Genomic DNA, 72,089 nt, shown 5'->3' with positions numbered 1-72,089 from the left:
GTGGCTTTCAGGGTGCACTAACCACCCGGACTTGAAGCCCAAGTCTGATGTGAGTATGACTGCTCTGTTGCAAAATTTGTTGCATCTCAGCCACAAAGTTGCTCCCTGCTGATGGGAATGCTCCCTTCTCAAGCACAGATACCTGTTCTTGGCCACAAGCCTTGTACACTGCACCCTGCCCGAATCAGGTACAGAGCCTAAGCTGGGAGAACAGCCACCTCACGTTAGTGTAGTCACCTGCTGACAGCTCTTAGAGTGCAAAGGACAGAAGGTATTAACCTTAATTTCAGATGAGGAATTAGAAGACCTTTTTTTCCTGACCTAGCTGAAGTAGATTAGCAAACCCACCGAGTTCTGTGAAATGATGGAAGCCGGAGAAAAATCTCACTCCCCAGTGTTGAGCTCACTTAGACCAGCTCAGGCCCTCAAGTCATTGCTAAATCAGTATACTGATCACGGTGTGACGGTGGCGTGTGAGCATAAGGATGGAGACCGTGCCAGATTTCTGACAGGCAGCGATGCCTGGGAGAATGAGGGACACCCACACCACTAGCAGTTCCGCGTGTTCATCATCCACTTCAGTCTCTTCTGACTAGCTCCTTTATGGCTTCCCTGACAACCCCAGAGTGCTAGTATAGATAGCTTAACCACCTGGGGACCTTGGAAGGATACAGATTCTGGTTCAGTGCATCTGGGATAGGGCCTGCAAGTCACCATTAAAAGAACAACAGCAGCAACAACAAAAAAACTCCCGGGCAGTGCTGACGGGGCAGGTTCGGGGACTATAATTTTCCTTAAAGCACCTAAATCTTCAAGGTAGAATCACACTTCCTTGGGCTCAAGTTTGAGCTCTGACACTCCTATCTGTATACCCCTCCTAGATAAAGGTTCTTAATCTTTTTGTGCCAAATTTCCTCAACTGTGTAATGGAGATAATACAGGCATACCTCAGAGGTATCGTGGGTTTGGTTTCAGACCACTGCAATAAAGCAAACATCTCAATAGTGTGAGTCACACAAAGTTTTTGGTTTCCCAGTACATATAAAAGTTATACTGTAGTCTGTTAAGTGTGCAGTAGCATTATGTATAAAAAGGTAATGTACATAATTTAAAAATACTTTATTGCTAAAAAATGCCGATCATATCTGAGCCTTCAGTGAGTTATAATCTTTTTGCTGGTAGAGAGTCTTACCCTAGTAACATCAAAGATCACTGAATACAGGTCACCATAACAAGTATAACAATAATGAAGAAGTTTGAACGAGAATTCCCTCTACTGCACAAATTACCAAAATGTGATAGAGACATGAAGTGAGCAAATGCTGTTGGAAAAATGGCACCAATAGACTTGCTCGATGCAAGGTTGCCACAAACCTTCAGTTCGTAAAAAACGCAATATCTGCGAAGCACAATAGAATGAGGTGTGCCTGTAATGGACCTGCCTTGAGGAGTCATTGGGAAGATTGAATGAGGTAACCCATATAAAGCTCTAGGCATAGCGCCTTAGTAGATGTTAGCCAGTGTTGTTTCACTTTAGAGAAACATGGTTGGCGAGGCCTGTTTAGGTTAATACCGTGTCACAATCTGTACATTGCAGAGACATAATCTTCACTTTCTCTCTCTTATTCTTTGTGTGAGATGTCTTTGATTTTGTAGATTAGATTTCTGCCCAAATGTTGGATAGCTATGTGCCAATAATGACCATCCATCAGTGAATCTTTTTTAGTGGTGAATACTGTAGATAATTTCAAAAGTGATGTTTTATGCAATAGATTTTTTTTTTTTTTGAAATAAGTATGTCTCTTACAGGAATCTAAAAGAAATCAAAGTAAATGAAATTGGGAAAATCATATCTGAAGGAGGGGATTAGCATTTGTGCAGTGGCACACAAGGACAGTGTTTTTGTGTACTTTGATGAGGGAAAAGGGAAAAAATTCATAGAGTAGTACCACAGTTAACTCCACAAATGTTTGTTGGATAGATGGATAAATAGTAGAATGGAATTGAGGAGAAAGCAAAGTAAGAAAATGAGAAGATGAGCCGGCTCTTCCCTTGGAGCTGACTCAGGCTGCATTCCTGGTTCCCCAAATTCAAAAGCTACAAGAACCTAGAAATGGCGACAAGGGAAAAATACCAGGATCCCCCTTTCTCATTGATTCTCTAGAAAACCCAGCAGACATGCCAGCGAAGTCTTTGGAATGTCTGATATGTCATAGCCAGGAGTTAGGAAATACTGACCTCAAGTTTTTCTCCTTGTTGGGTAGAAACTTTTCATTTCCGATTAGGGTAACGAACTGAATTGAAAAGCTTCCACCATAATGTGAATTTCAGGTATGTTAGCTCTAGTTCTAATCCTTTCTGTAATGTTGCCTAGTATTTAATTTCTTTGTCTGCCTATCACAACGGTGCTTGCAACAAGGGTTCTGTTAGTTCAGCTGTCACAACAAATTTGTGCATGGATCAACTTACAACAGAATCAGGAGAGATAATGAGCACCAAAGGATTAGGCCCAGAGCAGTGTATGATTTGATAAAATGTAGGGTTCAGAAAACAGACACATCTTTAAACAACTCTGGATGTGGAAACAATGCATCTGTCCACAATGTTTATTACATAATAATACAGATTAGGCACAGAACGTCTCCTTTTGTGGACAAAAGAGCTCACTGCTTTTTAAGTTAGAGTGCTAGACAAAGTGATGTCGTACCTTCTTCTACCTCAAGCAGGTATGTTAGGGATTCACAAAACCATGGAGACAGAGTGTGTGGAGACCTGTGGGTAAGAGGTAATGCATAGAGACCATGTTGGGCTTACTGAGGGGAGTAGCGGTCATTTGAATTTCCCCGAAGACGGTAAACTCTAGGAGAGTAGGAACCAGATCTTCCTTTTTAACTGCTGTAGCCCCTGTGCTTAGCCCAGAGTTGGCATATCGTAGACACTTGATGAATATTCGATGAATAAAATGAAATCAAAGTCAACAATGAAACTTATTTATTTATATAAAAAAGTTATCAGTGGCCTCCATTAACGCCGCTCAAGTCTGGTCAAATTGTGGCTGACATTGTGAGAACTAATCTATTTTCCATCAACAATCATGTTTTAGAATTTATGATGGTAACAACAGGATTTTATAAGTCAACATTGACAGCTTTGTAGTGTTTAGGTGACGCTTTAGCCAAGCCCTTTAACATCGCAGTTCATTCTTTCTGTTGCTAAGTGAGCTATAATTTATTGACAGAGCCACCACCAGCCACAAAGGACCTTTGTGAAATTAGAAAAAGAAGCCCTCCCCACCTGTGGCACATGCAGTCCTGCAGGCGCCCGCAGGCTGGAGGTCAGTGGCCTCTTCAGTAGGACATCCCTGTGCGGAGAAAAACCTGCCTGGCCGTGCTCTGTGCCCCTGTTTGCTGAGCACCTGAGGTCAAACAAATCTAAAAATTGTACTTCCGTAGTTGGGGATAAGAATGTTCTTAAGGATATGCGATCTGGTGCCAGAAAGGAGACATTAGTGGTAACTGTAGACTTTTTTGCTGTGTTCTTTGAGAGCTGGTTTGAAACTACTATTTCTTTTCCAACCTTTTTATTTATTTACTCTGATCTTTCTTCTTTTCCAAATAGTCTCAGAGAAAGGTACTAGTATTAGAATGAATAGAATTACCTTACTTTTTTGTCTGTCCACCACAATTTCTTCCTTGCTAGCCCATCAGATGATGGGCTAAGTGATGGCTAAGATTGATTGTCACTCAGTGGGTGCCACTCACTGTGCTAGTGCTTTCCAGGTATTAACTTGTGTAATCCTCAGAACAACTCTACTAATACTCCTCCCTCTCTACAGGTAATGAAACCGAGGCACAAAGAAGGTTAGTAAGGGTAGTAAGTGGCAGAACCAGAATTCAAACCAGCTACATTAGAGGTGTCACTTTCAAGGTCAAAAGATTTCTGTCCTCCCTTTTTGATGGCTCTCATCTATCACATAGGGAAAAGAACTTTTAGGTGATTACTTAGGAGCTATTACCTCTAAAACACACTTATTTAAAAATTCAGTCAGAGTGCAAATAATCACTATAAATTACAAAATAAATGTGTCACTACACTTTTAGCATTTTCTTTATTTTTTGTGGTGATCATTTTAAAGATGTTTTAGCTCCTTCGGACTCCCCCAGGAAAAATATTAGGAACAGTGACATTCTTTTGTAATATTTCTCAGCTTGGTTGACTATTTTTAGGTTATTATAAAAATATTAAAAATGTTGAGGACATTTACCTATGTTGAATATATCATTAAAATTTGGAAAAGTGCATAAGTATGAAAATTGATACTGCGATCACGGGTATAAATAATGTAGTTATGGTACAAGTTGATAGAACCCTTAGACACTTAAGATACCATTTGTGGATAATAAATTTTCACAAGGATTTTGATTTTGGGGGAAAAAACTCGTTTTAGACTGATAGCATAATATATTTTTCGAAATGTAAAATCGAGTGGCCATGATTCGGGTGTGTCAACACAGTTTTTCCCCACTGCTTCCTGCTCTAGAAGGGTGATGACTTCAGGATGCACCCACAGCTGGCACAGATGGATGAAAGGAGTTCATCTCATTTAACTGACAGTACTAATCACTGTAATAACTATTTTACCAGAAAATATAATTTGGCAGATGTCTGTGATTAGTGTATTAACACATTGCCTTATTAATTCCCTAGGGCAGTCATCACTAGAACATCCTTGTGTGACATCTAAATGAATCGTCTTGTCATAATGAATTTCTTTATAGACCTGAGAAATCATTTTTGTTAAGTTGCCTTACAGGCTATTAATTCGAAGGCTTCATTCATGACGAGGCCGGAAGGGAGGTCAAGGACAGCCTTCCTCCTACTTCCATCATGTGGACCTTTGGGGCCCACAACCTACTGCCCTGCATCTCACAAAATCCTTCCTGAACTCTGCTTCTCCAGCCTCAGGCACTAATTTCTCTCCAGTTCTGGAGGCCAGATGGGAAATAATTTGCTATGAATAAATGTATTAAGAAGAAAAATAATTAGCATCAAGTTGAATTAATGATAACACCTAAATTAAGGAAGTGAAGAACCGTGACAAATATTAACTTGGGGAAAAATGAAAAAATTTTTACACACATTAATAGCTTGCTATGTAGCTTAGTTCTTCCAAGCAGACATACTGGTCATATGTACATATGACAATATAGATATAACCCAATTACAACATAATTGCTATATAAAATAATTACTAATATACAATCACTGAATTGAAAGGAAATATGAATGTGTATGGGAGAAGGTGGGTTATGGGACAGGTGGGCATAAAAAGAGCTAAGTCTTTATTTTCCATAGTGGGAGTTAATTGCAATGCCCAAACTAAAAAAAATCACGAAAAAGCAATTCACTTGGAGATGTAGAAAAACTATCCCTCCCAAACAGATAAAAGAATGAAAATATTTGCCCCTAGAGAACTGAAAATGGGAAAGAAGTCCTGAGTATTAGCTGTATAACTTAACTTAGACAGTTCTTTAAAATATATACATATATATCCAGGGTAGGGGGGTAACTTAGGGAAAAATAAGAAAAAAAGAAAAACTGTCTTTAGCAAAAAATTATAGAGGAAGAAATATATCACTAAGAGGCCCAATTTTTATGTGTAGGGTTATTTTCCTTCAGTATTTCCCCCTTTATTTGTGACTGATTTTCTTCTCTTCCTTTCACCCTCTCTCCCTTTCTTTCAACATTGATATATATTGCTATGTATAAAATTGATAATTGACTTATTGAGCACTTAATTATATAGCAGAAATTATGCTAATAAACACTTTATATGCATTATTTAAATTGATTAACCCAACTGTGAGTGCTGATTTTTTAACTTATAATTATTTTCTTATTTTAGCATTTGGTCGTCATAATCATTTTTTCATGGTACAATAATATTTCATCTAGAGGAATATTTATTTTTTCCCCCCAGTTTTTAGACTTCTAAGTTATTTTCCAGCTTTTGCTATTGTAAAGAATACTGGGATGATATACTTTTCCCCAAAGCATTTTCCTGACATTTATGCTTTTAGAATAAATTTCTAGAAGTAGGATCACTGGGTCAAAGAATATAAACATGTTGCCACATTGACTTTTACATTCATGCAAAAATATGAATGCAAACATATGAAAAAATGTGAAGCAATGTGTCATGCAACTCTGAGACAGGTGGGAGAGATAGATTCACTGTCATTTTATGGATGCGATCACTGGGGACTAAGTTCCCAAGGTCACGCAGCCAGAGGAAGAGCCAGAAGTAAGATTCACGTTTTCCAACTCTCTCTTGATTTCTCTTTCCCCTGTGACTCCCAAATGAAGTGAAGCTCAGGCTGACCGGTCTCTGCCACCTTCCTTCCCAGACATCTTAGTTTTACCTAGCGACGCTTCTCTTCCTTTCACTGAGGGCCATTCTACTTTAGGAGGCAGGTAAGACCTTTCAAGCAGCTCAAGGCACACACATGGTAAAATCATCTCTAAGTCTAAAGCAGAGAAAAGGTGGGACAGGGAAAAGAACACGAGAAAACAAAATGAATGTACTGAATTAGAATATGGGACAGGAGCCATGGGAAGGTACAGAGGAGCAAACAGGAAAAAAAAAAACCCTGTGAATTTGGAGGACTTTAATGTTTAAGATGAGGTGTGTGAGTTGAAGACAGTAAGATTTGAATTAGGGAGCGTTAGGTTGCGGTGCGGCCCTTCTGCATTTAGTTGTACTGTCTTGAACTGTTAAATCTACTTCTTGATAGCAACATATTTTCTCAAGATAGAAACTATACATTAATGTGTATTCTCTTTTATTTATTTTTCAAGCAAATCATCAAAAAGTAACTTCAAATATGTATTTTTCAGCCGCAGAAGAAAGTGAGTCCTGCCTCGCCCAACCCAAACCATGTACACTGGGAAGAGAATCTACTATTTATGGCAAGGGACAAAAGGAAAGCCTTCCTCCATTGGAGAAGCTCAAGATTTCAGCGGTGTCTACAGCTAATGGCGTTAAATCTCTCCATGAACAGCCCCTGGCAAATGATGCGGCAGGCCCTCCAGGATCCATGGAGGAGACTCAGCCTCTAGAGGGACCCAAGGAGTCTGGGCCACCTCTGCCAGGTGGCCAAGATGATACTCTAGGGGCAGAAGAAAAGAAGGAAGACATGGAAGCAGTGACAGAGGCTCAGCCTTCAGAAGGAACTGCTGAGACCGAACCTTTAGAAACAGAAGGCAAGCATCAGCCTTCAAGGACAGCAGGAGAGAGGGACTGTCCTGGAGTAGTGGGAGGTACTGAGAATCCACAAACGGCCAGAGAGATGAAACCTCAAGAAATAGCTGAAACCACCCCCTCTCTGGAAGCAGGTGGAGAACCACAACCTCAAGAAGCAATGGGAAAGGATAAACAGCCCCACCTCCTAGAGACAGTTCCCAGGGAGCCTGAATCTCTAGAAATATTGGAGGGAAGTCAGCTTGTGGAAACAGCAGGAGAGCAGCAACTTCAAGAAACACTGGGAAGAGACAAGCGGTCCCAACTTCTAGAAGCAATTCCCCAAGAGAATGGATCTCCAGAAATATCGGAAAGAAGTCAGTTTGTGGAGACAGTGGAAGAGCAGCATCTTCGAGAAACAATTCCCAAAGAGAACAGATCTCCAGAAACATCAGAAGGAAGTCAGCTTGTGGAAACAGCTGAAAAGAATGATTTGACTCATAAAATTTCTGAAGGTCTAGGAAACATGGAACAAATCCAACCTGAAGGTATAGTCGGAATCATGAAACATCCAACAGGAACTCTAGAAACAGGGACGAATGTGGAAATGGTTAGGAAGATTCACACCAACAAAGAGGACCAAAACATCGAAGGTAAATCTATGTCATTAAAGATTCAGGGTGCTCAGATGTGCTCCATAGATAACCTCCGGGGATAGGGAGCAGCTGACGTATAGCCATTGAAGTCTTCATTTCAAGTGGTTGAAGTTCATTTGACCCAAACCAAAAAGGTTTCCATACCTGGAAAATGGGCATTTGGCTTTCAACAGAAAATTTCTAAAGCATAGTCTGTGTCCAAATTCTTAACCTAGAGTTTTATTGTTGAATAGAATCAAATATTGAAGGCAACGTGTTAAAATTGCTGAATTTTTCCAAGTCTGCTCTTCATCAGGCCCCATGTATGGTATAAAGATCAAAAGTAAAGATGAATAGATGGTTAGTGGAGGAATTGACCTTCTAATGAAAGAATACACAAATAATGGATCTCAGTGTGTAATTTTCATCTTTGCCAGTCTTATCCTCAGAAAATTACTGTCAGTCTGCCCCTGTCCTTTTATAGTCTTTTTACCTTTATGAGAAGACTAGAAAAAAATGCTTTATGTCTTCTTGGCATATGGTGTTTTTCAAATGTGCTTTACCAGTGTAAAACAAATGGTATCTATACTGTTCTTTATTGGAGATATAATTAAAAAATAACTTTTCTTCTAGGGCATGATTTATATTTTGGTAAATTTTAGTTTCACATTACAGTATAATTAAATGAAACTTTTATCTATCTGTTTCTTAATTCTTGCATTTATTAGTGCAGCAGTGTTTGAGTGCCTAATCATACACTAGGTGCCGGGGTACAGAAGAAGTAAGAGAGAGTCCTCGAGGGAGTCACAGTTTAGTAGAAAGAAGGCACAATTTAAACAAATTCTCACACTCTATTGGGGGAAGTGCTTTGAAGAAGGTGTGTAAAAGTGCTCCCAAAATGACAAATGAAAGGCAAGTAGTAGCATATATTAGACCAGAGCTGGCAAACCCAAGTCTTCTGGGCCTAAGGTAATGACAGACAGGGAATGAAGTGAGGGACACGTAGAATGTTGTGGGGAGCCATAGGGGACCTTGGTAAATAAGAACCTGGTCCTGCCAAGAGAGGCAGCTGCTTTGCGGCTCCACCTGCAAGCCCAGGGCCACTGCTGCCCCAGCCGACTCATCTGGGAAACAGAGAAGGTGCAACATCCAGACTCTTAAATGTTCCCCATCTTTAAGTGTTAAACGATTGTTTTCTTTAAACACTAAATGGCCGGTTTCTGGGCACCCTTAGGTTACCTTTTGATTTAGATATATATGGAACTTCCTATTTATAATATGTTCTACTGTTATTTCTTGGGTAATTCTGCATCCTGATTTTACGTAAGAGAATGCAAGATTCGGAGATGTTAGCGCCATTGGCATTCAGAAGATCTGAGAGAACCAGGGCAATCACCTTTCTTGATACCACCAGAGAAACTTATTGTTTAGACCTAAAGATTAAGACCTGTCCCCATGAGAAACCAGCTGTGGGGTACTTTATTGTTGATGCTAAATGGTCACTTTGGTCACTTTTCCAGGTGAGACAGGAGAAAAGGTTGAAACAAAGATGGAGGATGAAAAAATAAATGAAGAGGCTGAAACAAAAGAAGAAGAAACAGGAGAAGCTGTGGATCTTTCGGCAACCACATAGATAGATATGGTGATGGGACAGTGAATCTTCTCTAACACGGCGCGTTACAACAGAGAAGACAGGAAAATGTAGTGAAGCTTGTGGTTACAGATCTTATCTTTCAGCATCTACATGTTTTATACAAGGAGTGTCGTTATCATGTTCTTGATTACATTGTTCCATAAAACTGCTAAGCTGTAAATAGTTTTCTTAGCTACATAGAATAGTTATACATTTAAAACTACAATAGCCAGAGCCAATAATAACTAAAGTATATGATCTTTTAAGAGTGTAAGGGTGTTTTCTTCATTGTGGCAATGGGTCCATTCAGTATAGAAAACGAGACCCTAAAATAAAAATATAAACCTTTAGGGATAGTGATTGGAGGTAGGAGTTAGCAAATCTTTGAAAGTTCAGGATAATAAAGTGACACCGTTATAGTTACAGTGGAATAAGAATAAGAATGAACAACAAAACAGGGCAATCTCTATTTAGTATGTCTTTCCTAGCACAGAATTTAAAGGTAGTAGAAACCTTAGAAAGTATGTCATCTAATTACTTTCTCATCTTAAGTCTATCTACTACCATAGAGCCTTGCTTATCATGGGATGTTAAATGTTAACATTTAATGTTAACAAAATCCTTGTCAAAGGAATGCAGACTATGGTGCTGTTGCAAGATTAGGCATTTTCACAATGAAAAGCTTCATGTTTTCCATGTGCCATTTTGAATCAGCTATTGATTTTACACTTATGTGAAGTGTTTCAATCGGTATTATCATTTCGATTGACATTTAAGGTTTTTTAAATTAATTGGCTTTAAAATATATTTTTAGAGGCAACAAACAGCAAGAATTAAAACCCAGGTTTGTTGCCTCTCGGGCTTTATTCTTTGGGCCCAAATCTTTTTTAGATTACTGTGATTTAATAGGCTTTAGGGTTAGAAAGGAGCTAAGAAATCAAGATTTAAAAACCATCTATTTCATTAATGTAAATGATGCACCATAATAGAAAGTCATTTTTCAAGCATTCTTCCATAGTTGCCAAGGGATTTTAGTAAATAATTATCTGTAAATAATAATGATAGCAACCTCACCCACCATTGAGTGCCTTGTGTTTATGAATATTAGGATAGAATTATATTCTGGAAATATTTGGTTTATTTATCTTATTTGTAAATACATATTTTTAAGATTATTGCTCAGATGAATTAACTGGACTCTTTTGCTTTAGCTTCTATGTTAAAATGACTAATAAGATGATCTGCAATTAATTTTAATATAGGATACAGGGAAGAATCATCATTTTTATTCTAATTTTAATATTAGTTTATGTTTCTGACTTTAAAGAATTGAGGTAGACAACAAGAGGAGTTACTTGAGTAAATGACATCATTCTTTCTGCTACGTAAAGATGTCAGATGGTGATTTTGAGAGCAAGGACTGTTTTATGTATCTTTGAATTCAGGCATTTAGCTCCTTTAATAGACCATAAGAGGTGCTTGATAAATATTTGTTGAATCAATAAATCAATAATAAATACCAAGGGTTCCCATTTACATTTAATTCATTAATACAGAATATATTTAAAATATGAATTTGTGTAATACTAACATTTTCCTGCCAGGGCTGCTCAAGCGCAGTAACAAGCTACACATATTTGGTATAGTTCCAAAAGCAGCAATATTTTTGGGTCAGAAAGTTATATAAATCCAGCTACATTTTATAATCCATAGGTGTTTTTCCTGACAAAAATATATTTTTATACAGATATCTAGTAAGTAGGAAATTTCAGAGCTGAGTGTAAAATATGAATGATCATCTTAAAAAGTGGAATTATACTCTTATCAAGTACCAAAATAGTAGGACTCATTTATGTAATAGGCATAAAAGTACATTCTCTGTTGTGGGGATTTCTTTTTCAATATCTAGCATATGTTAAAGAGATCTATTCAGAACTCATTCTTGAAAGACCTCTTTCTCAAAAATATTGTTGTATAGTTGTAAAAGTTTTCAAATTTTTTATTAATCCCATTTATTTTCCATTAATGACTAAACTCGTTCTCAGAAGATTTTGGAAATTTATAAATTTCTAGCACTTTTATACTTTTGGCCTTTAATATGGTTACTAAGACCTTTTAAGAAACTTTTCTCTTTCTTTTAGATAATACTGTTTTTTATTCAACACCTATAAAGTTAAAATGTTGTGTCATATCTGAATATTACAAAATTGAAATATTCCATCTAAATAATGTTAATTTTTAAAACAAAATTAAAGTAATGCGTCTGTAGTAAAACTCAAATAATACAGAAGGTATAAAATGGGCAGTGAAATTCTTCCCATATCTTTTAGTCCTTCTATAAAAAGATAATAAAGTTTCTTGTGTATATTTCCACAAGAAGGTAATGTATATGCCAGGCTATATATATGCTAAAACATAAGTATATTTTAACAGGTCCACATTTTAAACCACAAATGACAGTTTATATAGTCCTTGCATTGTGAAAAGTGCATGTAAAACTCATATATCTTAATCTATGTTAGATTAAGACTGATGGTATAGCAAAGTGCATTTTGTCACTAAGTCCCTGACTCTGAGAAGAGGTCATCAGTTTTGCCCCAGAATGAAAATGCACAAGTGGGAGATAAGGCTTGAGCTGTTTATAATGAATTAATAGAAAAACTACTATCAGAACTGGATATTTTAATCCTGGGGTGCCATATAGCCACTTATGTCTAACTGTGGGGAAATGGTGAACAAATGATTTGCCAAGCGAGCATCCCCAGTAGGGAGAGAGCATTTGCATTTACCAGTAGAGAGTGCCAGTTGCAGATCTAGGAAATTCTCAGTCCAAACTCCAAAACTCTTGGCCAGAAGTACACTGTACCCACTCACAGGATAGGAACGTGTGGTCAACCTGTGACCTTCTTGTTTTTTCCATTTAGACTTTGGAGTAAGAACGTCTAGCATAGCTATTAGCCTTTGAGTAGTCAAAACACCCACATCACCCTTCCTTTTTTTTTTTTATGCCTATAGCACCTGGTCTTCCTAGGTGGTCTCCCATCCAAGTACTAACTAGGCCCAAGCCTGCTTAGCTTCCGAGATCAGACTGGATCGGGCGTGTTCAGGGTCCACATCACTCTTAACAAACGCTTTATTCCACACTCGACCTTGAATTAAGACTGGCTTTTAAAGAAGAATGTTTTTTCCACATTTAACTAATCAAAGAGTGTTGGATGGTCATGGTGAAATAATCTTAGTAGGGTTTACATCTGTGGTCTTTTGGAAAATGCAATAGCCTGCTAGAGCATCTAACATTACAAGCATTTCATTTTTATAAAGATAACTTGATGACTCCATTCTGAATTGCTTCACAAATGCCAGTAATGTGAACATCATAAAGCCATCCATGTCTCCTGTACACATTTGTAAGGTAAAAGGAGAATGGTCCTCTTCTTTCTTTCCCTACACCAAGTAGCAAGGTGTGGCTGTGTTGGAAAAGTCGAAAGCACTTACTTACAAGATGTGATTTAATCTAAAACTTTTTCAGCTCCTCTCCTCCGCAGAGCTTATAAAGTTAACAACCATTTGGTTATAATCCCAAGGTTTTAATTGCAGAAACAGAATTGATGTAATTTCAGAGAGCAGCTGACAAGTGCGGAATCTCTTTTCAGTTTTTTATTACCATCAGCACAAGTAAGGGAACTCCCTGGCATAACTGATTCATATAGAGTCAGGTTAGAGGCCTTTAGCTTTACTTCAGAAATACCACTCAGCACATTTTTTGGACAATATTTGAGATACTGCAATTTAACAACAATACCATTATTTCTGTGCCTAATGAAAGAATTCTCCAGACATCAAAACTAGGCTTTAATAACTTTTGAAGGTAGAAGAAGGGCCAATCCATATCATATTAATCTAAATCACCTTTTCAGTTTAACAGTGTGCTACTAATGTGCATAAACATGACATTCCTATCAGCTTCTGGGGACAGTTCAGCAAACCTCACCATTTCCAGAAAAAGAGTTCTGAAAACCCAGTTAGGGATAGTAATTTTGGTTTGAAATCTGCCTTGTTTTTTTTTTCTTTTCTTTTCTTGTAGAATATAGATAATTCTCAAATTTTTCTTAATAAAATTAAAGTAACTAGCAAAACATCATTCATACTATCATATACATTTATTTAAAAAGTAATGCATGTTATATTGAATTGACATATGTGACCCTGATTGCAAACACTTTAAAAAATTATTCAGTGACAAGAGAGGAAGCTTTCCATGGCAGCTGTACTGTTGTAGTAGTAGCTTTGGGTTGGGAAGGAGTTTCAGCCCCAGAATTTCACTAGAAAGTCACAAGACCTAAAGGTGACTTTTCCAACCATCATCACACTCATTGCAATTCAGTACAAGGAAAATTGAATAGTTTATTTCAATTAATAGTTATTTAGTGGATCAATATGGACTTGCTTCAAGTTTTCTAGACATCAGAGTTTTGTTAAAAAGCTTTTTGGTAAAAATAACACTACTTTTGTCTAAGTACTTGACTGTGACACAATGATTATTTAGGCAATAATTGCAAAGAAGAATTCCAGTATTACTAAAATAGTAAGTTTTTTCTTAGTATAAAATGAATACATGTTCATGGTAGACATTTCAGAAAATATAAATTTTAAAAGATAAAAATCTAAATATTACACATAATTCAATCAGTCAAAATTATGTTGATGCATATGAGGGATTATTATTTTTTAGTGTTGCAATAATGAATTAGCCAAAGCATAACTCTTATTGTAACTTTTGTCTATTGAACTGCTGAGAATAGCACTTCTGAATTTTCCTGACTGGAATCTATTGGAGTTAATAGGTTAAACAGAATGTTCCAATAATACTCGCTATATTAGTAAATATTAAGACTATAGAGAGAACAACTATGCCCAAGCATATTAACCCTTAGCTGACCACAATTTATGATAATTTTTTGATATCTTGGGAAAAAATAAAATATTTTATTTGGAAATATTTTTAATACTTTCTAATTGATGACCATATGTTAGAGAAAAGATTGTAAGCTCTTTAGAGGACAGGAAAAGTTCCCTATAAAGCCTTGTACAAACTTGGCGCTGTAAATATTTGTTGATGACAAATGTTCATTATTCTTGTATAATCATAATAATTTCCTCAAAACTGATTATCATTGGCTGTAGGGGAAAATATGGCCAACATTTTTATAAAATTATCTTGTACTGCTGGTTTAATATTTACAATTTTGATCGAATAAATATATTATTAGAAATAATAAAGTGTTTGAAAGGTTTTCTCAGTATATTTTTATCTGAATGTTATTATAGAAAAATAGTAGTTTTATAACTACCTTTAACTCATGTGTCTTTCAGAAAAAAGTGTTCTTTAAATTACACACTGTCAAAGGTGAAGAATATGGCAAAAGCGGGAAATATGGGTGACTCTTTTTAGACATCTCATTGTTATTTATTTAATGGTAACATACTCAATATATCTTCAAAAAGATAGCTATTTCTGTATGTTTGAAAGGTTAACATGCAATGCGTTCCATTCCACATTTAACGAAGTCTAGTGATTCTTCTTCAGTGTGGAAAGATGACTCAAAATCCCAACCCAACCACTAACAAGTTAACTAGCTTGAGTACCAGCATTTTATTTGCAGCTCTTTAATTCTAGGGTTTGAATTTGAAGTCATGACCTATGTATAACTCTGTGCTTTAGACCCAGCCTGGACAGAGTACCTAATTTTCCTGGCTACAGTGATTGGGCCCCTAACCTGAGCTGGACCAGTCAGAGGCTTCTCTGACAGTCTCTTGCCATAGATATCAGGAAATGATGTCTTTCTGCTGGGGTTAGTACCCAGGTTGTCTGCATGTCTGGGCCTGCAGCATCTTCCCCTGAGAGAAGGATGGTGCAATGAGGTTTCTGGAGCATGCATGCCTAAGGCCAGCTGTACTCTGGACTTTGCTACATGAGCCTATGAATTTTTTTTCCCCTTGCTTATACTAGTTTGGGTTGTGTTTCTGTCATTTACAACTAAAAGAATCTTAATAAAAATAGAACAAGGTATCATAAGTGAGCTAGAGAAAATAAATATAAAAGAAATTAATGATAAAGAAAACAAAGATATAATAGGAAGGATCAACGAAGCCAAAAAGTGGTTCTTTAAAAAGATTAATAAAATTGATAAACTTCTGGGCAAGACTGATTTTAAAAAGTAGAAACCAAATAAACCATATTAGATGAAAAAGGGGCACTTGAATATAGATATGACATTAAAAAAGTCTATAAATGTGAAAATTTAGATGAAGTGCACAAATTCTGCAATGACCAAGACTGAACAAAAAGCTAGTAAATGACCAAAACTGAACAAAAAACTAGAAAATCTGAATGTTCCTGTTACCATGAAAGAAATTGAATTGGTAGTTTAAAAATTCTTCCGCAAAAAAACACCAAGCCCAAATAGTTTTATAGGTAAGCTCTAGCAAACATTCAAGGATATTTACAATGATAAACTGTTATAGAAAAGCCAGTCTCACAGATGAACATAAATGTAAAGATCCTAAATAAAATATATCACTCTGAATTTGAGTGTATAAATCATATACATTATAAATATACATGTGTGTATGTATATATAAACACATATATTGACCAAATTGAATTTATTCTAGGAATGAAAGTCAGTTCTGCATTATAAAAAAAATTAATGAGTTGTATTTTACCATGTTATCGAATTGAATGAGAAAAATCATGTGATCTCAGATACAAAAAAAAATTGAATTAATTTTGAACTCTAATGTCACCTCAGTGAGGCCTTCCCTTCTCACTCACTGACTTTATTTTTATTTTTATTTTTTATTAAGTTTATTGGGGTAACATTGGTTAACATATATAAATTGGTTATATAATTTTCAGGTGTATGTTATCATTTGACATCTGTATATTCTATTGTGTTTACCACCCAAAGTCCAGTTTTCTTCAGCTACCATATATTTATCCCCTTTACCTACTTCACCCTCCCCCTACCTCCCTATATTTGACCCTCTTTATCCCGTCTACCTCCCCTCTCCTCCCCGCACCCCACTACTAACCACTACTCTATAGTTCTCTGGTAATCACTAGTCTATAGTCCATGTCCATGAGTCTCTATTTGTCCTCCTCATTTGTTGCTTTTAGGTTTATATCCTACATATAAGTGATATCATGTGATTTTCAATTTTTTCTGTCTGGCTTATGTCGCTTAGCATGAAAATCTTGAGGTCCATCCGTGTTGTCACAAATGGCAGTATTTTCTCTTCTTATGGCTGAGTAGTATTCCATCGTATATATGTACCACAGCTTCTTTAGCCAATCATCTATCGTAGGACACTTCAGTTGCTTCCATGTCCTGGCCACTGTGAATAGTGCCGCTATGAACATCAGTGTGTAAATATCTTTTTGGATATGGGTTTTCAAGTCTTTGGGGTAAATACCCAGTAGCTTCTCACTGACTTTAAAATTTGTAATCCCCAGTACTTGCCAACTCCCCTTCTTTTGCTTTTCCTCATGGCTGTTTACAATCTAACATAATTTTTCATCTTTTTAAAAATTTTAAAAAAATTATGGTAAAATATACACAAAAAAATTTACCGTTTTAACTATTGTTAAGTGTACAATTTAGTGGCATTAAATACATTCACAATGCTGTGCAGCCATCACCATTATTTCCAAAACTCTTTTCATCACTCCCAACAGAAACTCTGTACCAGTTAAGAAAATCTCCAACCTCCTTATTACCCTTAATCTATTTCCTGCCACTATGAGTTTACCTAATATATAATTTACTTGCTTTGTTTATTGTCTGTTCACTAGAAGTTAAATTCCCTGAGGGCAAGAATTTTGGGCTGCTTATTGCAGAATCACGGTATTTGTGACAATATCTGATTTATTAAATATTTGTGGGAGGGAGGGAGAAAGGAAAAAAAGAAAGAAGAACTTTTAGCAAAGTAAGGCTAGAAGGAAACTTTCTTGGTCTAATAAAAGGAATATATGAAAACCTATAGCATTATATTCAATGGTGAAATGTTAAAAGATGCTCCTTTAAAAACACAAAACAATGTAAATATTTCATTTTTGTTTTAGTTCAGAAACCTGTAAACAATATTTTAATGATTCAAACATATGATAGAAGAAAAAAGAAGAAATGATAAAAGGAAAATTGGGATATTAGTTTTCTCCGAGACAGGAGGGATAGGGAAAGATTGGAGCATCACATCTGGTCTGCCACAGCAATAACAATGTTTTTTTTTTTCTCAAACTGTGTGACAGAAATGTGGGTAGTCAACATTCTTTTATATTACTCAGTATTTTAAAAAATGTTAAAAAAAATTTAAACCATAATACCAAGTAAAAGAAAAACAAATCAGACAAATATATTCAGTATGGTTTTATTAATATAAAATTTGAAATCAGGCAAAACTAAACGGTCATTTGTATGCATAACTTCTATGTGGCAAAACTATAAAGAAAAGCAAGAACGATTAACACAAAATTTCGGACTGCGGTTACCTTTGTGGAAAGTGAGGATAATGGGACGGAGAATGGCTTGTTGGACTTTGAAAGTATTGGTGATGTTCCTTTCTTAAGCAGATTTGTAGGTGTCAATTTTATTATTCTCTAAACCATGTATATACTTTATATAACTTCTTAGAGAAGTATGAAATAGTTAATAATAAACGAGTTTTGATGGGTAACTTAAGTTCAGTTGTTATCCTAGATAAATTTCATCACTTGTCAACATTTTTCTAAGCACATTGTTTTGCAGGGCAGGGGGAGGTGTTTGTCAGTTGCTGATTTTCCCAAGTTTTTATATTTTTAGGAGATACTAGTTAACCATGAGCAACACTTTTTATCTGAAAGGGGAAACCTTTCACTTAACGCCACAGACTGCATTAATACAATTCTTTGAAAAAAAAAAATTTACATTTTCTAGGGCATTTTTATGTATGGAGTACCCATATGCTCCCTCCCTTGCCCCACTGCAGTTTCCCAGGTTATTAACATCTTTCACTAGTGTCGTACATTTGTTACAACTGATGAACCAGTATTCACATATTTTTATTTAACTGAAGCCTCTTGTTTACATTTAGGGTCCACTCTTTGCATTACTGTTTTTGACAAATGCATGACATGTACCCACCATTACAGTATCATACAGAATAGTTTCACTCACCTGAAAATCTCCTGTGACCCATCCATTCATCCCTCTGCTACCACACCCACACCCCAAGGCCTTGGCCAGCACTAGTCTTTATACTGTCTCCATAGTTCTGCCTTTTCCAGAATGTCATACAGTTGGGAATCACGCTTTTCTAGAACTTCTCTCACTTAGCAACATGCATTTAAGGTTCCCCCATGTCTTTTTGTGGTTTGATAGCTCATTTCTTTTTATTGCCAAATAATAGAAAGCCTTCTATTATCATCGTCATTGCTACGTGCTGGGCATTATTATAAGTGCTTTATATATATTCACTTATTTAATCCTAACAACTTTTATAAGGTAGGTACTAGTAATATCCCCATTTTACAGATGAAACAAACAAGAGATCTTGAGTAGCTTAACCAAAGTGGTGGAACAGCATTTGAAACTCAAGCTCTTTGGCACTAGAGTCCATGCCCTTAACCACTGTATTATAGTGCTTTGTGTAAAAATGTCTAAAATAATTTTCAGCACTTAATCTTGTTTTATCAATTCACAGTACCATGCTCCCCAACTCTGCCTACTTGAAGAGACCTCATACTTACCTTTTATGTTAATAACTTTAGTTATTTAAATAGAAGCTTTCCCACAAAGCACATTATTCCATATGATTAATAATTATCAAATACTGCTGAACAGTGACAGCTTTTTTGAGCCTTTGCTGTATGCTAGATACTGCTGAGTACTTTTCATACACATCATCTTAATACTTATGACAGCCATTTGAGAAGGTGCAATTATTCTCTCTCAGGAAACTGCGGCTGAAAGGTATTAAATAACTAGCTGAAGGTCACAGAGCTAAGTGGTAGATCTGGGACAGAATCCCGTGGTATTACTCCAAAGTTTGTGCTCTTAACACCGCCGTTCTTTACTGCTTCTAAACATAACATTTTGATCAATGACAGACTGCATATATGACTGCGGTCCCATGAGATTTTAATGGAGCTGAAAAATTCCTATTGCTTAGTGAAGTCATAGCTGTCAGAAGGGCATTACTCACGTGTTTGTGGTGATGCTGGTATAAACACACCTGCCAGTCATATAGAAGTGTAGCACAATTATGTACAGTACATAATACTTGATAATGATAAGTGCCTATGTTACTGGTTTATGTATTATACTATACTTTTTATCATCACTTTAGAGTGTACTTTTTCTACTTATAAAAAAGTTTGCTGTAAAATAGTGTGCAGTGTTACACCAGCAGCAGCCTCACACATCTTGTTTATGCCTCTTGATTGCATCATTTTCTCTTGAGCTTGATTTAATCTCACGTTGTACATGCTGTACAGGTTTGTAGCCTAGGAGCAACAGGCTATACCATAGCCTGGGTGTATAGAGGGCTTTACTGCCTAGGTTTGTGTAAGTGTACTCTATAATGTTTGTACAACGACAAAATTGCCTGACGACGCTTTTCTCAGAATGTATCTCCATTGGCATATGACTATAATTCTGAAAACATCAAACTGGGGAAATGATTAGACCACCTAAGGTATATCCACACAGAAGAACATCTTGCTATAGTTTTAAAAACGGAAAGATCTACATGTATTTATATGGAAGATTTTCAAGACAGAAGAAAGTATCTATAGAATAATATATATAGTAAAGTTCCATTTATGTTAACAAGCCCAAACCAAACTAGATGATCAAGTATGTAATGAGTAGAAAATTATGTGCTGGTACACTCAAAACTCTTAGCAGTGGTTCTCTTTGGGGAGGTAAGTGGAATGAGAGTGAGTGAAGGAGACTTTTACTTTTTAATCTACATAATTTTGTGTTGGAATTTATTCTATAACATGGAGGTATTATGTAGCAGTTCTCTAAAAATGTCAAAAGACTTTAAAGAACAAACACAAAATGGTTATACATAGTCTGATTACAACAGCGTAAAAATGTACAAAGTCAGAAGGAAGCTTTGAGAAAAAGACAGTTGGCGTTTTAACTTCATGGTCTCCCCCCATCTTTAATTAGGGAATGTGCTCCAATGTATAAATAAGTGAACAGAATCACACCAAGGAAAATCTGCAAGTCTAATTTATTTCCATTAGAAAAATATTAGCTATATACAATTTTGGTCCACTTTTTTTTGCCTTTACGTCTACCATTCAAACTTAAATCTTTAATTTTACTCAAGTAAAAGCAGAATCACATATTTGACATGAGAACTAAATATTTCACACCATCAAATTATTAGTATTTAACTAATACATGTACTCTTCACTATTTCTCAGGAATAGTAACTCATATTTCCTGAGTGTTATTTCCTTTTATTTGTTTGAGTGACTACGTAACGCAATGTGTCTCTTCTCGCATCCAGTCATGTGGGCATGCAATATCTGTTCTTTATAACATCAGTGAGTGGATTCATCATTTCATCTGTAATTCATGTTCAATTCCCCTTATTATATGGTATTTTCTTTATACTTCAGATATTTTAGTCTGTCTTATACTTTCCAACATTGATTATAAAAATTAATATATTTTAAAACATTATTAATATTCCAGACTAAATATCATTAGGCCCGCTTAGAGTGATGCTGTTGTGAGAGGGCCTTGGATAGCTACTGCTTCAATCTCAACACGGCCTCCCTGTAAGGAGAATAATGAGGCAATGTTTAGATCATTTTTTACAGATTAAGAGAGCTCCATACCACCTACTAAAAACATTCAACTAACAGCAATACAGCATTTTTTAACAGTAAACTTTTCAAAGAAGGAACGGAGAAGGAAACACTCACTAAGAACCTAAGATAGGCCAGGTTACCATGCCAATCATGTTCATATACATTAGCTCATGTGATTCTCACAGCAGTTTTATGAGACGGGTATTATGTAGCAGTTCTCTAAATTCTCTCAATTCAGAAATTGATTCACCAAAGCTTAGGTTATGCAACCTGTCCTAAGACACAATGCTAAATGGCAAAGGTTCAACCCACATCTTACAATTCCAAGTTCAGAGCTCCTTCTACCATACCCAATACCTTAATAACTTTGATGATATTGATCATTCCAAGTAACAATCAAATTAAAGCAATAAAAATATGACTCACAAACCTAGCTCGATTTATAGTCTCTACATAACAATAAAAAGAAAATAGCTGCTACTTTACTTTTTCTCACAATTCACGTACTCTGATTCTGTTGTGTTCATATGTGGCCTTAATTTTTAATGTTGTGAATTTTTAAGACAAATTTCTAAAATTTAAGTTTCTTAATTTTCCCCCAGACTTTAAGTTCCTGGAAAGCAGAAACTATTTCTTTTCTTTTAAAACTTTTCCTGCCACAGTGCTTAGTTTGTTATATTCAGAAAACAACGTAGAAATTTAATTTAAAATTGTATACATTAGTCATTTTCAAGTGTACTTACTTTGGGCAAAGCAGCAACCTGGTAAGCAGCTCTTGCAGGAAAATCACTTCTGAAATCTAAATTTAAAAGAATTTCATTTTAATTTTCAAATACAATATTGTTACTGGACACAGCATAATCAAGACTCTGCAAAGCGTTTCACAGGTTTCTCAGTTCTTAGATATAAGTACTATTAAGAAAAGAGGCTCACATTCATATTTGTTTAATAAAATATTTTGCCATATGACTCCTATGATATTTAATACTTTTAAAAACGTCTTAGCTTTCTGGGAAAAAATGAAAACACATACTCTGACACTTCGATCTTATTTAATATGAATGAGGTTTTGTTTTTAAGGTGATACTTATAAAAGTTATCTAAATAAGGAACAGCTGCCCATCTCCTGAAATTTTGGCAGGTACTTTCACTGCTAACTTTGCTTTACTCTAGCCGTTTCTTCAAGACAGAATAAATAATGATGTTTTTTCCATATTTCACTTCTGTCTCATCTCACCGGTTGGTAGGGACAGCCATTTTCCCCACTAAGACAACATTAATAAGTATAGATAACACTTACTGAGTGCTTAGAACACACCAGGATCTGTTCTAATGTGTTTACATGTTGTATTGACTCATTTAAGCATTCTAACAATCCTATAAGGTTTTATCCTTATAGGATATAAAGAAACCAAGATATAGAAATGTTAAGTAAGTAACCAGCTAATGATTCTGAGAGCCAGTATAGAGATAGTTGCTAGACCATATCATAGCAATAATAATCTATGTGTTAAAAAAAATTTATTAGGTGTACCTAAAAAGCCTGAGAAGGATATAACAAAATTAAGCTTTAGGAAAATTGATTTCTAGAGTTGTAGTATATTATTCTAGGGAATGCAATAGAAATGTCTTGGATCTTTTTCATGAGGACACACTGTATGTGTCCAATCAGACTATTCATTCTTTTAGGACAAGATCTATGACCACTTCTTTAGCATCTCCTATCACTCTTAATTCACTGTTAATTCATTAAAGTTAATAGGTTCATTTCTCTTTAAAAATGAAAATAGTAATAAAGCCAAATTACTTACACTGTTTATAGATTTCATTGACAGTACCAAAGTCATTTATGTCAGCCAGCAAAACAGTTGTTTTTACCACTAGAAGATATAAACATTGTTATTAGGTTTAGCTATTTAATCTGATCTAAAACATTACTTAGAAGAAAGTATGGTACTGTGACTATCTTAATTAAAATGGGACTATCTTAATTAAAATTAAAACAACTTTAAAAAGCAACAAGATATGTAGCATGACATATTACTGGATGCCATGCGTTCTTCAAAAAGACCAAAGAAATATTGAACAGAAATGTGATGTCCTATTAAGTTGCTCACCATTAGTGAAGTCACAGCCTGCAGCTTTCAGAATTTCACCCATGTTTGTAAGAGCCTGTGAACCAAGGCAAGAAAGGTCTAAGGCACTGATGTTATATTAAAGCTTTAATTCAATTCAATTAATCATCTTAAACCAATACCTCCTTAAATAGCTTACGTTGGAGAAAAATTTCCTTTCTGAAATTCTACTCTTTCTAGGCCACTTCTAAATAAATCTAAAATGAATCACGCTAGATCTATACAACTAAATTAATATGAAAAGATCTCCAAGATGAATTGTTACATGATAAAAGAAAACCAAGATGCAGAATAACATGCACAATAAGCTACCATCTGTGTGTGTATGTGGCAGGGTGCTCTGTGTGTGTGTGTGTGTGTGTGTGTGTGTGTGTGTGTATGTATGTGTGTGTGTACACATTTATGCTGGTATAAGCACTGACTGTCCCTGGAAGGATATACAAGAAACTAGAAACAGTGGTTACCTCTGATGAAGAAAACGGTAGAGGTTGGGATAAGGGTTGGAGACATCTTTTCATTGTCTATGCTTGTTTATAGCTTTTGGATTTTTTTTGCCATACCTATGTATTGCTTATTTGAAAGATTAATTATTTTTAAAAAAACAAAAACATCATCAAATGTTATGAGACCAGTAAAGTGGAGAGGAAGAATGATTTGAAAAAATAATAAATTAAGGACAGGGTAAAAAAACTGATGTTCTTCCAAAGGCCAGAGTGTTTGCTAAAAGAAAACATGTTTTAATGCTTGCTAGCTCATACTTATCCTCAAAGTGATAGTTAGGAACTCTAGAAATGATTTGTTTTAGCTGAGTGAGTACTGGCTGAGAATGCCACACATTCTAGCACTGAGGAAGAGGCTTCAACCCAAACTTTTCACTCACAAAAGGAGACAACATCTCACCATATTTCAGACAGATTCATTCCACTGGAGGAAAGTCGAAAGGCAATTCACTTACAAGAATTATTTAACCAGCTCCTTACAGATGGACATTTAGGTTGATTTCTGTTTTTGGATATTACAAATGACTCAGTGAATATATTAAATTATAAATTAATTCTACTTATTGGATTAGAATCATATTCTCCATTCTTATTTGGAAAAACATGCTAATGTAATGTTTGATATTACAAACATGTAATCTTTGGTATTTCTAACAAATGTTGACTTTTATTTCTGTGGTGCTGGAGTTATTTGTGTAGGTCGGTGGCTCTGATAAGAAAATTTCCTAATCCATTTTGAAGTGGCAAGATGTTATCTGATTTTAATAATTCAGGGTCTCCCCCTCAGTTTTATTGAGATATAATTGACATATAATAACTAATAAAACTAATAACATTGTTATTAGTTTTAAGTACATAACTTGATAATTTGATACATGTATATAATATGAAATGATTACCACAATAAGTTCAGTTAATATTCAATAGATTCAGGTTTAAAGTCACGTTGCAAGGAACAATTTTTTTTTGGTTGTTAAATGATTCATCAAATTTCCAACTTTCTGCTGACATAAAATTGTCTTAAATTATGCAGTAACTTAAAATGCTTTTATCTGGTACTCTCTCTAAAACAAATCAGTCAAGTGAATTCTTAGTATTCTTCAATATTAAAAGCAGTAGAGAAAGAACCTTCAAATGTGGAAAATTACTTACTTGTTTAGCTTCTTCTACCACACCTCCTGGCACAAGTTGTCCACTTGAAGGGTCCATGCCTATCTGTCCTGAAATGTAAATGGTCCTGTCGACTAACACAGCTTGACTGCAATGAATGGAAATCCAGTGAATATATAAAATATAAAATTCAACGCTAAAATGTTTCTTTGCCAGGACATAAAAAAAGCACAAAATGTAAAATTAAAAATTGATAATTGGATTTCATTAAAATTAAAAACTTTTGCTTGTTGAAAAATATTTTTAGGAAAATGAAAACACAACTCACAGATTGGGAGAAAATATCTGCAAAACGTATGTCTAACAAAGGACTTATATCCAGAATATATAAATAACTCTTAAAACTAGATAATACAAGACAGCCCGATGACAAATAGGCAAATGATTTGAACAGATACTTCATAAAAGACATATGAAGAGCTACCACTACACACGAGAGGACATCATTGATAATAACAAGTACTGGTCAAGATGTGAAGCACCTGGAACCCTCATACACTGTCAGTCGGAATGCAAAATAGTACAAACACACTGGAAAACAGTTTGGCAGTTTCTTTAAAACTTAAGCATACACTTAACATACAAACTAGCAATTTCTTTCCTAGGCAACTACCCAAAAGAAATGAAAAAATATGTCTAAAAACTTTACATGAATGTTAAGAACATGATAAGAACATGATAGCCAAAAGAAAAAAAAAACATCCACTGATAGAGTCGACAAAAGACGACATATTATTTGATTCCACTTACATGGAATTCTAGAAAAGACAAAAGAATAGCGGCAGAAAGCAGACTAGTAGTTGCCTGGGGCCAGGGGTAGGGGCGTGGGCCACAAATGGGTACAAGGAGATGTAGGGGTGGTGGGAATGTCCTAAAACTCGACTGTGGCAGCAGATGCACGAATGTACTTTTATCAAAACTCATGGGCCGCTAAACTTCAAATGCGTGAGTTTTATACGTAACATACTTCAACAAAGCTGCAAAACGAACCAAGAAAAGCAATGCCAGGAGTAAATTACTCAAGATTAATCGCTGCTTGTTGGAAGATCAACTAAGAATCTACCTGTGAGGGTACACTTCATTTCTGCAGTTCTTACTTTTGAAATGGAATTTTTTTTGTAATGAGGTCATTAAATTTCAAAATTAGGATAAAATGAAAGAAAAAAATAAGCTACACTGAGACCTGAAAAAGAGTCAAATAAATCAACTTAAAAGAAAATTTATTATTTTCTAATAAATTTGTTGTTGTTTCTTTTCTAAATTGTAGTTAAAATATATACAAATGTATGATAAAATTTACCATATTAACCAATTTTAGGAATATAATTCAGTGGCATTAAATACTCTCATTTAAAAAATGTTGATAAAGAATCTTTATATCATTCTAAATTTAGAAGCAATAATTGTTTTACCATTTCCATGCTTATTTAAAAACAGGATATTCTCATTTCCAATCTTCTAGTTCCCTATATTTTGTTTTCCAACATGCTCTAAACTTTCCTATCTTTTATTTCATGTTTCCCTTCATTTCCCAACCATATCCTTTTTCTTTATAATTTTAAATATAAAATTTATAACTTTTCCTTAATAATTTTTTGAATGAGAATATTTACATGGTTCAAAAATCTAGAAAATATACAAAAAAAAATCACAGTGAAAAGTCTCCCTTCTGTCTTTATCCTCCTTCTGTTCAGTTCCTAGCCCCTGTGGATAATCACGGCTCTTCTTTAAATATTCCCGCAAAGTTCCTTCATGCATATATGAAGAAAAATGAATATAAATTTTTCCCCATTTACAATAACATATGGTATACTAAACACTTTCTACACTTTGCTTTCAGTCAACAGTATATCATGATCTTTCCATAACTATATGCAGTTATTCCTCATTCTTTTAACAGCTGCATAGTGTTTCATTGTATGGATGTAATTTAACTAGTCACCACTGATACCAATATTTTGCTCCTGTAAACAAAGCTACACTGAAAACCATCTCTCTCTCTCTCTCTCTCTCTCTGTCTCGTCGCACACATACACGCACACATGCAGGCACACACACCATTTTCCCTGAGTCTTTCTTTCTTTTGAGCCCCAGAGGTATAAGAAAGGCTCTACCTTTCTTATGAACAGGATCCTGCCTCATATGACAGCTAGTTCTTTTCTTATCCTATCTCTTGGGGTATGCCAGACTATAAACTCCTGGAAGGCAGGGGCAGTGTCTTACTATGTTTCTAGCTGTGCATAGTGGGCTAGGTGATTCCTTTTATATAGTAGGCACACAATAACTTCTTATTGATGTTTTGCTCTCTCACCACTTAGTAGCTTAAACAACCGTGGCCGTCAATAAGTATCTTTTTAGGAATACCTACTAGTTTACAGTGTGGGTTTTGGAGAGCTGAAGAGGGTAGGTTTAAACTTGGTAACAGGACTTAGAAAGTTTAGGAATTCTCCACTATCTGGCTTTCACCTTGGCCCACAAATGGATAACTATTGAGTTTGTTAATGTGTAAGCTTTTATCAGATTGAACAGTCCCATCAGCTAACACTGTTTCTATTAATTGTCCTGTGTAGAATTAGGCCACTCTTTGCCCTTTGCTAAGTACCTTTACCTCTGCCCATATCTGAAACACAGTTTAAACTACAAGTTTATTCATTAATATTGATAAAAACTTTATGACAGTAAAAAAGTATTCATTTATTCTCAGAAAATTAAAAGTAGGTCCTGGATCTCTGAGATTATCTGAGCTATGTGAGTTATCTCTACAGGTAAGTAGAGATTGTTCACAAATAACAATCGGATAGTTGACCCTTCCTGAGCATCAGAATCCTCCTATCCATAGACCAGTCATTAGGCTCCAGAAAACGTAAGTGTATTGTTCTAATTCCAAGTTAAAGGGAAATAACATTTTTCAAAATCATCATAATATTCTCACATCATAATCTATCCCACATGGATTATCCTTTCAAAATGTTATGACTATTTGGATGGTGTGCTGGTAAAATGGAAAGCGATGCAAAAGCAATGCGATATCGATGTCTCTCAAGGTTCCCTCCTGGAGCATTCCTAAAATGTGCTGAGCTGAGCTGATCAGCTAATTAGTGACAACACTGCATCCATCCCAGTGCCAGGAACTGAAAGTTCAGCACAACTGAATCCTTCCTGGAGAAGACCCAGAATTTTCAAAAAGTGCACTCACTACAAACTCCATGCACAAAAATTCTTGTTTCCAAATGGTTATTTAAAAATGTCCAATTAACTTTATTGGGATATAACTAGTTAGTTGTAGTATTTTTCCTTCGTAAAACACTGAAAATTAGCACCATTTCTAGTGGCCTTGTATTACCTTTGGATACAAAAAAGCACAAGAGGCACAATTTCCTGGAAAGTTTCTATACTATAATGCTGGTTGACGGCTTTTCTTTTGTCATACTGCCATATTCATATAATAACTCTCTTCTTCTTCTTCTTCTTTTTTTTACTTGCAGCTTTATAAATATAGTTGACCCATCTCAGAGTCAACCAGGGATATTACTATCATGCTTGCTTTCTTGAACAAAGTATATACTCGAAAAGTGTATGCTCCAGGCTCTATAATCTCTTTGTTTTTGTTTTTAAGGGTCACTCTCTTCTGAAGTAAAACCACTGGGTGACTGAGGGAGAAGGATCAGGGCACAAGGAGGAAAAAGATGACTAATTTTTACTTTTATTGTAATATCCTCTTAACTATTCTTAATGCCTTTTCAAATTACTATCAGAAGTCTCTTCTTAAAAGAGATCTGATCATGTCACTTCCTCTTCAAAAATATTTTACGACTCCTTACTGCATACAAAATAAAGTCCATACTCTTAAGTTTAGCAATGGAAGCCATCACAATCCAGACCTTGCTAATAGCTAATTTTTAGCAAGAGGCAAAACAAAAATTCAAATTCAAGGTCTAACTCCTAAGCAGTGTTTCCCGAAGTGTAGGTCCTATACAAACACTGAATAACAGTAAGGAAATGATTCCCTTTTTCATTCTCTCTTCATAATGAAAAATGGGGACTGGAATAGTGACTGTGCACATAATGTACTTAGAACAGTGCCTGGTGCTGAGTAAGCATCAATAAATGTTAGCAATTATGACTTCCATCCTCTGATTAAATAGAAAAAGACATTATTTTTAGAAAACAAGTTAAAGCTGTCACTTTTTAACAAAGAGAGAGTAGGCTTTGGGTTCTGAACCAACTGTAGTATCCAGCTAGAATTTAATAACATTTTTCATTTAATTGAGTTTATTTTTCACTGTTACTTTCTACTGCATTGTTTTCTATTTATTGTTGTAATGTTTCCTTTTTAAATTTGTTAAATAAAGTGAGCCATCTCAAAGAAAAGTGCCAAGTAAATTATAATAAAGGTGGTACACAGATTTGGCAAATACAAAGTAAAAGTGGTACTCAGATTACTAAAACATCCTCCAAAAAGTTTTTATGCTATGTATTCCATGTCCATGCCTCGAGTCTTGCCCCCTAACTGGAATGCCCTTCATTCTATGACTTCCTGTTGAAGTGCTTAACAAAGTATAGCTGACCCCCACACCCAACTGTCAAAAATCCGAGTATAATTTTGATTCCCCAAAACTTAATTACTAATCAGCCTGCTGTTGACTAGAAGCCTTACCTATACATAAATGGTTGATTAACACGTATTTTGTACATAATACATATTAGATACTGCATCTTTATAATAAGGTAAGCTAGAGAAAAGAAAATGTCAAGGAAATCATAAAATACATTTACAGTATTTATTGAAAAAAAAGCCAAACATAAGTAGACCCACCCAGTTCAACCTACATTGTTCAAGGGACAACTGAAATTTAAAAATCAAACATCACAACCATACTTACTATAAATGCAAATCCAACCTTCAAAACCCACTTCAAGGGCTACCTCGCACAAGCAGCCTTCCTACATCTTTTTCCCATGTGCCCCAAGTTAGCATCCATTTCTTTCTTATCCTCTTTTGTCACCTCTCCCCCAAACTCCATGACCCCTCAGTCTCATCGCGTTTTATTTCTAATCCTACTATAATAGTTAGTAATCTGCCATACATAAGTGTTATTTTTTTATGGCAGTGTGGTATACAGGGAGTTAGGGCTTGTTCAAATGAAGCTCTGTCACTTACAGACCGTTTGACCTTGGACAAGTTCACTTGGAGCTTCAGTTTTTTTGTAAAATGCGGATAAGATTTAAGAGAAGTTGGTTGCCATGGATGCGTCCCATCAGTTTGCATAAGATTAAAATGTTTCTTTTTCTCTCCCCCATATGTGTGAATGTCTTTCAGACTGGATTGCTTCTTATACATTTTTGTATCCCCTGCACTGCTCGGCATAATTCTCAATACATGTCTTTCATAGTTCAAGTGTTTCAGCAGTAGAGGTGGTCCAGCAGTAGTTCTTTTAACAGTGAACAGCTGCTGTAGACTATATTCTAAAAGGAAAAATGCAAAAAAGTTTGCACAATATACTTTAATGAAGAATTAAAAATAAGTCTCCGTGAATGCATATAAGATGCAATAGTTTTAAGGCCGAGACATTTTAAGAAAACAAAGTTTTTTTAAAAGGAATTAAACTTTCAATTTAACAGGGCTTCTGACAAGTGGCAAAACATGTACACAAGATAGACATTCTGGCCAGTATACATATATTTAGCCAGAGCATGCTGGGAAATCTTGGAAAATGATCTTCGTTATGATTTGTATTTGATTTTATTAGTGAGAAATAAGCACGGGCAAATGAATTCATAAACATCAGTAGTGCATTTCTATACGTGTTGTAAAACCTAGTGTCTTGGGTAGATGTGCAGGGATTTGCTAAGCATTTCTGTGAAAAGAACTCAGCTAGCCCCAGAAGGGCACCCACATCTGTGGATGGGATCTACTTCTTCAAATTAAGAGAGGGTTAGACCAAACATTATGCTAAGTGAAAGCAGTCAGTCACAAAGGACCCCATATTGTAGGATTGCATTTACTATAGGAAATGTTCAGAACAGGCAAATCCATAGAGACCAACAGATAACTGGTTGCCAGGGGTTGGAGAAGAGGGGAATGGGGAGTGACTGCTAATTGATAGGTATAAGGGGTTTTTCTGAGGTGATAAAATGTTCTGAGATTACATAGGGGTGATGGCTGCACTACTCCATAAGTACGGTAAAAATCACTGAATTGTACATTTTAGAGGGCTAAATTTTATGGGTATGTGAATTATATCTTAGTAAAGCTGTTTAAAAAACATTCAGAAAGACTTCTAATCGGAGAAACTTTCTGGCTGGCTGGTCTCCGCAGTAAGGAAGCCAGGTCTGGGAAAAGCCTCCGAGAGCGCAGGCTCCGGGTCCTAGTTGGGGCTCCTAACTCATTGTGGGTCTCCGGGTGCGTTGCTCCATTTCCTGGGTTAAGTTTCCTCGCATGTTCGCTGAGGCTAGCGCCTCATGCGATCGAGGAGGCCCACCCCAGCTCTGATCTGGGGTGGTCACTTTCCACCACCCCTCCCAGCACACCTGGGGTCCGTCCGAGCTCGCACATGCCGAGTTACCTGTAGGGACCAATGGCCCCTGGGGCTTTCACGGTGCTGATCACCTTTTTGATCAAGGATGACATAGCTATTCCTTTTCCCTTGAGGCCCCGCAGAGAGAACAATCCCGTACACTATCTCCGCTCGTGTCCCACTGGACTGATCAGGCCCGGCAGCCCCAGCAGAAACGCGACGCGGGAGCTGGCTCGCTCAGGATTCTGGGAGTTGTAGTATCTGCGCAGCTCCCGGGCACGTGGAGGCAGCGCAGCTCTGGCGCATGCGCTTTTCCTCTCGCTCGCCGGTCACGTCGTCTTGTGGGGTAGTGTTAGAGCCTTGTCATTCTGACCGGGAATCCCTGGCTTCATCCCCTCAGAGCGTCTGGCAGGTAGGTGGTGAGAGGTTGGTGTCCTCTAGAGTCCGCAGTTTTGGGGAGTGTGCGTGTGTGTGAATGAGTGTGCCACCCACGTATTGCTCCTCCCCGCCTCTCCCCAATCTTCTCTCCTTCAGACCCAGCTGACCTCTTCCCTTCCTACCTGCTCCTGGGCCCCTCTTGCGGGCCCAGCACCTCCTTCGGCGCTCGAGCACCCGGAGTCTGTCATTTTGCTTCATTGCCCCACCTGGAGGATGCCGTTCTGGGAATGGGCTTATATCCCCTCTCCTTATACCCTAAAGCAATAACACGGGTCATTCAGAGGACCACGCCGAGATGTGGGCTTTTCCCACCTTCCCGCCCCTCCCTTCTTCCCTTCTTTTGGGTGCTCCTGGAGCTTTAGGATGTCTATGCGTTCCCCTTTGATCTGAGTACAACCCTAGTGACTGGGATCTGATTTCATTAGGAAGATAGTGATCTTGATACAGCAAATGGCCCTAGGGCTAGTCTTTTGGCAGATATTCAGTCATACTGTGTCAGAAGGGGTGGTACTGGGTGGGCTAAATATTTTCTTCCGTTAGTAAATACATTGTAGGCACGCTTCACTCCTTCATTTAAGCGTGTACCTGTCCATTCAACAAATATTTATTGAACACTTGCTTTGTGTAAGGCGCTCTGCAATGCGTTTGATGTGCAGTAGTGCAAAAGATAGGTACGAGCCCTGCCCTACCTTGCTTCTAATCCTGTTTATTCCCCTTCATTTTGTCCTACATACTGCTAAGGTTTTGGTTTTTCTTCTTCTGGCCCAAGAACTTTCAGAACTTTTTCATTATTTCCTAATGTCATCTAGTAGAGTTGTGAAATATCTACATACCGGAAATAGTGATTATTGAAATTACTTCTTAGTTCTTTATATTAGTTAGGATATATACATATAGACATGTATTGGTAAAAGTTAAATGTCTGGTGGGTTACATAATTAGTGAATTTCATTTCAAAATCGAACAGAGGTATTTGAAACTATTCAAAAAAAAGGAGAATGTGGAGTTTGAGAATTGAGAATTACTGAGTAAATCCATCAGACTCCACCAGATTTTTGTCCTTTATCCTTCTTCCTTCAAATTGAAATCTTTTTGCTGTCATAAATTAAAGGTTCAGCTGGCTTCATTTCAATAGTAGAAATGAACACATCAGTAATTTATGTTCAGTGTTTGTAGAGGTTTTATCAGAATAGCGTGTTCTATATTTCATTGATTCAGGTGGCTTATGTTTCACCTAAGAATTTTGATTAAATGTTTTAATTTTTTATCATGGCATAGGGATCTTATACCTTATTTTTTATTCTTTCAGCAGATTTCATGCAGTGTCAACACGAGTATATGATTTCATTATTTGATGGCAATGCAAACTGGAATGTACTGATATTTTCTTTTCCAACAATAGAATTATTTTTTTCTATGGAATCAAGTTTTTGGTGTTCATACCCTTCATGGCTCCTCTAGAGATGCCCCTGGTTATGAATTCCTGCTGTAGATCAATATCATAACATTTTGTTATCATCAAACTCCCTATAATATTTATTATATTGAAGAATCAAATATTGAATCACATGAATATTTATTAAATTCACTTTTATTTTCGAGCGGAAATTTCCTTTCCCTGTACTAAATTTATTACTTTCTTTCCAGAAATGTCTAATGCAAAAGAAAGAAAACATGCTAAGAAAATGAGAAACCAGCCCACTAATGTGACTTTATCCTCTGGCTTTGTGGCTGATAGAGGTGTAAAGCACCATAATGGAGGTGGAAGACCTTTCCGAGCTCAAAAACAAGGTAAGATACACATAATACACATAATAGGAGCATATTGCTTCTAAGAGCTTTTTGATAGTTGTTTTCTAAATGGTAAACGAGTTGACTCTTATTTACAAATTTGCCTAGTTGAAAAGTATTTATAACCCTAAAATTAATACTCATGGCACTTTGTTGCCCAAGTTGCCCCATGTGGACATTGCTAGCTGCCTTTTGTTTCAGCTTTCATGCAGAGATGACCAGAGAGGTCGGAGATAATGGGCGGGCAGTGCAGCACAGTGTAAGAAGCTCCAGCTCTGACTGGGGTTTGAATTTCAACTGTGGGGTGACTTCAGACAGTCATTTAATGGTTTCGAACTTCATTTTCTCTTTTGTAAAATAAAGGAAATAGAATCTAATTTACCAGGATGAATTGTTTTTATGATTTAAGATTATAATCTATGATTATATATATATACACACACATATATATATTTCCTCTAAGAACAGTGATTCAGTATTTCCTAATTCAGTGTTTGCTTTGACTTTATAGAACATAAGTATTGGGAATAATGCGAATTTACTGTACATATTTTAGAGCTGGTTTATCCCTTAATTATTATTAAATTGTACTTCTGTATTTCCTAAAAGAAAAGTAGCACGCTCATCATATCTATATTTAACTCGTGTTATGATTTTAGAACCTCATAAGGTGATGTGGAAATGATAGTTGTTCATTGGGCAGTAATAGAAAATGCCAGTTTGGGAAGACAGCAAGCAGGTGACCAAGAATTTTTTTGGAATGCTTTGAAGAACAGTGTGTGTTGGGTCTAAGTAAGTTTTAGATTCATATTCATAAGATTTAGATTCACATCCAGCAATTGATGCCTACCATGCCATGAGATAAACCTCGGTACATATTATCTCATTTAATCTTCACAACAACAAGTCTTATAACATGCTTCATGATCGTAGGGGCTTAATAACGAAGGCTATAATGGAAATAAGCAGGAACACCATAAAATTCTTTACTGATCTCTCTTTTCATTCACAGACAAAGATTTGATGTTGTCTTAAAGTCAGAGTGGTTTGAATATCCAGACATTTGTATAGAGATTTTGCTCTTATTTCTTTTTAATTTAGCATGGGCTCCCAACTTGAGTGTGCCACAGAATTACAATAAAAGACTGAATACACAAAATCATATGGATCATAGTATTTAAAGGAGCTTAGATTTAAAATCCATGTCACACTATTTATATGGAGCAAAGTTCTTTTTATCAGTTATATCCATGGTTCTTTCATATGTCATACTGATATGATTAGCTAGTGTGCTGCCTAATTAGCTGGGTCCGCTTGGGCAAGTTAATTCACCTCCTTACCTGAAATCCCTACTCTTTAAAGGGAGGACAGTAATAACCAGGAGGTCATAGGATTGAAAACATGATCAAGGTTGCCACCCAGGAATTGTTCTCCACTGTAATCCTTATCCCTGATGAGTGACATATTTCTTTTTGTTTTCTTTTTGAAAATGTACTAGAGTCTTTTTTTGGAACTTCACGACAGCGTCAAGCCAAAATGGCCCACTATTCACCAACTGGCCCTGATGTGAATGAGCAGTCTTCCTCCAGAGTAATGTTTAAAAAAAAGGGAGGTTGGAAAACAGGTCCTGAGGACATTTCTCAGGAAATTCCCAAGTATATAACAGGTAAGGATGTGTAAAGAAGTGAAGTTTGATTGCGTATGAGTTCTTTGTTTTTAATGCAGCCAGATTTCTAACGCCCTTTGTTGTGTCTCAGCCCTTCAGCCCTGCCTCCTATCTCTCCTCCTTCCACTTCAGTCTTTGGGCCTGATAGCTCTCCCTTCTTCGGTTTCTCTTTTTTTCTTACCTGTCTTCTGACAAGTCCTTATTTGTGAACTTTTACTTTGTCTTAAAATCTTCTCCCCCTCCCTTTTAAAAATAGAAAGTGCCGTTTACACTCCTCAGCATGGCATTCTCCAAAGATGAAACCAAATTTTATGCACTCTAAGGGCATCCTGGACCTTTAAATCCTATCTCCAGGCCTGTTCCAGCCTTACCTCCGGTACCTCCAACACCCTCGTCCCCACTACCACATAACCCCATATTTCTTGTATAGACCTTAGAGGTGTCTTCTGGCCTCTGTTTTTGCCTTCTTGTGGGGAATTCACTTAAATTTCCCCAGCACTCTATTTACTCATCAAAAAAAAAAATGTAGTTTTCAATAAAACATAATAGTTATGGTCACATATTTGAAAAAAGCAGAAAATATTAAAAAAACCTTGAAGTCAAAACCATTGTTAAAATTTTATTTTTTCTTTTTTTTTCTTGTGTAATTATTGCAGATAAGAATGGTTGTGATTATATTGCATGTAGCTCCCTTTTAAAAAACCTTTTTGGGATCTTGCTTTTAAACATTTTTTCTGATTAGAAAAGTCACACTGAATCCTTGTAGAAAACTTGAAAAAAAAAAATTGAAGAACAGTTTTATAATCTCATAATACAGAAATAACCACTATTGGTATTAATCTAATAGGGGGTCAGGGTGGTGAGTGAATTATAAGCTCACATACTTCACATCTTTCTTCCTTCTGAGATGTACCAGAAAAATGTTGATTTGAGACTTGTTTTTAATGACAGTGCTCTTTGCCTCAACAGCTTCTACTTTTGCTCAAGCCCGAGCTGCTGAAATCAGTGCTATGTTGACAGCAGTGACCCAGAAGTCTTCTAATTCACTCGTTTTCCAGACTTTGCCACGGCACATGAGACGCAGAGCCATGAGTCACAATGTCAAACGCCTTCCTAGGCGGTTACGGGAGATTGCCCAGAAAGAGGTATATGTTTCACTTAGTGTAAGTGTTTAGGTTAATAGTTCCTAAAAGAAATTTGGAAGTATTAACTTAATAGAATTTATTAAAATGAAAACCAAAAACAACATACTCATTTTACTTATTTTTTGGTTTAATCATTTATCCCCTTCCCCACCCCCTATAATCCACCAAATTATCAGATAGTTGAATGTTACAGCTGCTTTTAAATATAGTGTTTGGAACCCCTTTCTTTTAATAGTGTTAAGTAGTTGACATTGCCCTGCCAGATTTAAAGAAAAATTCTGACCTTCTTACCAGCTAAGCAAGTTTAGCTCTGCAGTTTGAGGGTGTGGCCAGCTAGGAATTAGAATGTTAAAAAAAAAAAAAAAAGCTGCATCAATGCCTAGAACTTGCGTTTTGACTTTTTCAATGTTGAAAACTTGACATTGAATTTAATTATTTTTGGCTTTACCAGAGTTTTTGGCTTAGACTTTCTAAGGTTTTCTAAGCTATCCATGTCTTTACTAATTAATTCAAAATTTCTTTATTAGTGTGTTCTAGGCACTGGTACTATGCCGATGGTGGAGTTAGTGTTAATCAAGATAAAATCCTTATCCATAAGAGGCCCACAAACTAATGGGGAAGAGGTTTTTCCACAAAAGTTTAGCTTGTCTATGGAAGAGATTAAGAGTGGAAACTACACAGGAATTTTGTACTTTCTAGATTTAATGTGAAGTCTGTTTCCTAGATAGCAGTTAGCATTTCTCTGTCAAGACCTAACTGACATGAAATGTGTGGGTTTTCTCCACTTTTATATTTTTGGACCAAAGTTTTGGGTTTAGTTACCTTGCAGCTTGCTCAGTTAGTGATAGAACCATGCTTCCTTCTTAGGTTTGCCTATCTCTAAAATCTTCACTATTTCTATTGCTTCCTTTCTCTACTTCCATTGGAGAAATCACCAAGCAAACTAATGGGGTGTATAATGTGCTCCACTTAATAATCTAAAGTTAGTTGTTTGAATTCCTAACATTTAACTTTGTTTTGAGATGGTTACAAACTGAGATATGCTTCTCGTCTTGAAACTACAGGCAGAGAAATCAGTACATCAAAAAAAAGAACATTCAAAAAATAAATGCCATAAAGCTCGAAGATGTCACATAAACCGGATATTAGAATTCAACCGTAGACAAAAGAAGAACATATGGTTAGAAACTCACATCTGGCATGCTAAACGGTTTCACATGGTCAAGAAGTGGGGCTACTGCCTTGGGGAGAGGCCGACAGTCAAGAGCCACAGAGCCTGCTATCGAGCCATGACAAACCGTTGCCTCCTTCAGGTATGCTTTTCCAATTGGTTTTCTTTTATTTTTGTTTAGACCCTTTCTGATATAGACTTTTAAAATAGTCCATGGTATGCTAAAGCCCTATCTATGAGATTATTTTAAAAACGATTACTGGCCATGATGCACTTTGCCAGATGCTAGAGATGAAGCAGCCTAAAGGTATTAGGGGAGGTTGATATTAATCAAATAATTAGCCAAATATACAGTTGAAGGGAAAAGTACACAATGCTATGAGCATTCATAACAGAGGAATTTTTCATGGTAAATTTTTCATGGAAGTGATGTTTGAGCAGAGCTCTGAGGGAAAAGTGGGAGATGGAAGAGGCAGAAGGAAGCCAGATAGGATAGAATTGAAATAAATTCCATGTGACAGAGATGAAGAGAGTGACAGCAAGGCCAACGTTAAGGTAAGGTTAGTTCTGGAGAACTAAGTAGTAAGCAGATCATGCAGGGTCATGTTTGAGATTACGCAGCAGTGATTCATTTAATAGTAATTCTTCATCAACAGATGTTTGAGAACCCTCTCTGGGCCCTGAGCAGTGTTCAAAGTGCTGTTCTAGAAGCTTATGATTTAGCAGGATGCTGGAAAGTTTGTTTTAAACTCTTTGAGAGTACAGTTTGTTTTAGAGCCTTGTAATAATGTTATTTATCTGGTTGTCCCTCTCACTCCCCTCCCACCCCCGCCACCCCTATTGCTAATTCAGTCGCTTTCTCTCTTCCAGTACATATTTAGAAATTTGCTCTTGGCAGAGGGCCTATCTTTCAATGGTAGGATAGTCTTGGCCAAGTTTTGAAAGCCATTGGTATTATTAGTATCCTCTGATACCTCTTAAGAGCAATATAGCAGAATAATAAAAACAAGAACCTTTAAAAAATTGTGTTAAAATATAGATAACATCAAGTTTTACCATTTTAACCATTTTTAAGTATACAGTTCTATGGCATTAAGTATATTCATATTGTCGTGCAGCTGTCATCACCATCCATCTCTAGAACTTTTTCATCTTCCCAAACCGAAACTATGTACTCTTTAAACAGTAGCTCCCCATTGCTCCTCTCCCCCTAGCCCCTGGCAACCACCATTGACTACTCCTGGTACTTCATATAAGTAGAATCACACAATAGTTATCTCTTTGGTCTAGCTAATTTCACATAGTATAATGTCTTCAGAGTTCATCCATGTTGTATCATGTGTCAGAATTTTCCTCATTTTTAAGGCTCAGTAGTATTCCATTGTATGTATATGCCATATTTTGTTTATCCATTCATCTGTCAATAGATACTTGGGTCGCTTCCACATTTTGGCTATTGTGAATAATGCTGCTAGGAACATGAGTATACAAATATTTCTTCAAGTCTCTGTTTTCAGTTCTTTTGGGTATTTACTTAGAAGTAGAATTGCTGGACCACATGGTAATACTATGTTTAATTTTTTTGAGGAACTGCCATACTGTTTTCCATAGAGGCTACACTATTTTATATTCCCATTGGCAATGTGCAGGGATTCCAGTTCCTCCATGTCCTCACCAACATTTATTATTTTCATTGTGTTGATAGTAGCTATTCTAATGGGTATGAGGTGAATAGAAGAACCTTTTAAGAGCTTTTGATTTGAAGCAGCAGATTTGATTAGCAGCAGAAATCATAGATTATAATTATTCTTTCTACATTGAGAAAACTGGGATCTAGAGAGATGAAGTGACTTGCGCAGGGTCACACACACAGCTTGTGGTGGCCTAGGTAACACTGGGGCATCTGATTCTCCTAGTCTGCTTTTTCCACTGTATTCTTCCATCTCTCAAATTTCAGGACAGGCATCTGAGTTACTTCTCATATTGGGCAAGATTTTTGCCAAGGTTATCAAATATTTTCTTCATATTTTATCAGCCTAAATAATAAAAGTAATAGCTAATAATAACAAATATTTTTTGAGTACTTATTTTATTCCGGGCCCTATTTTAGTGCTTTACATATGTTTACTCATTTAATCCTTGTAATAACACTACAAGGTAAATAGTTACATTATTTCCATTTTATAGATGAGAAAACTGAGGTATGGAGAAGTTAGATAATTTACCCACAGCCATACAGCCAATGAATGGTAAGGTTGAGGTTTGAACCCAGGTAGTCTGACTCCAGAGTTTCAGGCTATTAACCATAATTCTCAGATGTCACCAGTTGTAAAAACTTGAGTGAGGTTCATCCGGCCACTGACAAGGTTCATCCGGCCACTGTTGCTTGGACGATTTCTGTGTGTGAGTGATAGCACTGACTAATGTGCAGAATCCTAGCTGTAATTTGCCTTTCGGTTCCAGTTGCTGAGTGTACTGAAATAGCTTAAAGGTGCTATGGCAGAGGAGTTGGTTTGGAGGTCAGTGAGCCCGACTTGAATGCTGGCTTCTCCACTTTCTGATTATATGGTTTCCTTCAAGTAACAGTTTCTTTATCAGTGTCCTTATCTCTCACATAAGATAACAGATAGTACCTGGTTCATCAGATGTTGGATGAATTAAATGACAGTCCATGTAAGAAGTTAGGCCAGCCCCTGGCACTCGGTGACCCTTCGATGACTGTTAATTATTATTATAGTTCTTTAACATATTGATTTTACTAACTCAGTTTGATCTCTCTTTATCTTATTTAAATTGGTAAGGTCTTACTCTTTGTTATTCTCATTTTCCCCTGTATATTACTTAGTCAGAGTTGAATATCATAGTCAAGACTGAGCATGGGAGGAATATGGGATAAATTAATTGCAATATTATGTCTCTAAGTTCAGTGTCAAGTAATCCTGAGGTCCTGATTTAGCTAACTAAAGTGAACAAACAACCTTAGCATTATTTTATGGAATTTATTGCTGTCTTGCACATTCTACTCTGATTTCTTACCTCGGGTAGATTTGAGGGAGGAATAATCCTTAGAAGTAGCAATTTTTACACTCTGCTTAGAACTTGACTGTGAATATGGAATGAAACAGATTTTCTTTCTAAAAAGTAGGACACTAATTTATATTTTAAATGAAAATTCATTTTGATTTTGATTTTTGCTCATGTAATAAGAATAGACAGGTTTCAGATTTTGACTGACGAAATGATAGCTTTTACAATTTGTTATATGTCTTGGACTTTTAGAAGTTTTTTTGATGTGGCTTTTGGCTTCTTGCAGTTTTCTCCCATGTAGAGTCCTAAATATTTAATTATGTTTCCCTTTTTGTGCAGGATTTATCCTACTACTGTTGTTTGGAGTTGAAGGGCAAAGAGGAAGAAATACTAAAGGCACTGTCTCCAATGTGTAGCATAGACACAGGTAAACTTTTTTCAAAGCTGAGCCCTATTTTAGTCTTTATTTATTCATTTCATGAATAAGTGTCTGCCGTAAGCATTTTGGAATTTCAATATATGTAAAAATGTGTGAGTTCTTGTTCCCCATGAGTATGTTAATATAAGGAAAGCTTCGAGTAGCTTTTAAATAGTTTCTAACATTGTCAAATGTAAAATGAGAGAACCATTATTCTGGTGGAGTGAATTTAAACAGGAAGAAACTCAAAACTCATTAAATCATTCAATAAATGTTTATTGAGAACTTGTGTACCAGGCTTTGGGCTAAGCAGAGATTAAAACCAAAACTTCATCTCTCATAGAGAGAGGCAATAGATAACAGTAGGGCTGTCAGGAAATAATACTGCAATCTCAACACTTGAAATCATGCCATTTTGTTTTTGTTTATATCAGGATTGACTTTTGCAGCAGTTCACTGCTTGTCTGGAAAGCGCCAAGGTAGTCTCATGCTTTACCGGGCGAATAAATATCCCAGAGAAATGCTGGGGCCTGTTACATTTATTTGGAAGTCTGGCGACAGTGCCGAAAGCAGGCAGTTGTGGATCTGGCTTCACCCAACTCTTAAACAGGTATAAGCATTGAGATTATTTCTCCATCACTCATTATTGCATTCTTGATGACTGTTGGAAATCAATACCATAGAAATTTAAATGGTATAAAAGTTTGGCTAATGGCTTAGTATTTGAATATAAGGAAGAAAGTTGTGTGAATATTAATGAAGCAAATCTTGACATCTCATTTTTTAGTAAGCCATAAGTAGAGATGAAAACCAACCTTATTATGCACATGGCTTAAAATAATTGTGTTTGGATGAACGAATGATTCTACTATGCCTGAATTGGTTCACTGGTATCTAGGTGCTTGTTAGAGCCTGTTTGATGATGACAAGCTGTTTTAAATATTTCTAATGATTTTTAGTACTAGATTTCACTTTACTTCTCTCTCTTTAGCATACTCACTGCTTTTATATGCTAGACTGTACATTTTCTCCAATTTTCTCTTTAAAAGTTTTGTGTGTCTGTGTATATGTGTGTTTTTAATTTAGTCAGAGCAGTCTTGTTTTTATCCATCTTTGGCAATTAGGTGTTCTTTTTTTGGTTCCACGTGCTATATACTACTTAGAAGAACTAAAAAATCTTCTTGATGATAAATTTAATTTGTGAAGGGATAAAAATGTAAATTTTTAAAGGGAGAAAAAATAACAAACTAAACCACCTTAAATTTGTAATGTATTTAAATTTCAAAATTTTAAAGTAAAATGTTTAAATATATCCTTAGGATATTTTAGAGGAAATAAAAGCAACGTGTCAGTGTATGGAGCCCACCAAATCAGCTGTTTGCATCCCTGACCCCCTTCTGACACCATCCCAAGAAGAAAGCCAAACCGCACTGCCTGATAAGAAAATTGTCAAGAAAAGAAAACGGAGAGATGATGGAGAAAATGCTAAGCCAATTAAAAAATTTATCGGTGATGGAACTAGAGATCCACATCAACCGTATTCTTGGCTCTCTCCAACCACAGGCATTCTCATCAGGTACAGGTCGAATTTGCTCTGAACATTTTCAGTGAAGACTTGCTCCATTTTTGCCATTGGCACAGACATCATGTATGATGAAAATTTCCATTTTAAGACCTGTTCTCTCTTTCAGTGATTTGACAATGGAAATGAACAGATTCCGGCTGATTGGTCCACTTTCCCACTCCATCCTAACTGAGGCACTAAAAATTGCTTCTGTCCACACTGTAAGATTAAATGTGACAGTAATGTTTTATTCTAGTCGTGTCCTTCTTAGCAAACTTGTGAAAACTAACATAATTTGGTACTGTTTATTGGCTGTGGCCTGTGAATGTTTTTCTACTTATGCTTATCGTTGAGGACTTTGTCATCTCGCTTCTCCTAGAAGAGCAAATCCAAATGAATGTAATATATAAACTACCATACTCTTATTTAAGTACAGACTATTCTTGCAGTAAGTTTTGTAGAAGGGTCTTAACCTTTGCTTCATAAGTAGGTAACAGAGAGCTCCTGAAATCTCTGGAAGTGTGTACCATTTTTTTGGTTTGTACTTGTATGATGCATATTTTCAGGGGCTAGTTTTACAGGTCTGTGATGCCTAAAAGGTTAAGAGCAATTATGTCTTGTGCAGCACTGTCCAGTAGAACTTTCTGCAAGGATGATGTTTCTCTGTGCCATGCAGTATGGTAGCCACTAGCCACATGTAGCTGTTGAGCACTTGAAATGGGGCTAGTGGGACTGAGGAACTTAATTTGTACCTTTATTTAACCAAAAATTAAATTCGAATAGCTCTCTGTGTCTAGTGGCCCCCATGTTGACAGCACAGGTTTACAGGGGAGAGACTGGATTGGGAATCAGACACTCTGGGTTCCCATTCAGTTTGTTTTGTTGTATTAGTGCAATGGACTTTTCAGTGCCTGTGCCTCTCGCAGATTTGATGTGGTCAGATATGATGATAGAGCTGAACAGCTTTTGAACTTTCAGAAGAAACATACTTTGAAAAATCAAAGGCTACTTCTCTCTCTCTTGGTCGCTTCCTCCTTAGCTCAACTACTGTGTCTCTTGCCTGAATACTGAAGCCCTGTCTTGACTTCCCTCCTTTGTTCCCGGCTTTCACTCCATTCTGTACAGGAGGCAGAGTGATCTTTTAACAATTTATTCACATCATGTTTCTCTGTGATTAAAAGCTTTTGAATTGCTTCTCCTTGTATTTGAGATAAAACCCTCTGCCTTTCTGCCTCTTCTCGCCTCTCTTTCTTCTGCTCTTCAGCCACACTGGCCTCCTCGCAGTTCTAGAATGTGTCAGATCTTGTCTCCCTTAGATCCTTTGAACCTGCTTTTTTTCCCACCTGCTTGAACATTCTGCCCCCATCACTCTTTGCTTGGCCAAAACCTTCCTCATTCTTCAGGTTCCAACAGCTGTGTCATTTCCCTACAGAATACTTTCCTGATTCCTCAAGTTAATTATATCCCTTCTGTAAATTATATTGCATCTTGCACATTTCCTCAATTTTTATGTCTAGCTATGTTTGTGTCAATAGACTGAGCTTTGTGATGGCAGTTACAGGGTTAGTCCTGTTCTTTCCTCCGCCCCCAGTGCTTAGCCCAGGAGCCTGGCATAGACTAGGTGCTCTACTCCAGCTGAATGAGTTGTAGACCAAGGAAGTTTGGTTCTAGAGCCCGTACTCTAAACCACTAAGCTATGCTACCTGAGTATTTGAGATAAGTGGCACATATGTTACAAGTTGCTTTAGAATCTAGGAGCACATTCTACTTCAATGAATTTCAGGATGAATCATGGCCATAGGCTCTCTTCCTTGGCATGCACATAGTACTTTTTGAAACCTTGCTCCATTTTTGGTTTTGTCTGGAAAAAAATATATGTAAAATACTTGTGTATCCTATTCAAAATTTCTTGGAATACTAGTCATAATATATCCTTTTACCAAAGATTTCTTCAAAAGGTATGGGTTTGGTTTTTCTGTAGTGAGGAAGGTTTTATTGCTTGAATTGGTGGTGATGAAGTTCGTAATAGTGGGAGAAAAATAAGAAGCAAGGCTGCTGGCATTGTGCTCAAGAGAGACCACAGGTGTGAAGTAGCTTAGTTAGGTAGTCTCCAAAAACCATGGCTGTTTCTCTTAGTACGTGAAATCTTAACAGAAATCTTGACTTTGCCTTTAATAGAAAAGTAATCTGGTTTTAATTACTGTGTAAAATATAGTGGCAATTTCCCTGGTTCCTCTCATAAAATGTTATTTCCAAATACAGAAAAATGTGAGGGGGTACTGTCACAACCATGACAAAATTGCTGAGTGTGATTCATTATTTATTTGGTGAACAGGGGTTGTTATTTTTCAGGAGGAAGAGGACACAGAGAAGACACCTCACCATTGGTGGGTTGAAACCTGTAAGAATGCTGATAGCGTTTCCCTTCACCACAGACAAGGAGCCATGTTTGAATTGTTGGGAGGTACACAGAGGGGCTACTGGGTTGTACTAGGGAAGGAGGGAACAGTAGAAAGTGGGTTAAAAGAGTGTTTTGCGGTTGGACTACCTACATGTAGTGGTGCTTTTTAACTTGTAACTTTGTTACAATGTAGCCAGAATGCAAGTAAGAGAGGTGCCTAAAATCAGTAAACAGTGTAAATACTATTTGAGTTTGCTCAAATGAAACAACAAACAAATGAGATGTTAGTATTCTAAATAACTGGCATTCTGATAGATAGCTGCATATTCCGGGTACCAAACTGAAATCTGATATTATAGATAAATGCATATTTATATATAATATCATGCTTTGTGCATGAGGCTGCTGTAGTCACCGTTGATAGACACAAGTTTGTTGCTGTGAAATAATCTGTTATGTTAATTTAAGTTTTTTGTACGAAACTTCACTCTTTATGAATGTTAATTCTCTAAAAGTGTCAATGGGGAAAAAAGATTTTTTAAAATAAATTGCCCAAGAAGAAAGTTTCAATTTGAAAATACAAGCAAATATGTATACATTGTGAACGACTTTCTTTAAGCTTGGCTTTTTTTGTTGTTAAAGGAATAACATCACCAGCAGAAATTCCGGCAGGTACTATCTTGGGACTGACGGTTGGGGATCCTCGAATAAATCTGCCTCAAAAGAGGTCCAAAGTTTTGCCCAATCCAGAAAAATGCCAAGGTAAAATTCTTGAAACACCTCTGGTTTTCCTTACTATTTTGAGCAGTCTAGTCTAGAAGAGTTGTTTCTGACACCTCTGCAGTAACTTCATCTGTAGTAAATTAGGACGATCTTTACCTGGCTACTTTCAAAATAGTTATGATCAAAGGAGATGATATTGGGGGGCGGGGGGAATCTTTTAGCTGTGAAATATGTAGCCTGATCCTTATGTTCATTTTTTTTCTGAGTTTTTTATTTTGGGTATCTAGTAAAACCTGTCTCTCTGCAAACTGGGTTCTCTGAAAATCTCCGGCCCGGCATTTCAGAATTTTAATTGTGAGGAAGGGCTGTTCACCTGCAGCTGGTCTTGTGCTCATTGGAAGCCTCTGTCTGACCATACAGATGATCCAGGTTCGAATCCTGGCAAGGCCATCCCAGGTGCTGAAGGGTAAGAGGTCTGTTTAGACTCAGTCGAGTGGCCTGAGGGAGTGGCCAGGGCAGCAAAGGAGGGCGGGTAGAGCTGGCTAAAGCTTAGTCTGATCTGGGATTTGCCACAGTTGTGATAATGTCCTGTTGTATTTACTGTCATTTAAATATAGTTAATTTGGAAGAATCAAGAATCATTAAAATTGTGAATTTTTGGAGAAGAAATACAGGTGTATGTAGTAACAACTTTAGAATTTCTTTTTACCTCCATGTGTAGTTAGATAGCTTAATAAGGGGGCAGTAAATTACTCTGTCAGAACTTCACATGAAGGGTGGATTGGATGAGAGAGAAGGTTAAAGATATACAGGTAAGTTAATTATGGAGTCTAAGACTTTAATGAATGAATTGTGTCACTTTGGTGACTATTACAATCACCTTAAGGCTATAGTTAAACTCTAGTTTCTCTTGCTGCCTCAAATCCTTTTTTGGTATGAGGCAGTTTTGTATTAATCCTTTCTAAGGCTTTTATCTTGATATGAATCAGTTCAAAGAAGATTAAAGTCTTTCTTAGAAAACATGATTTTATTTCTATTATAAAAGCTTATCACTTTGTTAGTCATTGTGGACTTTCATTAAAACCTGTTTTAAGTTATTTCTTTGAAGACGTATTGGCGTGTGAGCTTCATAAAGAAGTAAACTTTTTAAGGAGGTTGTATACCAATGTTATTAACAAATTAAATGTCAAGGTAAGAAATGTCCAAACCTGTAGAGAATTTTTATAAAGAGTTTATTTGAGTCAAACTGACGACATATGCCGGAGAGCAAGATCTCAAATGCTTTGGAGAATAAGATTCATCTTCTTTTATGCATTTGAAATTAAGGAGGGAACATGAGGAATATTGGATAAAGCAAGGTAGAGGATTGGATTACAGGATAGTTAACAAGATTCCATGCTCTCTCCAGGGTTAATACCCTCTTCCATGAGTATTACATCTGGTATTTCATACCTTTGAAATTACTTCTGGTATTTCATACCTTTGAAATATCAGAAGTAATACCCATGGAAGAGGATTTTAACCTAGACACACAAGAACAATGGACAAGGCTGGCTTTAGGCAAAAATAAACATTTTACTAAAAACGTTATATGCCTGCAGGTGACTGACTACCCACTGTGACCTGCCCAGTTAGGAATTTATGATCAGATAACCCTGTGAGGTTAATTTCCATAAGAACCCCTTTTTTCATCCACAGTTATATATCACTTAGGAAGACAATTCAAAACTAAAGTTACAAATATACTTTGATGAGCTGGGTCAATTAATAAAAGATTAATCCTTGGAAGAATCTCCCTGTCACAATGATCTAAAACCCAATTCTCTGACATACTTCCAGTCTGTCTATACCTGAAGTCATTCTTTGCCTGTTTTGAATTAGACAAAACCGACCAATTCTGGTGTTATTTAACCATAAAGAAGGGTTTGCCCAATTTGGGTAACAAACTCTTTATCTTTTATGTGTACTGGGAATTCGAGAGTTCTGATAAGAAGGTACATGACTATGATATTGACATAATAAGAACTATATATTTTGGTCTTTGTCTAGATGTGCCTTTCCTGCCACATACCTTCTAAAGCCCTTGTAATTTTCTAAGTGGTAAGAGCCTTAAAGGTTCTTGTTATTCATAACAAGCCCCTTTCAAACACACCTGAGTTTATGTTAATGAGGTGACTTGGAAAGCCCCTAAAGATGGTAGGCTAGTTGGCAGGGGAACCATCAGTGGGATTAGAGGCTTGGAACTTTCAGCCCCGACCCCTTCCAGGCTGGAGAGGGGCTGGATATTGAGTTTAATCACCAATGGCCAATGATTTAATCAGTTGTGCCTACTTGATAAAACTCAAATAAAAATGGGATTCAGAGAGCTTCTGGTTTGCTGAACATGTGGAGGTGCTGGGAGGATGGAGTGCCCAAAGCAGGCGTGGAAGGTCTGCCCTCCTCCCATTCTCTGCCCTGTGCATCTGGCTCTTCCGGAGTTGTCTCCTTTTATTAAAAACAAAACAACAAAAAAACAAATGTAGTAAGTAAACTATTTTACTGAGTTCTGGGAAGCATTCTAGCGAATTAGTGAAGAGAGGGAGGGGTTCTTGGGTCAGACCAGTTTCTAGCCAGTTGGTTAGAAGTACTGGAAGCTGGGACTTGCGACTGGTGTCTGAAGTGGGAACAGTCTTGTTGGACTGAGCCCTTAACCTCTGGGATCTGATGATATCTCCAGGTAGATAGTGTCAGAATTGAGTTAAATTGTAGGATACCCAGCTGGTGTTGGAAATTGTTTGCTGTGAGAAAAACACCCACATACTTGAGTGTCAAGTATTGAGAGTACAGTAGTGTAACCGAGCAAGGAGATCGTCCACTTTGTGCTGCAGATGGCCAATTATGCCGGCACAGATGCAGTGAAAGAAAATGGTGTCTACTGTAAAGCGCTACACGATAGAGAACTGGATGGAAAAACATATACTCCTCCATGGTTCACGGGCAAGTCGTTTTATAGAGCGAAAATTGCAGGTCCTCATAAGTAAAGGGCTTGAGGTTGTCGGTCTTATTGATTGGTCAAGAGTGAAGTAAGGGCAATAAATCTATTTCAGGTCTTGAGGTCAATTTAGGAGTCCTTCAGTCTGGTTTCATGAGATGTGGCCAGGTGGTCATCCTGCTTTAGGGCACAGGAGCTGAAACACAGCTTAGGCCATGCGTTATCTTTAGCTTAACAGAAACCCATACCTTGTGACCCTTACTCAAGGCATGGTCATTGTTTCTGGCTGCCTCTAGGGGTTGATGACTAGTAATGGAAAGGGCCAAGGCTTACAGGGCAAGCTGTGAAGAAACTGAATAGAGCGCTGGGCTACATATTAAATCAAAGTCATACATTAGGCAGAACCTCCGGTTTCAGTTGGTCGTCTGCTTTGTGGCCTGAAAAACAGTTTAACAATGCATGTTCCTAGGTTATCTTATCTAAGGGGTAGAAGCTATACATCTTTAGACCAATGTATAGTATTATTATTTCTGCTGTCTTGCTTATTTAGACACCCTCATCCCCACCCCCAGTCTAACAGGCCTTGGGCTAAGCAGTTTCTAAAATGGTTAACAGGGTGCTATGTGACTTCCTTCTTGCAGCTGTTACTCCAACTAGCATGCAAGCTTTTTTTTTTTTTTTTTTAAGATATTTTCTGAGGGGATCTTAGCTCCTCAGTTTCAGTAGTAACAGTACAGAGAAGGAAACAGTTTGCTCTTTCAGTGAGGAACATGAAGCGATGATGAATATTCTTAGATGCTTTGAAAGTTTACTTGATTACTTAGTTCTTGAATTTGAATTATATATGGGTTTTTACAAATCTTTTCAACTTTATTACCACAGCATTTCCCTATGTAAATAACTGGTTTTCTGAGTGAGGTTTTAAAATATAATTTCTCCTATAGTCTCTGCTATTTTAGTATTTGCTCTCTTTACCATTTGCTAATTTGCTTTGCTACATTATTTTAACTAGTCTTTGTCTTTCATTGTGCTCATGGGCTTGTTTTAATCTTTTTCTTTATATACGCTTTGGTAGTGTGTACCCAGAACACAGAGTCAATTGCCTTTAGATGATTGCAAGTCCTTTTAGAACACTGATCTGCAGTTGATTTTCAGAAGTGCCCAGTTATCAGTCATTTTGCCATGACTTCTCTGTTTCTGCTTTTGGGAGAAAAAACCCTGTTAGCTTCAACCAGGTCCCTTTAACTATTCTGCATATTAAATTTAAAATACAGTTTGAAGACTGTGACTATGGTTTATTCGATTTCCAATGATAAAGCTTTTTTATTAGTTTCCTTACTTCTCTAAGTAAAATATTAAGTTTTCATTTAAAATTTGATGATCTTCAGGTATATTTTAGAAAGGATAAAAACTATTTCCTTCAATTTTAAAAGACACAATTCTAGAGCTATATAGTCAGTTATTTGTCTGTATAGGAAAGAATATATGTTAGTCTTGGAGGAAGGAATTAGTATTGCATTCAGAATTCATAGTCGTTCTGGGTACACTGAGGTGTGTGCTGACTCAGTTGGTGATGTTCTTTTATCTCACTTAGTGAAGACTATTGACCTAAAAAGGGCTTCTCCTTTTCCTTCAGACATAATTTACTGTTTTAAATAGACTTTATATTTTAGAACAGTTTTTAGGTTCACAGCAAAATTGAATGGAAGGTTCTATATATTTCTGCCCCCCACATGCACAGCCTCCCCCCCCATCAACATCTTGCACAAGAGAGGTACATGTTACAGTCTGTGAACCTACACCGACATGTCGTTATCACTCAAAGTCCATAGTTTACATTCGTGTTATATACTCTATATCACTCTTGGTGTTATATATTCTGTGGGTTTGGGCAAATTTGTATTGACAGGTAGCTAATATTACATAGCGACATGAGCTTGACGTGCTGCCATTATAGCATCACATGGATCATCTCTCTGTCCCAAGTCTGCTGTGCTCCACCTATTCATTCCTCCCTCTGTCCCCCATCCTTTTACTGTCCCCGTAGTTTTGCCTTTTCCCAGAATGTCATGTAGTTGGGATCTCACTGTATGTAGCCTTTCACACTGGCTTCTTTCACTTAGTAATGTGCATTTAAGTTTCCTCCATGTCCTTTTATGGCTTGATAGCTCATTTCTTTTTCTGAATAATATTCCATTATCTAGATACATCACCTACTTTGTTTTATTTATTATTATTTTTTAGAGTATCTGCCGATGAGGTTGTGCTTCCCTAGGCCTTCACACCCTAAGTATCAACCATCTTTTTTGTTGGTGGTGGTGGTGGCGGTGACCCTGACGTGACATGAACACGTCAGTCATCTCTTTTGTCTGCAGCCAAGTCTGAATAAAATGCCATTTCTGTCCCTCAAATCTGCGGTGGCGCCCCACAGGGAAGTGTTCCCGGTAGACAGAGGCTGTTTGAAATGAGCTCGTCGGCCTGTGCTGTGTGAACTCAGCACAGCACTGCTACCTGAGCCACTGTTGGTCGTCACCTCCGTGAGGATGAGCAGTGCGCTGGGAGCCGTTGCTGCTTTTCATTTCACATCTTTTCATCAATTTAATTTTTAAAATTTTCTTCTCCCCTGAGATCTGTCATATTACGGCCCAGTCACTTCCAACTTTTTTTTTTTTACAGCCGTNATGAATGAATGAATGAATGAATGAATGAATAAATAAGAGAATGAACTCAGAATTGTGGCATCTTTCAGCTAGCTGGGGAATACAGAAGGAGAGTGAATGCAGTGGGCAAGATGGGTTTAATCTTGGATAAATTCAGTTTGGGGGCCCTCAGGACTTCCCTGGAGCAGAGTCCGAGGGAAAAGTTTCAGTCCCAGGGGGAAAAGTCAGGGCTAAAAGATAGATATTTTGGGATCGCCGATGTGTACATGGTAGTGGGAACTAACCAAAAGTGAAAAAGGAGAACCAGGACTTGGTCATGGCTTGAGGAGCATCCGTGAGGAGCGGTTAGACTTTGCAGCGTGGAGACATTTTTTTTAAAATTTTTTGTATTTCTATTTTTCAATTAGAGTTCTATTTTTCAATTCAATATTTCGTAATTTTCAGGTGTACAGTGTAGTGCTTAGACATATAATTTACAAAGTGATCTGATGAGGGGACAGTCTCTTGGGTGGTTTTCTCTGTTGAACGACAGGCCACTTTCATACCTGTTCATCTCTTTTTACAGCTGGCAAGAAAAGTCCGAGAGGATGTTGTTACCTAGGCCCTACTGTCCACATAACAAATAATGTATAGTATCTTCTATTTTAAGACCTAGCGAGAAATTTTCTCAAGAGCTAGAGTATTTTTCCATTTTCCCTTCCGTGAGAAGGTGTTAATTGTACTTTTTGACAGCAAATCTTAACCAAAATAAATGTAGGGACAGTCTAAAAATATAAGATTAATCATGATATAAGAGATTGGCAGAATGAATGTATGTTATTTTATAACTTTGAATCATCTAGTATATTCTAGCCTAATTTAAGATAATTTGGCATTTTCTACCAAACACTTGTATAGAGGAAAATGGTTGTAGGAGGAATACCTCATACTTAAAATGGCTCACATTTATTTATTTTCTAAAGCTTCTTATAGGGAGACCCAGTAGACTCTCCTAGAAGACTAGGGTTGTTTGTCTTGAATTATTTTCTTCCACTTTAGGATTTAAACCGGAAGAGAAGTGAATTGCTGGTGCCTGGGTCACAGCTTGTTTTAGGTCCCCATGAATCCAAGATACCTCTACTTTTGATTCAGCAGCCGGGAAAAGTGACTGGTGATGACCGACGAGGCTGGGGAGGTGGCTGGGATGTCCTCCTACCAAAGGGCTGGGGCATGGCTTTCTGGATCCCATTGGTAAGTTCCTTTTTGATTTTAAGAGTTGCAGCGTTTAAAATACATTCTTAATAAATACTAAGGGCTGAAAACATTCCAGACTTTATGCACAATTTAGAAACTGAGTGCTCTTTTTCTGCCCTTAGAGCTATAGTTCTGATACAAGATACTTTATAAAGTCCCTGGAACTAGGTTTTTATTTATAGGAGTTGTAGTGACATAGTGTTTATTTCTGAGATTTTAAAAGTAGCCTGAGTTTTGTATAGTAGTGGCAACAAAATATAGAGTTTGTTTGTTTGTTTGTTTTGTCACGAGGAAATTTATTAAAATCGAAAAGCAATTTTTATAATTTTCTAATTTTTATAGATATATACAATATATTTTTGTTTTTTAAGTGCTGGCCACATTTTATTAATTGAAGCTAAATATTTCATTAAAATCTAATGTGTGAGGGTTTTTTTGGTAAGTTTAAATATTTCGAGCTAGAGAGTATTAAAGACATGTGAGGCTGTTAAATCCATGCAGATAATTATTTTTAGCGGTTATGTTAGTGCAAGGGACATTCAGCTAATCATTTAGGAGTAATAAAAGTAATTCAGATTTTTAAATTGTGAAATGTTTCAAGCATACAAAAAGTATAGATATTAATATAATGAACGTCTGTGTATCCTTCATCCACCATCCAGCTTAAGAAATAAAACATTATACGTTCATTGGAAGGACTCTGTGTCCCTTCAATTCCATTTCCCTCCCTCCTTCTAAAAGAATCACTGTTCTTGTTTTTGGTGTTTGTCATTATCACGCATGTTTTTATAGCTTTCTCTTTTTCTTTTTTTCCTTTTTTAAATTTTTTTTTATTATGGTGACACTGGTTAACGAAGTTTCAGATTTTATAGCTTTTTAAAGTATGTTTGTATCCCAAAACAAAATAACTATATTTGATGTATTTTTAAATTTTATATACTTCAATGTACATATGCTTTTGCAACTTGGTATATTCACTTAACGTTGAGATTTTTCCCTGTTGATTGATGAAGCTCTAGTTCATTCATTTTTACCATTGTATGGTAACCCGTTGTAGGTTTCCCCACAATGCATTTATCTATTTTCTTTTCAATGGGCATTTAGATTGTTTCCCATATTCCCCATATAAACAAACAATTTCACTTTAAGTTGGTTATTGATAAGATCTTTTTGACATGTCTTTTAGATCTATCGAGGTGCAAGAGTTGGAGGATTAAAAGAGGCTATAGTGCATTCTCAGTATAAAAGGTCACCTTACATCCCAGGCGATTTCCCAGACTGCCCCGCAGGAGTTCTCTTTGCTGAAGAGCAAGCCCAGAATCTTCTTGAGAAGTACAAAAGGTAAGAAACTGGCTTCTCCAGTTTGATAATGTCTTAAGAGGAAGAGAAGTGCCTAGTCATACTGGTCAATAATGTTTAGAATGGCTTTCGTAACTCTTACCATATAGTGTGGAGTTTTCAGAGGCTTTTCTTTGAGTTCAGCATTACCGAGACATAACTAAGTCAGAAGATTGTCTTATATCTGGCTTTTATAGGCCCATCCGGGCTACAGACTCTTCTCTTGGTCATTTGCTTACATCAATAATGATGTATACCTGAACTAGAGACGTGAGTTTTAGGTGCTTGTTAGTAGATTCTCAGTCATCCCCCTCAGAATGGTGTTTTTTATAACTGGTTATAGAGGTAATACATATTAATGGAAATGCATAAAAATACTTTATAAATTGGTGTATTCCTTCCATCCAAAGACATAAGCGCTGTCATTACATTTAGGTTTCTCTGTATCTACACTTTTTTCCTTGCTGTTCCCTCCCCCCATTGGGAGAGTGGCCAGTGAGGAGCTTTATTTCCTTTATACTGTGAAGTACATGCTAACATTGGGAAACCTGTATTTCCCGCTAAACGTAGGCTCCCGGAAGTACAGAAAGTCTTTTGCTTGTTGTAGCATCTGCAGTACTAGCCAGTGCCTGGCACACAGTGGGCTTAATAACAGTTATTTGTTGACCAATGAATGAGTGAATAATTGAATGTTGTAGTTCCTTGACTCTGAGCTCCACAATTGTGCTTTCCTGTTCACTCTGCAATCACAGAGACAGGCAGTGCCTGGTTTTCCAACTGTTAAATGATGGATGAATGACTGAATGAGTAAGTGAATGAATGGGCTATGTTCCTGGATTGTTAACTTGAGGGCAGTGATCCTGTGTTGTATGTCCTTGTGCCTCCTATAATATTTAGCTGAGGGTCTTCTATGTGTTCATTAAATTGTAATAGATAATAATATTTATTTCCCACCCTTTAGACATTTTTATGCATACAAATTTTTTATGATACAAATTTTTTCGAAAGAATATTATACATAGTAGTTCGAAACCAACTTTTTTCATTTAATAATACATTATTAAGTGTTTTCCCATATCAATAAATATGACTCTTAACCAAGTGTTTGTGAACTTTTCTGTAAAGGACTAGATGATAGCTGTTTTTGGCTTTATGGGCCCTTTGGTTTCCATGACAACTGTTCTACTTTGCCATTGTGGTGTAAAAAGCAGCCACAGATACATAAACAAATGAACATGGCTGTGTTCCAGTCTCACTCTATTTATGGATGCTCAAATTCGAATGTCGTATAATTTTCACATGCCATAAAATATTCTTTTGTTTGTTTTCAGTCATTTAAAAATGTAAAAAAAACCATCCTTAGTTCATGGGTCATACATGGGCCAGGTTGGGCTTGTGAGTCATAGTTAGCCAACTCTTGCTTGAAATATAACTGAGTGGCTGCACAGGACTCCAGTATGGATGCATTACAATTTACCAGTGGCTCTTTAGATAATTTCTGAATTTTTGCTATGTACTTCTCTGAACAGTTTTCCATATGTATCTTTATGTATTTGTCTGGATTTATTCATTTAGCGCATCTGTTTAGAGCCTGTTATGTGTCAAACACCTTTCTAAGTGCTGACACTATAGCGGGGAAGGCAGACAAAATCTGTTTTTGCCATCATTGAGCTATATTTTTATTAAAATATAATTAACATACAATATTATATTAGTTTCAGGTGTACAACATAGTTATTCAGCATTTATATACCTTATGAAGTGATCACCACAATAAGTCTAGTCACCATCAGTCACTGAACAGAGTTATTATAATATTGATTACATTCCCTGTGCTGTACATTGCATCCTGTGATTGACTTATTTTATAACTGGAAGTTTTGTACTTCTTATTCCCTTTCTCCTTTTCATCCTTCCCTCACCCTTTCCCTCTGGAAACCATCAGTTTGTTCTCTGTATCTGTGAGTCTGTTTCCGGTATTTTTTTGTTTGTTCATTTGTTTTGTGGTTAGGTTCGACTTTTAAGTGAAATTATATGGTCTTTGCCTTTGTCTGATTTATTTCACTCAGCATAATTCTCTCCAGTCAATCCAAGTTGTTGCAAATTGTAAGATTTCATTCTTTTTGATGACTGAGTAGTATTCCATTATGTGTATGTGTGTGTGCATGTGCATGCATGTGTGCACACACCACTTCTTTATTCATTCATCTATTGATGGACACCTGGGTTGCTTCCATATCTTGGCTATTATAAATAATGCTACAGTGACCATAAGGGTGCATGTATCTTTTTGAATTAGTGTTTTTGGTTTTTTTTTTTCAAGTGCCCAGAAGTGGGTCATATGGTAGTTCTATTTTTAAATTTTGAGGAATCTCCATACTGTTTTCCATAGTAGTTGTACCAATTTGCAACCTCATCAACAATACATGAAAGTTCCTTTTTTCCACATTCTTGCCAACACTGATTTATTGTCTTTTTGATAATAGCCATTCTGACAGGTGTGAGGTGATATCTCACTGTGGTTTTGATTTGCATTTTTCTGATGATTAGTGACATTGAGCATCTTTTCATGAGTTTGTTGTCCGTCTGTATGTCCCCTGGAGAACTATTCAGGTCCTGTGGCCATTTTTTAATTGGATTTTTCTGATGTTGAGTTGAATGGTTTCTTTATATATTTTGATATTAGCCCCTTATAAGATATATCATTTACAAAGATATTTTCCTATTCAATGGGTTGCTTCTTTGTTTTGTTAATGGTTTCCTTCGCTGTGAAATGAGCTTACATTCTTGGTGGAAGCACATGTGTCCAAGCTGGTGGGAAGGATCCAGGAGAGCAGAGGGAGGCTAAAATTGCAAGAGCAAAGTCCTAGAGTTAGAAGACTAGGTGACATCCAGGGCAGAACATTTTGCTGTTCATCCCCCAATCAGTCCAACAATCCATCTTATTTTTGATGCATTTCAAAGTAAGGCATTGAATAGGATCAGGCTCAGTCCTCTCATTTTAATAGGCTGGAAGGCTTACTCTGAAATGTGAACACAGATTTTGGGAGGTTAGACTCTGGTGGAGAGGTTCAGTCGTACTTGGTGACCATTTTCTCTGTAAAAAAGAGCAAGATTATAATAGCTAAGAATAAGAAAGGGAGAGAGGCTGTCGGAGATTTGAGGAGAGGAATCAAAGTAAACAGTTTTCTGGGAGGATAGAAGATAGAACCGACTGGAGAGATGGGAGAGATTTGTAAGAAATGGAAGCAAGTCCACGCGACTATCATCAAGACCATTCATGACCATCGTGTACGCTTCCCTAGCTGTGTTCTGCCAGTCAGGTGCTGCCATGGGATAGATGGCAGTTAGGAAGTAACCAGAGCGGGCTCTGCCCGGTATATGTGAGGAACCGTGGCATCTAAGCTTGTAAGGAGAGAGATGTGAGAACGGTGGGGAGCGGTGAGGAAGTGGTAAACCATGAGGAGGTTCCAGTGGTCGAGGGATTGTTTTGGAGGAGAGTTAACTGGTCTGGAAAAATAGAAGGCATCACTCTGAGTGAAGGATACTTGAAATTGAGATTTTAAGGTGGAGCAGGTATTAGCAGTGACCAAAACGAAGGTGTGGCCAAGAGAGTGGGTGGTCGAGGTGGGGTGAAATGAAAGATGTGAAATGAGGATTTGAAGTTTCTGGTAGGCCAGGGTGTTAGAAGGGTGATATGTTAGCTGCTGAAGCCACTGAGAATGACAGGAGCGTGACGGAGGGGAAGACAGTGGGGCAGGGGAATGGGGGCTGCCTGAGAAGTGGATGGAGGACCTGGCTGAAGAGGGAGAGCCAGTGGTTTATCTGGTGGCAGTGTGCTTCAGGGAGGCCGGAAGAGGAAGAAGAATGGTCTGGGGCATCAAGAGGACATCTGCCGCGTCCAGGCCCGTGGGACGTGCAAAGAAACAGACGTCGCCTGAGAGGAGCTGTAGGGGAAAAGAAGCATAGACCTTAGGCTAAATCCCATAAATAAGATTTCTGGTTTAGATAAAAAGATGCACACTTTAAGGATTGGTATTCTATTGACAGATCGCTGTTAGGATTTCACCTGTGATTACGAGGGTGCTCGTTCTGCTCCCTCTCACTAACAGGATATTACCAATCTTCTAATATTGACAGAATTGGTAGGTGAAAAATGGCATGTTATTGTCATAATTTTTTTTGTTAGCTAACTAGTGAGATTGGATATTTTTAAGTGTCTTATCTCTGAGTGAGGAAGTGCCCTGAAGTGTTTCACCAGCTGCCTTTCTTGGGAGGTCAGAACAGTTTGGTGTCCTGGGGCACAGCACATGGTGAGAAGAAAACGGAAGGGATGTGGGGGTCTGTCCCAGAGGAGACCATCAGTCTGAGGACACCATCCTCCAGCCCAGAATGGCCAGCAGCCAGGCCGCTCCCCACCTCTTGGGGTCAGTAAGTACCAGAGCAGACCCTGCTTCTCACTGGCTCACAATATTTCTCAGAGGGTCTCCCCAAGTCATGCATTGCAGAAAAAGTCAATTGGCATCACCTTTGTGGAGGGCAATTTAGAAATATCTGTCACAATTGAAAATGCTAATAATACTCTGCCTTCTCAGTTCTACTCCCAGGAATTTATCCTGTGGATGTACTTGTGCTTGTGCAACAGGTTCAAGGTTATTCATTGCAGCATTGTTTGTAGAAGTGAAACCCTGAAAATAACCAGTGTCCTGCAGTGGAGGACGATCTAAATAAACTAGGGTGTAGTCATACGGTGGGATAAGATATGCAGCCTTTTACTAAAGAATGAGGATCTCTTGACATACTAATATAAATGATCTCCAAGATGTTTCGTTAAGTGAAAAAAGTGAAGCTTGGCAAGAAATAATGTATCTGGTATGCTACCATTGTGTAAAAATAGGGTAAAAAAATGAAAGAAATATGTACATATCTGCCTATATGTGCATAAAATGTCTCCGGAAGGATATATGAGAATCCGAGGATGATGTTGCGTCTTTGGAGGGCAGCTGGGTCACTGCAGGTCAAGAACGAGAGAAAACCTTCACCGTCACACCTTTTGTACCTTTTGAACTGAGAACCCTGTAAATGTGCAGGGACATCATTGCACAACTCCGGAGATACCATTTACAGATTTCCAGCAATGGCGCTCCCCAGAGTTATGCAGTGGCCACATGGGGCTACTTCCTAGATGCATTATCAAAGTAAAAACCAAAGAAAACAAAAAAGCTTGGCCAGTGGAGTTGGTTATTCTTTATCATATTTCTTAGAAAACTTTTCTTTGTATGTTTTTAAAATAGAGATGTAGTACAATGGCCATAATTGTTTTAGTTATCCAGTGCTAAATCGTTAAAAATTGGCTTTCTTCTCTGGTTTTCATTAGACGCCCACCTGCAAAACGGCCCAACTATGTTAAGCTTGGCACTCTGGCACCTTTCTGTTGTCCCTGGGAGCAGCTAACTCAAGACTGGGAATCAAGAGTCCAGGCCCAAGAGGAGTCGTCCGTAGCTTCCTCTCCAAGCAGTGAGGAGAGTGACCTGAGGGGAGACAGGGTGCCTTGTCCTCCCACGCCTGAGAAAACTCATCAGGTGTCTGATGAGGCGGGCACATCCCTACATGACTCCAGCAAGCCTGAAGGAGCAATGGACACAGAGTGTCCAGCCCAGGCGGGGACTGAGTGGGAAATGAACCAAGATGCCACCAGCAGTCTCCTCTGCGTTCTTAGGTGAGTACACATGACTTCCAGATGTGTTTTGGCTTGTCCGTTTTAATAAAGACCCAGCTATAGGGTGTTAAAGTTATCGTTGTTCCTTTATGCAAAGCCCCGGTGAATTTATGGACTTTCATAGAGGACTCAGGGAAATAGCTAAACCACATTTGATTTGGGGTGTGATACTAAGTGATGAAATGATTTGAGATATTGTCATCCATAAGCCTAAACCAAGGCAGCTTTTTTTATGACCTATTTCATTTTTCTGTGACCTATTTCATTCTTTGCTCACAAAGCAGTACCTTCACAAGTGTCCTCTCAGCAAGCGTTCGTTACTTTAAATCACTAAATTAGATTTCTTCTCATTCCTTTTGAATGATCTCAATTTGTGGCCAGTTAGGTACCGATTCCTTGTAAAATTGTCCTATCATAGGGGCTACCATGTAAAATGTGTCCTACTCACAATGCCCTGCAGGCTGTTCGATTTTGCTTATCAGTTGTCTGGTGCTCAGTGCTCTCTTTTTGAAAAAATGCTTATCCCTCTTGCCTTATACTTGTTTTTTTTTTTTTTTTTTTGTATAATAACCTCATAATTTCATATCCTTTTTTACTTTTCATATAACCCCCTTAGAGCTTCTTTTCTAATCAAAATATCATCTCTTTAGTCCTCTCACTGTGATTATAGCATTAGATTCTATCTCACTTTATTTTCCTCTGCCTTCAATTTCTTAAACATTTAGTCTTTCTGTCTCAGAATAGTAGACACATAAAAAGAAAAATATGATTAAAAATACATTAATGTATATTTTTAATTTTTTTAAAAAAATTAGTTCTGATCCTTGTCCGCACAGAGTATTAAAAACTCAAATTAACTCTAGCAATGCCTAATCATCTAATTGCATATTTTCTCCTGAAACAACATATTCTCAAATGCATGTCTCCAATTTCATGCAGGAATAGAACGTCCTTGAAGCTGCTGTCAGCCTGGTGTGGGCCCATTTCAGGTGACAGTCGGGCAGCCCGGCGAGCTCCCGGGAGAGGACAGCAAGAACTGACCAGAGAGGCCTGCCTGTCCGTCTTGGACCGCTTCCCCAGGGCCCTGGTGTGGGTTGGCCTGTCGCTGCTCAGGAAGGGCAGCCCCGAGCCACACACCATGATCTGTGTCCCAGCCAAAGAAGACTTCCTGCAGCTCAGTCGGGATCAGCTCTACTGTGGGCCCCAGGAACCCAAGCACAGCGACCCATTCAAGAGCAAGATCCGGAAACAGGAAGAGAAGAAGAAAATAGAGAAGAGGCAGAACCAAGGGCGTGCTGTGTCTGAGGGCCTGGCAGAGGAGGACTCCACAGCTGGACCCCGAGCTCCAACCCTGGGCTTGTGGTCAGGCCCTCTCCCCAATGTGACTTCTCACTGCTCCAGAGTTCTCCTTGGCTATGTCACACAGGGAGATTTTTCTATGGCTGTTGGCTGTGGAGAAGCCCTGGGGTTTGTTAGTTTGACAGGCTTGCTGGATATGCTATCCAGCCAGCCAGCAGCAGAGAGGGGCCTAGTATTACTGAGGCCTCCTGCCTCTCTGCAGTATCGATTTGCGAGAATTGCTATTGAGGTGTGAAGGCCGGTTTACATCCTTGCAGGGTATAGATGGTAATTGTGCTTGCCAAGTCCCACAATGGGAGAATTTGGTTTTTACTGTCTCTGTTTCAAAATATCATGTGAAATTTCTTGGAAATGAGAATTTAAAAAATTACATATTATGCAAATGGATGAAATGTTTACATTCCAGTAATCTCATTGATTTCCGTTTTTCTGTGTCTTTGCCGTAGTACTTTAAAATTGTTTTGCATATATAGCCAAAAGCTTTTCTGTTATGATTTCTTGGTCTGTATAATTCTTGCTGAAAATAATTAGAAGCTCTACATTTTTTCATTCCCTTTTTTTTTTTTTATAGGAGCAAAGGGCTGTCAGGTCTTTTTGAAAAACCTCGTAGTTGTGTAACAAGCAATGATAGTTGTTTAATGATCTGATTGTTGCAGAAGAGGAAATGACTACAGACTGGCCTTTGAACATGAAACGTCTGTTCTCTGCTGGAATCAGCACGCCTAACACTTCCCACCGTGCAGAAGGCCATCGTGGAGGATGCATCGCCGCCTCTTCTCAGGCAGGCTCGGTTTCTGGCAAGCGTGGCGGGGTGGGATTAGAGTGGGGAGCTGTGATTTTGTCACCCCCGTCCGTCCTCTTTGTTGTAGATCAGCACGTGATCCTAGGAGTTACTTAATTCTTCTGCGCTTTTCGTTTATGCAAAAAATTTCTCAAAGCCATAGAGGAGCATTTCTCAAAGTATGTTCTATGAAATGTTTTAATCTAAAGAAAAAAGAAAAAGCGATTGTAAGGTCAGATTGATTTGGAAAACTCTGGGTTAAATATAGTTAAGCATTTCTCTTTGAAGGTCTTCTAGAACCTTCCATGTGATAATGTACATTGTGAATCTCCAGGAAGTGAATAATAGTCTACAGTATTTTCTGAAACTTTTTGATCCCAAATCTCCTTTTGCAGGGAACACCTTGTCGGACCAGTTCTCAGGAACAAATTTGGGAAATGTGACTATACAGTGCAATACTTACCTCTGCACAGTGAAAACTAAAGTGACAAACTGCCTTTAAACATTAATGCCATCACATTGTCCACCTGACATTTTGAGCAGGGTCCCATAGCAAGAGTGGGGTCATCACTGCTTTTTTCCAGTTCCAGAGAAACTAGGTGCTCTTTAATTTTCGGTTGCTATGTATGTCTCATGCCCTCAGTCCCTTATTTCTTGCCATAAATTTCTAGCAGAGCTTGAGTGGGATTTTTTAAAAATTTAATTATACAGTTAGGCACTATTTACTATAAATGCATTGTATTTTTGCAGTAGCGTCTGGCAATAAATACCTTTGGGGGTGATGAGTTGGGGAGAGATACAGCAAGTATTACAGAAGCCGATGGAATGTCTGATGTTTTTCCTCTCACCATGCCTCTAAATGTATTGGTGTCCAACCCAAATGAGACCGAAAAAAACAGTATAACTTAGTGGTGTCTATAAACAAAATAAATTAAAATGTCACCTGATGTTCGGTTGTGAATATTTATTGGAGCATTCCTCATTTGTTTTCTAGGCTCCAAGCCACTTCATCTGTGGCCTAGCTTGCTTGATGACAGAAGTCTGAGCATGCTGTGAGTCACCAAGCCACGTTTGGTATAGCACCCTGCCTGTGGCCTGCTGCCTGCCCTCATTACCAGGGACAGGGCACAATTACTTTGCTTTGTGGTGGCAGGTCAAAGAACTATGCGCTAAAAGACTAAACTAGCATTTCTCTAAATGTATTTCTGGGAGTACTGATCCCTGAGATGTTTCCTGGAAAAAAGTGTTCCAGACCTAAATAAATTTTGGGAAAGCTGTAGACTGTATCTTCCTGTTGCAGATTCACTGTGAACGTTACTGTAGCCAAGGCCCTGCAGACACCTGTAGGAGGGAAATCTGTTTCACAGGTGCCCCCTCCCACCTTTTCTTTTTCGTATAGCTGTTCTCCAGAGAGCACTAGTTTCAAGGAATATACAGGGATGTGTTTATTTTGATCCCACTAGATGCCTGCTGAGCTGTCATATAAGTACATATGGCCCTGTCCTCTTGCAGAGGGGCTTAGATTTCAGAGTTCATCAAACCAGGAAAGTGCCCTAAAAGTCAAGAGTTGTGAGCTGAACACCCTGAGATCTGAGATGTGTATGGAACAGAATTGATTCTGTGTGATTATGCTTTTTTTACATTACAGAAGTAATATTTTTATATTAATGGTTCATATTCATCTTCAAAAAGTTAGAAAATGCAGATGAGCAACAGAAATAACAAAACTTAAATCACCTGGATTTCACCATGCAGTTGTAACTAACTGCTGTGCCTTTCTGGTATGTAACCTATGCTTTGAGATAATGTCAGTAGTTTCCTAAGAAAAACAGCTTCAGTATTTGCTCATGTAGAAACCTGTGCGGTACCTGTGAGGCGGAAGCGCCTGTTGCCAACCGTTGTGGAGCTGGATCAGTGGGAACCTGAATGTTTGTTTTCCTTTCATCAGAAACAGGAAGCTGGTGCATTGTGGCATTGTCTTGCTTACTACATGTCTTTCTCCCCAGCCAGCAGGAAGTGGGGTGGGCAGTTGATGGCTGGGTGGACTCCGTAATAGCCTTAACTGGTCTATCCGTGGCCTGGGGAGCATAGAAGCTTGGTCCAGGACTGGGCTGCCTCACAGATGATACAAGATAACACAGACTAGCAACTGCGAGTCAGTTGGAGCAGCAACCCCAGTTACACAGCGATTACGTGCACCCCTGACCACGGAGGACCATAGGTGCTGTTGTTTCTTTGACGACATTGGCTTTTTATCGCTGGCTGCACATGAGAATCACCTGACAGCCCAAGCCTCCTTCCAGAAAGAAATCTGGGGTTGGCCCCAAGCATCACATTTCTTAGACGCTGCCAGCCCATTCTGATGTACAACTTGGGCTGGAGACTGTGTCTTAGGAGGTCTGGCTCTTAGGACCCCCTGCACCTTGAGAAAAGAGCATGAATGAGTAATGAGGCTGTGGGAACCTTACAAGCATGGTGCCGTTAGCAGGCCCAGCCTACAGGCTCTGTTGGCGGCATTGTGAAGCAGCCAGGTGGGAACATAATGAGAGCATGCTGTCGAGGGTCGGGCAGCCCAGAGCGGGGCTCCCCCCCGGGGCAGCGACCTGGTCTTGAAAATGAAAACAGCCTGTATAATCTTCACTTCTTGGGAGTGTAAAATGAGGTCTTTTTCTGTTTGTTTTCTCTTGGGGAGTATCCTTCCGGATCAGCTAGTCTTAAACTTGGCTGCACATGGGAATCACCTGGGGAGCTTTCACTGCCCTGGAGCCTGGTTTAACTGGGTCAGGGGTGTGGCCTGGACATTGGGATTCTTAAGAGCTCACAGATGACTTGCAGCCAGGGTTGAGAGCCACTGTTCTGGATGGTCATATGAGGTTCCAATGTCATTAGCCAGGGATGCAGAAACTTCTCAGTCATGGGGAACCATGCAGGGAAGGAGCAGATGTCGGCTGTCTTGAGTGGGCCACATAGCTGTCATTGATGGATGTCCCTCGATAGGGTCCTGTTGAATCTGAGCAAACAGCCAAGTTCACATAATGGCATTTCCCTTCTCCCCCTTTTTAAAAATTAACAGAAAGAAATCTAACTATGAGAGGTGAACACAGTGTAAATATATATATATTATATATATATGCCTTACTGTTAAAGAGTACAGCTGAAACTTATTGGATTTCATTAACCAATGCCACCATAAAAAATAAATTAATTTAAAAAACCTTAAAAACAATTAATGCTTAGCCAGGTTCTGTTCTGGAAGAGCCCCCGACCTTCTGCTTGCGAGCATGGAACTCGCCCACCTCCTCGCACTGGTCTCGGCCTCTCTCGCTGTGTCCTGAACACGCTGGTCTTCCGGTTCCGTGAATGACTAGCCGAGCTCTGGCTGCCCCATGATTTGACACGAGCTGTGCTCTGCCTTCAGGGAATGTCCTCTTGCCCCTGCCCACGCTTTCTGCACACACGTCCCCTCTCATCCCATCCTTCTGAGCTTGACTTTATATTCCTCAGAGGCCTCCTGCCTACATTATTTTCGATCACACAAGGAGTTTGTTTCCTGATGATGTCACAATATGTAATAATTCTCTTGTTTAGTTGTTTATTATCTACTCCATTAGGCTGGGAGCCTCTTGATTTCTGTTGCACCTCAGATCCTAGCACAGTGCCTAACCCACAAATATATTGTCGAATATATTTTTGTTGATGCATTAATTAAAGAGGGTGTTTGTATTAAATTGTACAATGCTGTTTTAGCACAGGCATATGGTCTAATGCACAAGTTAGCCACTAGGTGGTGCCAAGACCTCATAAGAAAACAGCCACTCTGGAAAAAGCATCAGAACTAAAATAATTCAGCGGTGTCTGTCACTGGAATAGTGGAGTTTACGAGGTTACAGATCAATTAATATTCCCTCTCTTGGGGCAGACCCATCCTACCAAAATCTTAGTTTGGAAAAGCTCTGAGTTTTAAAGAGGGGACTAGAGAAGAAAACTTGAAAAGCTCCTATCTAATGAACGAATGCCATCCACATCATCCCCAGTAAGTTTGCCCTCTCATCACGAGCTGATGACAAGGAGCTCATTACTTCACCTGGAGCTGCCATCGCCCCCTCGGCAGCATGCTGATGGGCGAACTGCCTCGTTAGCTTCATCCTTACCTCAGATAACATTGGGAACCAGCCTTTTATTTGGGGAAGTCAGTTATCGACCTTTTTGCTCTTCTCCAGGCTAAAACCTCATTTCTTTAGCTTTCCTTCTCTCATTTCCAACATCTCATGGAAGACCTTAAATTAATTTTTGGACAAGTCATAATTTGTTCTCAGAACAACCCTGTACAGCTGCATGAGCCTTGGGCAGGGGCTGCTGGCTTTAGGGAGGGGCGGGAATGTCCTGGATCACTGGGCCCTCTCTGAAGTCTCCAGCCTCTTCTTCCCTTGCTCTGTAGCCCCTACTACTTGAGGCATGCGTGAGCTTGGTTTTCCTCAAAAGCAGAGCCTGGACAGTTTACATGCAGGTGGTTTATTTTCAGAAGTTACCTAAGGGAACAGGAGTGTGGAGACTGGGCAGAGTGAACTGGGGAAGGAGTGAAAGCCAATCCAAGCACGTATTATTCAACTGGGGACAAGTGAGTGCTCCTGGGGCATGGTGCATGGGGGCAGGTGACTGCGCCTCCAAGTTGTCCACGTGAGGCCCAGAAGAGGGAAATCTATTTACTAGCTCTCATTCCTGCTGGTCAAGGGTTGCCCCCTGGAGAGTTCATTGCCTTGTACCTCCAGGTTTGCTAGAAAACTGAATCTACCCTGAGGGGATTCCACGGAAGGAAGGCCAGCTGAGAAGCCGGAAGAGCGCAGAAACAAGGTGCAGCTAAGGCCAGGTGCAGTTGGGCTACACCGGTTCCCAGCAGGTGGCTGCAGTAAGTACACCGAGGGAATGTGAAACCGGAAAAGCGATGTCTAGCACTCAGGCCCCAGGAGACAGGGTGACTGTTCCCTGTTGCAGCTTTTGAGGAGCCAAGGGACGTGGGAGGTGCAGGAAGCGTCAGGGGTGCTTGATGAGCACTCGGAAATGAGTGCCGGCAGTTGGCGTGCGGACTCTAACGTCCACCCTTCTGAAGTTGGGAGCGGCGATGGCCCAGCCACCCAGCAAGCTCTTGGGCCGGGGAGTCTGCGGAGCGGGCCTTCCTCCCATTTTGGGCACTGCTTGGCACAGCTCGGAACACTGCCCATTGCGCGCCTGCAATGGTCATCAGGAAACAAGTCTCAAGCCTGTTGTCTGGCAAGAAAGTAATCCCGTGGAGATGTTGGCTGGCTCCGGGCGGCCTCCCCACCGTCCTGCGCAAAAGCGTCCAGCTTCCTCTGCTCACCCCCAACCCCCACATCTTTTCCTCTCCCAACTCAGCAGTTCCCCTCTCGGCTGGACCCGTTTTATCTGTTTTCTCAGTAAAATGAGGCAGATTGGAGAACAGTGTTGCTACTTAACGTGCGGTGCGGTCCGGGAACCAGCGGGCATCGGCCTTAGTAAAGCAGGTTCTTGGGCCACACACAGGCCTCCTGCTGGAGTCTGCGTTTGAACGAGGTCCCTGGGGCATTCCTATCCGTGGGGTTGCTGCGGAAGCAGGGGACTAAGCAGTGGTTCCTGAACCTGGTTATCATCAGAAGCATCTGGGGCGCTTTCGAAAAACAAATTTCCGAGCACCTGTGGTGTGGCCCTGAAATCTGTCATGCCAGCACAGGCCATTCGTGGGATGGTGTCTGGCCATCACCGGGATAAGTGTCTTTGGTTTTTTTCTACTTCTAAAATTCCGATATTTTTGCCACTGACTTTTTACAAATTTAGTGTCACTCTTTTTGGGTATTATGAATTAGCGGGATCTAAGTTTTTTCTTTTTCTTTTTTCTTTTTTTAAACAGGACTAGTTTCTGGCTGCTGAATATTTTGGGCAGGAACTTGCCTTTCTTCCAACATCTAATAGATGTTCCTCTAAGTAACTTGTGGGTACTTTGCCAGGGCCTGCAAGCTCCCATGGCCTTGCACTTTGGGGACACTCCGGTGGTGCCTGGGATGGCATTTTGCCTCAGCCCCTCAGCCGTTAGGCGCTGAGGGATGTGTCTGAGATGCTGAGTCCTGCCTCCCTGGTGTTGCTGTTGAGAGATGGAGCCCAAGCATCTACAGAGAGAAGTGTCTGTTTGCATTTGGTCTCACCAAGCATCTTAAATGGCCCTGGGTCAGTCCTGTCCACCGCTATCACGCCTGCACGAGCCTGAGCGGCCTTTGAGAAAGCAGCTCCCATCCTTTGCCCTGGAAGGCTTGGCCAGGGCATCTGTGGTGGCATCCAGCCACATGAGGGGATGAAAGCTGAGTGCTTTGAAGTGAGAGGAGGGAGGCCCAAGACCTCAGAGTAGCCTTAGAAGGCCCTCCTGGAACTTGAGCTCTTATGCAAAGCCTAAATACCTCATGCTAGAAAAATGCCTTCGAGTAGCTGTTTTCTGCCTGTCAGTGGCTCTTAGAGCTATCCCTTTGAAACAGAGAGAAGGTAGAAATTGTTGCTTACCAAGGGCAGAGCTTGGCTCCCCAAAAAGCTTGTCACTCATTCAGGTGAACACACTGGGGGTGAGGTACCCTCCCCCCAACCCCCCACTGGGAAGGAGGTGGCAGCCACGGGGAAGCTGGCCTTCAACAGGGGCCCGATGAAGGTTGGGGTTTTGTCTTTTTCTGGGCCAGCATCACACAAACAGAGGGCTCTACTCTTCCCCACCCTACTCAGAGGCCAGAGGCGAGGGCAGCTGTGGGCTGGGTGTTTGCCACGTTCCCGGGCCGAATCGAACACTCTGCAGGCCTGACAGGGAGTGGAGAGCGAGAGGAGGGGAGCATTGTAACCAGGGAGTCAAGCCAGAAGCAGGGGCAGCTAGGGAGCCCCAGACCCAGCAGGGCGCCCCCTCATCACAGTCACTAGTAGTTCCTCAGCATGTATCTCCCTGCGGTTTGAAAAAAATTAGTTTACCAGTTTAACCTGTGGAATGGATTTTCGGTTTTCAACCACTTCATTCAGTCATTCGTAATAATAAAGAGGGAACACTGAGCATTCACCGTACACAAGGCTTTGCGTGCAATATTCCATGTAATATTTACAACCACACTCTTATTGTCTTCGCTTTACAGAAGAGAAAACAGGTTTAGAGAGGGTCGGTAATTTGCTGGAAAGACACAGATTTGGGGTTTGGGCCTAAGGCAGCTGACTTTGAGCCTGAGCTCATAACCGCAGCCCGTGCTGTGCTTCTCCCGTTCAACCGTTCCGGCCGTCAGAGGCGTGTTGGTGGTTCTTCGCCAGGCACAGGAGGGCTACGCACATGAATACAAACATGAATCAGGTGTGGACGTGTCCTTAAGCAGTTCAAGGTCAACAACTTGCTGCGTTGGTGCCACATGAAGAGTGTTGAGGATTTTGGCATGTGGTCTGGCACAGGTCTCTAGTCTTTCCCATTCTGCTGTTTTCCTCAGAAGGATGGCCCTGGAGTCTTAATAGATTGATTTCATTTGCTTTTCTCTCTTTTTAATTTTGCCCTGATATGCCGCTGTTACTTACCATTTGGGCACCACCCAAAACCATTCATCTTGCCATCATCAGGCGTTTATGAAAGTCCACAATTACGTCTCCCAGTTGGCCCGCTCATGTTTAAAACACCGGCCAAAAGCAAAACAAAATACACAGTCACCCCTCCACCCAGGAAGGAGTGGGTACACTGCATAGCATTTTCTTTCTGACCCTGGAGCGGCTGTCACGAAGCGCTCGTCCTTTCCTCCCGCTCGGCCCAGTGTTGGTCTTCCAAGCCTCCACTTATTTGACTTAATGGGTCTGGCTCCCCAGCCGGCATCACTCTGAGCCTGCTACTCCCCGGCCGCTCATGCGGGCCTCTTTGGACACAGTTATTCAGTCTCAAGGAGGATTAGTGCTAATCTCCTATTCATGTGATTGAGTCAAGAGTTATTCTTTCCATCTGTCACCCCTCAGGCCAGAGTTCTATGTCCTTTCTTCCTCCTACCGAGAGGTCAAATGGTGACAACCTCCGCCCAGGGACATGTGCTGGGTGACTGTTAGTCAACTTTCCCACAGGGCACAGCCTGGTGAGTGACAGATTGGGAGCTGACTGGCCCTGAGCAGGCATCTTGTCTGACCCCCTCCCTACTTTTGCCAAGAAGACAACTGAGCCCCAGACAGGGGAAGTCATGCGTTCAAAGTCACCCAGTCACACAGCTGCTTCATAACAGAGCCAGCACCAGAACCGAGGTCTCCTGAGAAGCCAGGTGCTTCTCAGGACAAACTCTGAGTAAAGCTTTTTTCAGAAAAAGTCTAAAATCCACAGAGAAGGAGAGCAGGTAGCAATGCTGTGTTTGAGTTCTGCATCTCCTCTTTCTTCCTCTCTTTTGATCTTACCAGCTTTTCTTTGGCAATTCTGCCCTCCCCATGTCTTCTTTCAGGGAGCTGCCTGGAGTGCTGACGAGAACGAGAAGGCTTGGCTTCAAGTCCTGTCATGCCCTTGCCGAAAGACCCTGGGCAAGTCACTAAAGCCATCTGGCCCTCAGTATTCTTGTCAATAAAATGAGAATCATATTAATGCCCACCTCAGTATCTTGAAGCATGACTCAAGTAGAGTAATGGACGCATCAGTGCTTTGCATTTATATTTGTTGTATACTCGCTATATGCCACTCACGAGCCTTAGCTTATTTTATATAGATTATGTCTTTTAATCCTTACAAAGATTTCATGAGTTACATAATTTGCACTTTATATATAGAGAAACCCAGGCTCAGTGATATGAGGGAACTGCCCAGAGTCACACAACTGGCTAAGATCAAACCCACATCTGTCAGCATCCTTAACCAACCTTCTGGGGACTCACAGCGACCTCCCTGTAATGGGCTCTTAGCAAACAGGGGCTTACGGTGGTACTAAAGGCCAAAATAACCATGGTCAAAGCGTTGCCTGTCCACTCTCAGAGGCTTCATAGGGGTCAGGGAGTGTGCCTGAGGACGACCAGCTCAGGATCACTTCCTTAAAACTGCGGGAATGAGAGGTGATCTTAAAGGGAGAACAGGGGCTCCTCCACGCAGACCGCGACGGTGCAGTTTCCAAACACGGCCGCGAGGAGGCGCCATGGACCGCCGCGGGAGCCCGCAGAGGTCCCAGGGAGAGGAGCCGCAGTTGGGTCCGGGACTGCTGGGGATGGAAGGATTTCGGGAGATTCAGGAAAGCGACCGCAGCGCCGGAACTGGATAAGGTTTATGTTCCTGTCGATTCCACAGACGTTTGTGGAGCTCTAGCCACAGACCAGGCCCTAGGCTTGAGGAAGCCAGGGGCATATATGACCAGGTCTGTCCCTCCCTGTCCCGTAGGAACCCATAGTCCAGCTGGGAGAAGGGATTCAAAATTAATACGAAGAAAGCAGGACAGCTTTTTATGGCCTTAAAAAAAATTAAAACTTGCATTTACTAAGAGCAATTGAGAACTTCATGCTTTTTCAGACCCTTACCCATCCCTGACTGCTCACCGGGGCGACCTATCCCCAACAGAAAGTGGAGTCTGAGAATTCGAAGGCTAAGATGCAGGTTCTAAGGACCCGTGAAGGGCCCTGTCACTAAGCACTTCCCACCATTCACAATCACTCTCCCTCCTTTCCTCCGGGGCAGGCTCCTGCCTCATTCACCTGGGCAAGCTTTAGCTCTTCAAAACATTGCCCATTCTACCTTCTTTAAAAAATCACTTTTCTCGAATCCTCCAGAATTAACCACTTCCTCCTCTGTATTGTGTACCCTCAAATAATTGGACATATACCACGTCGTGTAGTAATCTATTTACACATCTGCCCTGCTAAACTAAAAGGTCCCTGAGGGCAGTGTCCCTGCGCTGGTGTTGGTAGCACTTGGCGCAGTGCCAGGCAGATAAACCGTGATCTTTAGGCACTTGTTAATTTAAATGAGTTCCTTGAGAGAGA

At 38.7% G+C, this 72,089-nt stretch overlaps 3 protein-coding genes and 1 pseudogene across 3 annotated transcripts in view; 2 read left to right on the top strand and 2 right to left on the bottom strand.

Moving 5' to 3' along the window:
* ERICH5 (glutamate rich 5) overlaps nucleotides 1–9,533 on the top strand; it is a 19,165-nt gene extending 9,632 nt beyond the window's left edge. The window contains exons 2-3 of the mRNA XM_039853490.1: nucleotides 6,898–7,893; nucleotides 9,396–9,533. Of these exons, the coding sequence (XP_039709424.1) occupies nucleotides 6,898–7,893; nucleotides 9,396–9,508 (1,109 nt within the window). The 3' untranslated portion in view covers nucleotides 9,509–9,533. The remainder of the gene's footprint in view (nucleotides 1–6,897; nucleotides 7,894–9,395) is intronic.
* A 2,981-nt stretch (nucleotides 9,534–12,514) lies between these two features.
* On the bottom strand, nucleotides 12,515–12,634 carry LOC120595898 (uncharacterized; annotated as a pseudogene).
* Nucleotides 12,635–20,769: 8,135 nt separating this feature from the next.
* On the bottom strand, nucleotides 20,770–31,937 carry RIDA (reactive intermediate imine deaminase A). The gene is made up of 6 exons (XM_039854046.1): nucleotides 31,749–31,937; nucleotides 25,165–25,270; nucleotides 23,495–23,549; nucleotides 23,189–23,257; nucleotides 22,121–22,176; nucleotides 20,770–21,342 (listed from the first exon to the last, which is right to left on the bottom strand). The coding sequence occupies exons 1-6, from the start codon at nucleotides 31,811–31,813 to the stop codon at nucleotides 21,280–21,282; spliced, it is 414 nt and encodes a 137-aa protein (XP_039709980.1). The 5' UTR covers nucleotides 31,814–31,937; the 3' UTR covers nucleotides 20,770–21,279.
* Nucleotides 31,938–31,985: 48 nt separating this feature from the next.
* POP1 (POP1 ribonuclease P/MRP subunit) lies at nucleotides 31,986–63,052 on the top strand. The gene is given in 16 exon segments (XM_039854047.1): nucleotides 31,986–32,112; nucleotides 33,786–33,929; nucleotides 35,428–35,595; nucleotides 36,565–36,740; nucleotides 37,805–38,053; nucleotides 41,278–41,365; nucleotides 41,791–41,966; nucleotides 42,676–42,932; nucleotides 43,048–43,141; nucleotides 45,273–45,384; nucleotides 45,964–46,083; nucleotides 52,714–52,718; nucleotides 52,720–52,905; nucleotides 54,095–54,249; nucleotides 59,624–59,965; nucleotides 60,905–63,052. Coding segments are annotated over 15 exon segments (2,925 nt in total). The 5' UTR covers nucleotides 31,986–32,112; nucleotides 33,786–33,787; the 3' UTR covers nucleotides 61,560–63,052.
* The last annotated feature ends 9,037 nt before the right edge of the window (nucleotides 63,053–72,089 follow it).

This window comes from Pteropus medius, unplaced genomic scaffold, assembly GCF_902729225.1.
Source record: "Pteropus medius unplaced genomic scaffold, Ma_sr-lr_union100, whole genome shotgun sequence".
NCBI lineage: Eukaryota > Metazoa > Chordata > Mammalia > Chiroptera > Pteropodidae > Pteropus > Pteropus medius.
Note: the sequence above shows the minus strand (reverse complement) of the source record. Positions and strands in the feature narration are given on the sequence as shown.

What these genes read in the sequence shown, in the direction of transcription:
- RIDA (XM_039854046.1), bottom strand. Translation starts at nt 31,813, where the DNA reads ATGTCATCCTTGATCAAAAAGGTGATCAGCACCGTGAAAGCCCCAGGG. An exon ending in GGGGCCATTGGTCCCTACAG is followed by an intron (nt 25,271 to 31,748) that starts GTAACTCGGCAT and finishes CATTCATTGCAG; the next exon opens with TCAAGCTGTGTTAGTCGACA. An exon ending in TGGTAGAAGAAGCTAAACAA is followed by an intron (nt 23,550 to 25,164) that starts GTAAGTAATTTT and finishes CTTGGTTCACAG; the next exon opens with GCTCTTACAAACATGGGTGA.